Below are 72089 nucleotides of genomic sequence, written 5' to 3'. Positions count from 1 at the left end.
TAAACTATAAATTACATTAAATAACTATTTTAAACAATAATTTAAATTTTTGAAAAAAATAATTTTATATTCTAATGGGGCTAAAAATAAACATACCTTGCTTTAACGTATTTAAAAATAATAAACCTGTGGAAAAAATGTTCTAATTTTAATTAATTGACCACTTACCTTTTAAAATGCAGGCCTTATGCCTGGTTTTTACATTTCTAAAATCTAAAGACTTAACCTCACGGAAAAACCTGTAAAAAAAACGTAAGTTCAAAGCGCACGCGCAGACTCCCCCGCGCATGCGTTCGACCTCTGAACCCCTTCGTTCAGAGGAACGGAAGTGCCGGTTTCCCACGCATGTGCAGTGCATGCAAGAAACCGGCACATTTTTCGGGCCCACGCGTGAGTACGCCATGCGTACTCACCCGTGGAGACCTGAATTTCTGGGCCAATAGAGTTTCATCCCTCTCAGAAAGCAATGGCATATGATGTTCATAGGGAATCGCTTTGTATCACCTGCTCAAAAGGATGCGTCTGCTACATCAATATCAGATGTCTAAATCATGCCTTTACTCTCACACAGGACCATCGAGTGCCCCCTCCCCACAATCCAGGACGAAGACCTGGACAACTCCTCAGAGGAACCTGAAGCCTCTGAGGGAGCAGCATCGCCAGGACTCAGCACACCCAGTACCAGCGCAGCAACGCACACCTCGGTGGGGCCCTCGCGATTTAGAGTAGTGTTGCCACCTGGTGTATCGCAGCACACAAGTGAGCATCAGCAGATGGTGGAGACAGCGCCAGCAGTGGAGAATCCTCGAAGGAGGTTGTAGGTGTCTCCTAGCTCTGCTCAGCTGCGTGCAGATGCTGTGCCTCTGGGGCCATCCAGAAAAGGAGCAGTTTGCGAAATACAGGAACAAGTGCAGGTGTCTCTGGAAGGGATTGCCTTCAGGGTTAGTGCGAGTGTGGAGAGAATGGAGGAGTCCATCTGTAACATCAGCACTGTCATGGTGGAGGCAATGGCGCATGAACGCACCACCATGGATAGGATGGCAACCTCCGTGGAAAGGCTGGCTACCTCAGTGGAAAGGATGGCTCTGGCCATGGAGGAAATAAGTTGCCAGAGTCAGGAAAACATGGTGACTGTTCAGAATAGAATGTCATCTCTGGAGGAGCGATGGGCAGCTATTGAGCAGAGAGACCAGGGGGGAAAAATTGAGTCATGCCCCCGCTACTTTTAGCGCCCCGAAAAAATTAGAGCCCCCCGCGGCCGAAATTAATCGGTAGCGCCCCAAGAGGGAAGCGGGGTGCTACTGGAAGTGCCCCGCCTCCCTCTTGGGGCACGGCGAGGGAATATCGCGGCGCTACATGGCGCTGCGGCACATCGCGCTGCAGTACTGCAGGCCTTCCTCCCCTTCGTAAAGGTGAGGAGCCTTGCGCAGCGTGACCCGGGGCTCAGCTGGGCTCCCGGGCATCGGGAGTGCCGGCAAAAGAGCCCGGCACTCAAGAGAAGTGTCGGGCTCAGGGAGCGCAGCCGGCACTCCACGGAGGGCCTGAAGAGGAGGCCGGGGACAGCAATAGGGGCAGGTGCTGGCAGGTGGCCAGCAACAAAAATGGCCGCCTGACACATCCCCTTTAATTTGTGCTGCCCCAGCTGCAGGTAGGCCCCCCTGACCCCGTCGGACAGAGCGGCCGGCGGTAAGTCAGGGGGCACTACCGAAGATCGCGGCCAGGGTGCTGTGCAAGCCGATGATGTCATCGCCGGTGGCGCAGCGACACAAGGTGCTAACGGTTACCGCCGCCGCTGACCTTCCGCTGAATTTTGCGGGAGGCGTTGGCGGCGCCGCGCCCGGGCGCTAGTTGATTTGCGCCCTCTTAGCAGCTTTTTTATGCTGATGGTAAAAGTGATAGGAAATAACAGGGTATAGCAGAGATGAAGTATGACGTTGGACAATTGTCGCCTGCAATTACAGAGCCATATGGTGGCCACCTATGGTTCAAGAGTATGCTTATGCTAATGTGACATGGCAGTGTGCATACCCTGCTTGACGGGCAGCAGTGAACTGGGGGGGTGCTGCATTGGTCACATGGGATTGGGGGCAAGGTATTGACTTGGATAGAGAACTGGTTGGCAGACAGAAAGCAAAGAGTTGGAATAAATGGGTCTTTTTCCGAGTGGCAGGCAGTGACTAGTGGGGTACCGCAGGGATCGGTCCTAGGACCCCAACTATTCACAATATATATTAATGATCTAGACGAGGGAACTAGATATAATATCTCCAAGTTTGCAGATGACACAAAGCTGGGTGGGCGTGTGTGCTGTGATTAGGATGCCGAGAAACTCCAGTATGATTTGGACAGGTTGGGTGATTGGGCAGAAGCATGGCAGATGCAATATAACGTGGATAAATGCGAGGTTATCCACTTTGGTGTCAAAAACAGGAAGGCAGATTATTATCTGAATGGCAATAGATTGGGAGAAGGGGAAGTGCAACGAGACCTGGATGTCCTTGCGCACCAGTCGCTGAAGGTAAGCATGCAGGTGCAGCAGGCGGTTAAGAAGGCAAACGGTATGTTGGCCTTCGTAGCAAGAGGGTTCGAGTACAGGAACAAGGATGTCTTGCTGCAGTTGTACAGGGCCTTGGTGAGACCACACCTTGAGTATTGTGTGCAGTTTTGGTCACCTTATCTGAGGAAGGATGTTCTTGCCATGGAGGGAGTGCAGCGAAGATTCACCAGGCTGATACCTGGGATGGCAGGAATGACGTATGAGGAGAGATTGGGTCGATTGGGCTTATACTAGCTGGAGTTTAGAAGAATGAGAGGGGATCTCATTGAAACTTATAAAATTCTAACAGGACTAGACAGACTAAATACAGGAAGGATGTTCCCGATGGCCGGGGAGTCCAGAACCAGGGGGTCACAGTCTAAGGATAAGGGGTAAGCCATTTAGGACAGAGATGAGGAGGAATTTCTTCACCCAGAGAGTGGTGAACCTGTGGAATTCTCTACCACAGAAGGCAGTAGAGGCCAATTCATTAAATATATTCAAGATGGAGTTAGATATATTTCTTAAAGCTAAAGGGATCAAGGGTTATGGGGAGAAAGCAGGGACAGGGTACTGAATTTGGATGATCAGCCATGATCTCATTGAATGGCGGAGCAGGCTCGAGGGGCTGAATGGCCTACTCCTGCTCCTATCTTCTATGTATCCATGTATCTATGTACCTATCTTCTATGGTCACAACAGGGCATGCAAGGCGCCCCTTGTTTTCCTCCTACTCTTCTTCCCAGGAAGATCTGCGCTGAGCCATGTGGTTGCTACTCCTCCGATTATGAGGACCAGGATGAGAGGGCGTAAATGCTTCCCATCCCCTTGCTATAGATTTCATTTGAAGCAACAAGCTTGCAAGCGCACAGTCGAAGTGGCCTGAAATTATTCCATTCATGCCACACTGCAGGTGGGTGTCAGCTTGAACAGTTAGAAGGTCAGTAGATGTGCAAAATGTTATCCCATACCTACAACAGCAAAGTTGTTGCATTTGAATGTCAGCCATGTTTCAGGGGTGATTTAAAGTGCTCCACCAATGCATACAATCATACCCTCCAGCAACTCGTCTCCTTGAACCTGGCCTGTTTCTGACAAGTTGGGAAACAGGAGCCAGAGGCATGAAAATGGGAAACCACTATCAAAATAGGTTTAGCAAGGCAGTTAACAGGCTGTTAACTGCCTTAACTACCTGTCCCACCGGTTCCAGTCGGGTCAGTTTGGGAGCGGCTAAACAGACACTCACAAAAATCGGGTGGGGGCGGGGGTGGGTGTCTGAAGCCATTTTTTTCAGATTTTCCCAACAGACCCACCTCCAAATCCGCCTCCTCAGGGCTAATAAAATTGAGCCCCAGATGTCCAATTGTCTGGTGGACAAGTAACACAACAACTGTATTCCATTTGGACAAACTGCTGATAGAATAAAAATAGCCTTGTTGCAACTTTGATGTTAAGAACATAAGAACATAAGAAATAAGAGCAGGAGTAGGCCATTCAGCCCTTCGAGCCTGCTCCACCATTCAATGAGATCATGGCTGATCTTCTGCCTCAACTCCATTCACCGGCCCTATCACCATATCCCTTGATGCCCTTACTAGTCAGAAATCTATTGACTTCTGTTTTGAATATACCCAATGACTGAGCCTCTACAGCCCTCTAGGGTAGAGAATTCCAAAGATTCACCACCCTCTGTGTGAAGAAATTTTTTTCTCATCTCAGTCCTGAATGGCCTACCCTTTATCTTGAGGCTGTCGACCTTGGTTCTAGACTCCCCAGCTAAGGGAAACATTCTCCCAGCATCCATCCTATCAAGCCCTGTAATAATTTTGTATGTTTCAATGAGATCCCCTCTCATTCTTCTGAATTCAAGAGAATACAGGCCTAGTTTACTCAATCTCTTCTCATACTATAGCCCCGCCATCCCAGGAATCAATCTTGTGAACCTTCGTTGCACTCCCTCTATGGCAAGTATATCCTTCCTTAGGTAAGGAGACCAAAATTGTACACAATACTCCAGGTGTGGTCTCACCACGGCTCCATATAATTGGAGTAAGACTTCTTTGCTCATGTACTCAAATCCTCTTGTAATGAAGGCCAGCATACCACTTGCCTTCCTAATGGCATGCTGCACCTGCACATTCACTTTCAGTGACTCATGTACAAGGACACCCAGGTCCCTTTGAGCATCTGTATTCCCCAATCTTTCACCATTTAGGAAATACTCTGCCTTTCTGTTTTTTCTACCAAAGTGGATAACTTCACATTTATCCACATTATATTCCATCTGCCATGTTCTCGCCCACTCACTGAGCCTGTCGAGATCCCCTTGAAGCCTCTTCACATCCTCTTCACAACTGACACTGCCACCTAGCTTTGTATCATCAGCAAATTTGGAAATGTTATTTAGTCCCCTCATCCAAATCATTGATACAGATTGTGAATAGCTGGGGCCCAAGCACCGATCCTTGTGGAACCCCACCAGTCACAGCCTGCCATCCTGAAAAGGACCCGTTTATCCCTACTCTTTGTTTTCTGTCTGTTAACCAATTCTCAATCCATGCTAGTATATTACCCCCGATTCCATGTGCCCTAATTTTGTTCACCAATCTCTTGTTTGGGACCTTATCGAATGCCTTCTGAAAATCCAGATACACCGGCTCCCCTTTGTCTACTCCACTAGTTACATCCTCAAAGAACTCCAATAGGTTTGTCAAACAGGATTTCGCTTTAATAAATCTATGTTGACTCTGCCCAATCTTACTATTAGTTTCTAAGTGCCCAGTTATTGCATCCTTTATAATAGATTCCAGCATTTTCCCAACTACTGATGTGAGGCTAACAGGTATGTAGTTCCCCGTTTTCTCTCTCCCTCCTTTCTTAAATAATGGGGTTACATTTGCTATCCTCCAATCTTCAGGAACCGTTCCAGAATCTATAGAATTTTGGAAGATGTCAACCAATGCGTCCACTATTCCAATGGCCACCTCTTTCAAAACCCTTGGATGTAGGTCATCCGGTCCTTGGGATTTATCGATTTTTAGTCCTATTAATTTTGCAAGTACTGTTTTTTTTACGAATAATAATTTCTTTAAGTTCCTCATTCTCGTCACACCCTTGGTTTTCTCGTATTTCTGGGAGGTTTCTTGAGTCTTCCTCCATGAAGACAGAAACAAAGTATTTATTTAATTTCTCTGCCATTTCCTCATTCCCCATTATAAATTCTCCCATCTCTGACTGTAAAGGACCTACATTTACCTTCACCAGTCTTTTCCTTTTCACATACCTATAGAAGCTTTTACAATCCGTTTTTATATTTTTCGCTATTATACGTCACAAACATATTTAGCATGGGTTCAATTAAAAAAAAGACTTGCATTTATATAGCGCCTTTCATGACCACCGGACGTCCCAAAGCACTTTACAGCCAATTAAGTGCTTTTGGAGTGTAGTCACTGTTGTAATGTGGGAAATGTGGCAGCTAATTTGTGCACAGCAAGCTCCCACAAATAGTAATGTGATAATGACCAGATAATCTGTTTTTTGTTATGTTGATTGAGGGATAAATATTGGCCAGGACACCGGGGATAACTCCCCTGCTCTTCTTCGAAATAGTGCCTTGGGATATTTACATCCACCTGAGAGGGCAGACGGGGCCTCAGTTTAATGTCTCATCCGAAAGACTGCACCTCCGACAGTGCAGCACTCCCACAGAATTGCACTGGAGTGTCGGCCTAGATTTTTGTGCTCAATATTCAGAGTTGGGCTGATAAAGGCACTTTGACCACTGACTGGGCATTAAACATCTACCATTAGTGGTGAGCTGATAATTATTTTCCAATCCAATAGGTCTAATCACCAGCAGTAAGTAGAGCTGTCCAATCACAAAATGGCAGCACTAACCACAGTAATGCATCAAAATGAGCTAAATATAAGATCACTGACCCTCTAAATCATTGCGTGGTATGAGTAATGGCAGGACTGCTCATAAAATGGGGACTGTGACTAAATAAAACAGGAAACCTAGGTTCATGGAGGTCAGTACAATGAATCCTGACTCACATGGAAAGCTTTGGGAAAAGTCTCCTTGGGAGAGAGAGAATGACGAAAGAGAGACCATGCAAGAGAGCCAGACTACAAATGCACAGCCAGTATTTGGCACATCTGTTATTACATCCCTACTTTCCGTAATGTGCTTTGGCACTGCTTCTCTGGAAACAGCAAATAATACATTCTACATTTGTACAGGTGATTCCACGCACCCTGGTCTTGCTTTGTGCCTGCATCTCCTGTTTATCCTACTTCTCATCAAACAGAACAACTGTTGTCACAAGATGTTTTGGAGGTGGCCAGAAATACTGCGCTTAGCCTAGTGATTATAATAAACCTGTCATCGAGGGTTTAAAATATCAGTTAATGACAAACAAAATTTTCCCTTTGGCACCTGAAGCAGTCATCTCCTTCTTAGGGTACCAGTCACCCTCTGCTTACTTGTCCAAGTGGCTTTCACTTATGTGAGGGCCTGGACTGTGAATGTTGGCTACTTGATCATGGAGGGAGCATCACATCTGTGCCTGGTCCTGTCCTTACCCAATATCCACACACATGCAGTTCCTGGATTCTTTTCGCCTCTACCACAAAGTTGCTGAGGCTGATTGGAATGTCTCTATCAGTGCCGAGGATGAAAGTAACTAACTCAGTGTAAACTGGTGATCAAACCTGGGACTGTCCTGATCTGCCAGGCTTTGCTACTCACTGAGCAGACATTATGAGGGGAAATTTAACATGGGTGAGCACGCGGAATTGGGTGCGTGTGGGGGTTAAATCGGGAAACATTCCGAGCCCGTCAGGAAGCTGGCTCGAACCCTGCTGACTTCCGGGTTTTACGGAGGCAGGTCAAGGAGCGGGCAGTTAACCTGCTCCCAGGAGGCGGGTTGGCATTTTAAATATGTTACTGAGGCTGGCAGCCTCTGCTCTAGCCTGCTTTGCAGGTTTCATTGTGGGCAGCAAGGTTTCCAAGGCCTTAGGAAACCCGGCAGCTGAAGCGAGGTGATAACAGCTTCGGGGAGAAGCCTTTACAACACTGCTTGGTGGGCCAGGAGGAGCAGGAGTGATTACTTCTGGCCCCCCCAAGCACCCCCCCTCCATCAGACTACCCCCCTATACAAAGGAACCCGGGGTCGTGGATCGGACCTACCTGGTCCTGCGGCCAAAAGACACATGCTGTCATGATGCGGGGAAAAACAGACTTCCGGGTTTCCCGGCCAAAAGTCCACCTCCCCATCTACAAAACCTGACCCTGTTAATATCCAGGCCGATAAAGTTAATTGAACTTTCCCCATAATAATTAGCTAATCTTCTTAGTTTACAACGGTTAAACATTCACTATGTTAAAAACACACAGCCGTAATATCACTTAAATTGCCTAAAGTTATATTTTTCCCTCTTGGCATCAAGCCGGCAGTAAAATGCCCCATTATCTGAAAATAAGCAATGCATTTCCTTTTATATTTACAAGTAAATTCCTTTACATGATAAAGACTTAAAGGCTCAACTTCTCCCATGCCTTTCGAATGGCTTCTTGTATTCATCCTCCACAAATTCCAACTCATTCAGAACACCATGGGCAGTATCTCCACCTGCACAGTCTTGCCATTCACTCACCCATCCTTTCTTAGTTCCGCTATCTTCCCATTCTTTAACAAATTGACTTCAAGATTCTTGTCTTCACTTTTAAATCCCTCCACGGCCTCACTTCACCCGACCTTCACAATCTCCTTCAGCTTTACATCTATCCAGGCACCTTTGAAGGGATAATTACTAGTCCTAGCCCTTTTCGGGCTACCCCAGATCAAGCATATTCCCCAGACATTCACCTTCAACTAAAGTTAGAGATAGCCGAATTCTATAAGATGCTTAATTGGGTCTAAAGGTCCAGGCTATCTCTCTCTAAAGGAAAGAAATGACTTGAAGATGTTACCGTCTTCCAGATAGCACTTTTAATAAGTTTAACTAGACTGTAACCTTCTGGATATTATGAGGGTCTGGAAACCCCCCCCCCCAGAATTCTGCAACTCCTCACCAAAGAGTGTACAGAGATTGAGTTTGCGAGTTTGATACAGAAATACTATTTGAGACAATTCTAAAAATATATGGATTTATTAAAGAACCGACTTGCAGTTAACAGCTGGTGAGTCAATCGCAACTTTAACAGTTCAAAATACAAATAGCTTGCGTTTCTTATTCTGAGACCCTTATTCTCAAATCTTAACTTCGTTACATTTATACATTTCTTATTATTTATAATCCAGGATATCCACCAAAATCAAATAAGAGTACCTCTTGGTCCCCGAGACTCAAAGAGTTAAAAACTTACAGAGCCTGCCTCTGAAGTTAAGAGTCGCTTGCCCCTTCCAGCGACTTCTGACTTTCTATCTGAAAGCTTCATATTTTATACCCTTTTTGCAGTAGCAAATCCTTTGAAGTTTTCTACTGATGTAAGCTAATTATTGTGGTAAACCACTGTTATTGTTGTTCACTCCTTGTTGTTGTTGTTGCACACTGTTGTACCTATGCATGCCTCAGCATGTCTCTGCTGGCTCCGCCCCTGGCTCCACCCACAGGCCCAGGTATAAAGGTGACTGCTCTGCAGCCCCCTGCCTTCTTGGAACCCAGTCAACCACGAGAGGCATGCTCTGTTCTTTGCTAATAAAAGCCTTTTAGTTACTCTCCTAACTCTCCGTCTTTTATGAGTAATTGATAGCGCATCAATTATCTCTAGTCATTCTCTGCTGACTTCTTTCTACTCTTATTGTCAATTCAGCTGTTAACTTTCAGAATCCTGTCTGCTGTATAGGTGTTCAAAAGCTTATCATAAAAAATGGTTATTACAGATTTATCTCTTTGATGCCATTCTTACGAAGGGCTTCAATTCAATTCTTAATATCACCTTAACTGGTTATAAGCAGACATCATGCCTACTAACTGTTCCATTTTCAATACAAACACAATGTGATTGCTTGGTGTCATCTATTGATATTATATTTTGAAAGTCTTCTGTTGTTATCATATTTATAATATGTAAATCAAAACCACTTCAACCAGGGTGTTCCATGCATTTCTTAGCTACTTCAATTGGTTGTATTATAAACTTATGTTTCCTGTCTTTCATTTATTGCCTTATTTATCAAAGGCACATAGGGGGGAAAATGCAGCTGTTTGCGCCTCCCATTAGCACCTTAAGAGTGTCCCAAGTGGGGCGCAAAGCAACTAGCGCCCGGACGCAGCAATGTTTGCGCCGCTCGCGGAATTAACTCGACATTTTGTGGCGGCGCTAAACACTACCGCCATGATCTCCTGTGCCGGCAGATCGTGACGTCAGTCGAGTGCACAACGCCCCGTTAGCACCCCGGACCGGAAATTGAGTGGTGCCCCTGCCTTACCACCTGCTGCTAACAATGACAGGTTGAGGGGAGCGTTATGCTGTCAGAAAGGGACTAGGGGAGGGCTATTTAAAGGCGACCACTTCCTGCCTTTTTTTGTCGATGACATTTTTGCACCACGCATTCTGAGAGAGAGAGAGAGACTTCTGGAGAGATTCAACGCTGTGTGAAGGAGTTTTGGGTACTGAGCAGCACTTTGCAGGTTGATTTTGATTTGCCCTTCCTTGTATCGATTTAGAAGAGACTATGGGGTCTGCACTCTGAGCTCTTTTCCTGGTTCTCTCCATTGTTCTTTCCAGCAGATTTGATATACAGGTCTCTCCAGGCTGAGATTCAGGCCGAGATTCAAGGCTGCAATGAGCAGGATGTGGATGGAGAGCAAGATCAACCCTCCCCTTTAAGATAAAAACAGAAAATGCAGGAGAAACTCAGCAGGTCAAGCAGCATCTGTGAAGAGAGAAACAGAGTTAACGTTTCAGGTCAATGACCATTCATCAGAACTCCCCTTTAAGAATTGGACGGTGCCAGTGTGTCTGTGTTCCATTGCTGACTGACATCACATGAGCTTTGCCAGCGCTGTGAGGTAGTGCCTCGCTCCTCGGCCTTAGCGCCTTAAGAGAGGTGTGTAGCACCTGATCTAGCACTTCAATCCAATAATGACGCCCCAAATGGGGCGATACCGAATTTTTCCCCCATGGTTCGTTAATGCTCTGTGTTTCTGTTTGAAGTGTTAGTTTTTAACACTTTAAACTGGGTATATCTATTGTGTTGGTTCCAAATTGCAGACTCCTTGGAACCAAGCCTTTGCTTCTTCAATAGGGCCTTTGTCTCAGTATTAACAATCAATTTCCATTTCAAAAGCTTGTGTGGTGTTTACAACTTTTGTGTTAACACTTCATCTTATCTCAGAAGCCTGTATTCACAGCTTGTGTTGTTGAGGCTTTTTAGATTTTTAAACCCAGTATGTCATGTTTTAATAAGGTCCGAATTCTGTTCATAGAATGGTGTATCTTTCTGAAATATGGCTTTTCCTTTACACCTTGTGGCACCAGGTTACTCCTTGATCCCTGCTCCACCATTGGTTTCCTCTCAGCCACTACACTCCTGCCTTACAGAGTTCCCTCCACTTTGTCATCTCAACTCTTTGCTTTCAAAAACCTTCTTCCCCCCCATGCCATGTTCTCAGTTTTCCTTTTCCTCCCTCCTGCTCAGTGCCACCACAATTCCTCCTCAGTGTAATGCACTGCAAGTCATCTCCCCGTGTGTGAGGAGCACCATAGAAATACAGGGGCTAAATTGGGCTGTGCTGTGCCAGTTTATTTTACGCTCGAAAATGGGGTCCGAAATGCATGCACACACTCTGACAGGAAGTGCGCAGGAGCCATCTTGGTAAAGGGGTTTGTGTGCACGCACCTAACGACCGCCGGCAGCATGCAGAGCTGACAGATCATGACGTGAATTAATGTGCAACACTAATTTGATGCCAGATCTGCCATTTTCCAATTGCACACTTCACCCTGTGTTCACCTTGCACAGTTGAACACGATATTAAATAGAATGAAGGACCTCCCACCAGTGCTATTTAAAGGGACCGTGCACTACTTACAGGTTAGTTGTTGGATTATTTCTTCTGGTTGCTGGTGCAATTGTACGTGTTTTTGGAGCTTTCCGATACTTTTGAAATATTTGAATATTTTACAGGGAGTGGCCTGGCTGGTGCTGAAGTACTTTTTTGTTCATTTAAAAGCTTGAGCTGAAACAAGTTGCTTCCAGACACAGGTGGTCTGGCATCCTCTGGGAATTGAGCATGACTAGGAGAATGAAGAGAGGCCACGCAGAGCAGGACAAGCTGCTAGAAGAGCAAGGAGGAGAAGGAGGGGAGAAGGGCACTCAGCAGGAAGCCATATCCAGCAAGGGTCTTCAAGGAAAAATTCTCATACCTTAACTTCAGCAAGGACCAATGCTTGAGACATCTTCACTTCACAATAGAGTTTGCGACTGAAATCTGCCAACTGCTGGAGCTGCAACTGCAACCTTGAAGCAGGTCAAGGACAGCATTGCCAGTGGCTGTCAAGGTGACCATGACTCTTAATGTTTGTGTGTCTGGCTCCTTCTAGGCTGTTGCTGCTGGAGATATAAGCAACATCTCGCTGTTTGCAGTGCACTGCTGCATAAGGGACATCACTGAAGCTCTCTATACACAGAGAAGCAGTTAAATCTCATTCCTTCTTGCCAGAGACAAGCAGGCAGAGTGAGCATGAGGGTTTGCATGGATTGCAGGCTTCCCTATAGTGCAGGGTGCCCCGTATATTGCCTTGGGTGCACGCATATTACCTTGTGTGCGCCTCCTGTGAACTTGGCCAATTTCTTGAATTGACAGGGATTTCACTGCCTCAATGTGCAGCTGGTATGCGACCACAGGCAGTGCATCATGCAGGTGAATGCCAATTATCCTGGCAGCAGGTACGATTCTTTCATTCTGGGGCAGTCCTCTGTGCCACCTGTATTTGAACCACCACGGTAAATCAAAGACTGGCTACAGGGCGACAAGAGTCATCCACTCATGGCATGGCTCATTAAGCCAGTCCGGAACACATGCACGTGTGCATAGCAGGCCTACAATGAGAGCCACAATGCCACAATTATAGAGCATTATAATTGTAGCATTAATTCTAATGAACATTACAGAGCACGCCATTGACATCCACAAGCAACGCTTCCACTGCCTGGACCGCTCTAAAGGAGTCCTACAGTACTCAGCTGAGCAGGTATCAAGATTTGTGGCAGTACATTACATCACCCATCAGGCGAGAAGGAGAATGAGGAAGAGGAGGAAGTGGAGGAAGAGGATGTGCAGCAGGAAGTGGAGGAACAGGAAGAGGAAGGGAGGCTACAACGTAGACAACCCTTTTCTGCCCAGGCTCTACATGATCAACTAATTTATGATTGATACCAATAACCTCATCCACACCTCCCCATTCACCTATAGTCCCACACTCCTTACCTTTCTTGTACCAATTACCATCATATTGCCCTCTTACCGACAACACAAAAATAAAAGCTGCCAGAAAATACACTTTACAATATAATTTTATAAATTCAATCATGACATAATGTATACAAAAGTAAACTAATCACCCTTGTGCGTTCCCTTAGTGCCTGTCTTCCGTGTGCCTTTGCCTGTCCTAGTGCTCCTATAAGTTGCTTCCCCCAATAGCTGCAGCATGGGTGGTGGAAGGCTGCGGACCTTCAATTTAGGAGACTACAGATGGTCTTGGAGGGCGACCTCGAACAGCTCTGGGCTTAGAATGCCCAGCTTCAGACCATCATCTCAACCTGGGCTGCAGCAGTCTGGGCGGGCTGGCTGGCTGACAGGCAACAGCAAAGGCACTGGGAGCAGGAATGATGTCATCCTGAGAGAGGACAGCAGGTTTCTGTTCCAGGGAGCCACTGCCATTCCCCCGGGGCGGCGCCTCAGCAATCCTAGTAATCTGTTGGAGAACAGATTGGTGAACTGCAGTGATGACCTGGAAGCCCCTTTGAACAATGGTATCCAGAGTCATGATGGCAGCAGTCTGAGCTTCCACTGCAGTACTCAGAATTTTGCTAGAAGCTATTTGTGCTGCAGTGGAAGCTGGTGGGTTCCACAGGTGTGGTGATGGAGGTGACCACCCATTCCATGTTGGAAAGGATGGGCTCGAAGCTCTGCACAAAGCCCTGTGCCAAGTTGGTGCTGGACTCCTCCATGCTCCTTGACATTGTGCACAGGTTTTCTGGCAGGCTTTCCAGTGCACCAAGCATTTGGGTGCGTGCACCCATTAACTTTCTTCTGTAGCCTGGCCCATCGGAGTCCTCATCTGACTCCTCTGCAGCAGAACTAGTGTGCGACCTTGCCCTCCGGTGAGCTGGCACTTGCGCTATCTTTCCTCCACCCCCCACCCTGGCTTCTGCACACTTGTGACCGATGTCTCACCATGTGCAGGTCCCTCCTCTATCCTAGCCTCTAAATTACGTGCCATGTCAGTGTCTGAGTTGGTGGCTGCGAGTAGAAGATCGGGTGACGGCATCTCTTCATCTTCACTGACTTCTTTCTCTTCCTCCTCTGACTGGGGAGGTTCCAGTTCTTGGGAATCTGAAATGAAAAAGGGACAAGGGTTAGCTTGTGGTAAGGGGAGAGGAGAAAGTAAGAAATATATGCTTATGCCATCTGCAGCTTGTGAGTCAGAAATGATTATGGGATGAGGGAGAGGTGGGAAGAGAGGGGGAGGATTAGGTATGCAGATTCCCTCATCATCAATCCCTCCAGCCCCGCCAGTGGCCACGGCTTCAGTGATATACCCTCCCATGATGGCCAGCAATGTCGCCTCCATGGGTGTTTAAACATGCAGGCACGCTTGTCCTCCTCCAATTCTTTCCTGCTGCCTCCAGTTATGCACCACCTTTTCCTGCACGAAAGAGGGAAATTTGTCAGTGAGTGTCGTGCAATTTGTTTGGGTGATGTGGCTGTCATGGTTGAATACCTGCCAGTGTGTGTGAGCTGTGAATTATGGGTGCGAGGCTTGCAACAGTGCTAAGTGTGTGAGGATGAGGTAAAGCATATGCATTTTAGGATGAAGTCCTGATTGTTAGAGATTGTGGGTAGGTGGGTGATGGGGGTGTAGTGAATTGAGCAGAGGATGTGGCTAGTGGTGCAGCTGGTAGGATATGCCATTTGAATATGAATTTACTCACCTTGACAACTTATGTCACATCGTTAAACTTCTTTCTTCACTGCATCCATGCTCTTGGAGCAACACTCCAGCCATTAAACTCTGCTGCTATTTATTCCCACTGCCTGTCTGGAGAGCCTCCTGCCCCCTACAGCTAGAGGATGCCTCTCCTTCTCTCCACGTCTTGGAGCAAGACCTCCACTGCATTGTTAGAAAACCTTGGTGTTCATTATCTCGCATATTCAGACATTGTTCGAAGTTGTACAGCCCAAATTCACTTTTCAAAAAACTCCCACATCTTCTTCCAGCCACAATGCACCCCCCTTTAAGAGGTGCAGGCTGCCTTTAACTAGCACTTGCCACCTGCAATATTGAGCACCCTGCTGATGCATGCAGCCAATGAACAGCGCGGGTAGCGCTGGCTGCATGCAGCAATCATTTTAAACAGCAAGCAGCACCAATTTAATGTGCTGCCTGCAATGCAATGAATGGGCGCGGGTTAATCCCGTACCACGGCCCACATGCTCGATTTCGGGGGTTAGCCAATTTAACCCCCACTCTTTGTTGACATTGAGGTGGAGCACAGCTGTCTCTCATCCTTGAAGTTGTCACATCTTTGAACATCACCACAGAGTGATGGGGGAGGGAGGTAATTTGTCATTCAGGAGGAAAGTGATTCACAGAACAATCACAATAAATCAAACTCAGGGACAACTATAGTGACATTTCTGAAATTAAAAGGAAAATAAATGTTTGGATTTATTCAGAAATTCTATAGTTGAATGGCTTTTCACATTTTCCCAATTCTGTTTGTGTAATACATAGCTTTAGAGATTTTTTAGAAAAATGACATTAGGAAATGAGAAATTGCGACATTGCTGATGTTCTGTCAGACCCATTTTGAATTTGTTTGCTGACTGCTTTCATGGCTAATGACCAGTTCAGGTAGTTATTCGTTCTTTTTAACTAATGCCAGACAGGCTATTTGGATATGGTTTTAGGTTTGATCTTGGCACCCATAGAGCTGCCAACATTTGAGAAAATCCTGACACTTTGAACCATGATCATGGTTAAAAGCGATCTGTCACATGGAGTACGGGAGATGACCGTCCACAGCTATCACCCCTGAGGCCGCTGCTTTGAGTAACTAATAGTCATTACCATTACAGTGACTGAGTCATGACTCCTGGTACCTACAAGAAGAAACACTTGCAATCATCTGCAAGAAGTGGTCTCACACTGCAAAGCTTGGTCATTGGCATAGTATTAAAGCAGCTGGATCACAGCTCTATCTAAAAGCTGTTCACAATAAAGCACCATTCATATTGTAATGAATGAAAAGAATGGATGATGTTAGTTGATTTTAATCATTAACGATCACATTGATATGGTTGACTAGTGAGCTGTATGCAATTAGTGTAGGACATATGCTGATGGAGAGCACATTTTCCACAGGTCCACCGACTCCGTATGAATACTAATGCTCAACTCCATTTACGTGAAATAGAGGACAGATTTGCAACCCAGGCATTAATTGCTTAAAAAGATGTTGGCTTTATTTTTTTTATTTGGCTACATAAAATTGTTCTAAAAGCACATTGTTTTTATAAAAAATAACTGGGGTAAACATTTTAGACTGCATGGGTTGGACCAGATTTCCGATTGGTCCTCTTGGAGGAAAAGACACACCTGTGTGTGTATCTGGCCTTCTGACACACCAGCGAGTTCACACTGGGGACTGCTCGGTCTGTGAGAAGGGATTCACTAATTCATCCGATTGGAAGAACGCGATCCACGTCTAACAGAGGGGGAGAATGTGATCCATCTTCCCAACTGGATCATTTTCTCGTTCTCATCCCCCTACCCCCCTCCCCGCTTTTGACCTGGATCATTTTCTTCCCCCATCCCCACTGCTCTCTCCATGCTCTAACCCACCCTCTACCCCTGAGTTCCTGACGTTCCCTCCCTCCGATCCCCTCTCCTCTCCCCACCTCTGATCCCCTCTCCTCTCCCCACCTCCGATCCCCTCTCCTCTCCCCACTTCCGATCCCCTCTCCTCTCCCCACCTCCGATCCCCTCTCCACTCCCGCCCTCCAAACCCCTCTCCTCTCCCCCACTCTGATCTCCTGACATTCTCCACAGGGAGGAAAGCGTGGTTGAGGCCGCAGGCTGCAGCCCTGCGACTAGGCTTATGCGTACTTGGAACTTCCAGTACTCATGTGCATCTGTAATGTCGGGTGTGCATGCACGGTTCTGGTGGGGGGCGGTGTTTAGGCTCTGCCCCGATTCAGTACGCATGCATAGAAGGCCGCAGAAGATACCTTGCAAATAATCACTCTGAACATTTTATTACAGGATAGATGCCGAGAGGCTGTTTCCCCTGGCTGGAGAGTCTAGTACTAGGGGTCAGTCTCAGTATAAGAGGTCAGCTATTAGGACTGAAATGAGGAGAAATTGAGGGTTGTGAACCTTTGGAATTCTCTACCCCAGAGGGCTGTGGATGCTCAGTCGATGAGTATATTCAAGACTGAGGTCGATAGATTTTTGTGTACTAAGGGAATCAAGGGATATGGGGATAGGGTAGGAAAGCAGAGTTGATGTAAAAGTTCAGCCATAATCTTATTGAATGGTGGAGCAGGCTCGAGGGACCATATGGCCTATTCCTGCTCTTATTTCTTCTGTTCTTAAGTTTTTAATTGGTAAGAAGAGCTGAGAATTACTTGTCACAATATCATCACACAGGAATAACCTGCCATGCTTCAATACGGATTATGTCACTGTGTCATCTGCTTATTCATAACTGAAAGTAAGCTTATTGAACAGTTTATGGAATGTTTATGTGTCAGCCTTGGGTCAGTGGTCATAGTTTCAAACTCCACTCCAGAGACTTGAACACATAGGGCTGGATTTTGTCAATGGGGAGCTTTTGGAGGCGGGACTCCCACTTGTTGGGTTTTAGTCCCGCCTCCATCGACTTGTGGCTAACCCACACTATTTTCCCTTGATTGACCTTGTTAAGCCCGCCCAGCGGGCTTAGCAGGCCAATTAAGGGAAAGCCAGTTACAGGTGACATTAGCGAGTGCCATTTCATCTGTCAAGAGCTTTTGACAGATGAAATGTCATTGTTTGACAGCTCTGTGAAGCTGTCAAAGACTGACAATCTGTCTTCTAAGTTGTGTCTTTACTCAAGACTCAATTAGAAAGCCTTCCTGACCAGAAAGCAGAAGGCTGCAGCTTTTGACAGTTCAGCGGCCATTCTGCTGAGGGACTCCCGAGACCTGAAGGGAGGAAGTCTGCAGGAAGAAGTAAAGGTAAGTAAAACTTATTAAAACACTTTACACACACATCACACACTTACCTCTGCACACATGCACCCATTACTCACCTGCACACCGGACATCTCGGCCCCTCCGACCCCCGCAGACTGACGGCCCGCCTCGCTGACCCTGGTGAGGTTTGGAGCCATCGGGAAGCCCACACTTCAGGGCACAAAATAGGGATTAGCCAAAAAACTGCCTGTTAACTACCTGTTAACAGGCAGTTAATTGGCATTAATCCCCTTCCCGCCTCGAGGAGGCGGGACCTGGCGCGGGTCGGCTACCCACCTCCTGGCAAGATGGCATGGAGGCGGGTTGGGCACCCGCCCCCAAATTCTGCCATTTTCCTGGCAGTCCCGCCTCCAAACCTGCCACCCCAGGGCTGGCAAAATCCAGCCCATAAACTGAACTGACATTTCAGTGCTGCACTGTTGGAGGTGCCATCTTTTGGAAGAGACGTTAAACCAAGGCCCCATCTGCCTTCTCAAGTGGAAGTAAAAGATTCCGTGACACCAATATGTAGCCCTCAACCAATATCACCAAAACAAATTATCTGGTAATTTATCTTACTGCTGTTTGTGGGACGTTGCTGTGTGCAAATTGGCTGCTGCATTTCCTACATTACAACAGTGACTCCACTTCAAAAGTACTTAATTGGCAGTGAAGTACTTTGGGACATCCTGAGGAGCTGCAAGCCACTATATAAACACCTTGGGACGTTTTACTACATATTGTTCTTGGCCACGATATAAATGCAAGTTCTTTCTTTTCTTTCGAACATATTTAGTGAAGACACAGCCTTGTTATAATGAACTCAGTTGCATTTATAATCTGATTGGTGTGGCTTACTCTAGACCAGTCTTGCATTTACTTACATAACATTCACAGAACTTTAAAAAGATAAGTAATTATGCAAAGCACTTTGGGACATTTTGGCACAAGACATTCAGGCCTAGAAATTCGTGAATGCCACAAAAGCTGCCGGTGCCACCGCGGGCGGGTGTTAATGGTTGCCGAAAGTAGTGGTGCTGGCCGGTCCGAAAAATTGGTGCCGGGGACTAATTAACATTAGCCCAGCGCTAAACTCACTGCGCAATGCCGTCCTGGCGGCGTTCGTCTCAGCAGGAGGTCCCAATGTAGCATGGACGTAGCATCATTGCAGCTAGTACAGCCTGCCCTGAAAGCGAGCCTGTCATTTCAGAAAGCAGTTTTGGTTTCTTAAAGGGGAACTGCCTTCTGAAATGAAAAATAAATCATGTAAAAATAGGCAGTTTTTAACCCTTAAAGCTCAACTGCCTTCTGAAAAAGAAATTAACATTAAAAAGAATTCCCAACTGGGAGTCTTCAGCTCTTAAAGCTGAATTGCCTTCTGCACCACATGGGAATCAGCACAAACACAAATGGCTCAGCAAGCCAGGGAAGGGGCACCCAGGGTCTCACACGCAGCACTCCAGCTTTGTCCAGGGGGTCAAGACTGCAAAAGAGGCCCTCTACCCACAGGGGCCAGGAGGCCCTCCAGAAAGAATAACGTGGGACCACATCATCGAGGCCATCACTGCGAGCAGTGTTGCCCCCACCACCTGGCTCCAGTGACCAATGAAGCTTCATGACCTCAGACTAGTGGTCAAAGTCAGTGAATGCTATTGGCCACGCTAAGGCCCTCATAAAAATGGCGGCCGAGTCCCGCACTGGAGAAAGCGACAGAGTGGCAGCCACCATTTTTCACCAGGACAGCAGCGCAAATGGGTGACAGTAACTGCCCAATTTCTATGCCTATATATGTATAATAACTATTGGTCAACTGAAATGACTGATGTATTAATGATGTCTGTCACTGTTCCACTGGCTGCCCATGAAATGAGCAGGAACTCAATAATGTCAATCAACCCTGAAAAAAGTAATCCTGAAAGGGTTGCAAAACTCCTTGAACTTAATTATAAGTATATAACAACTGACATTGAAAATGCGCCTATAACCTAGCAAAATGTCTCAAGGCGCTTCACAGGAGTATAACCGGACAAAGATTGACACCGAGCCACATAAGCAGATATAGGACAGGAGGTAGGTTTTAAGGAGCGTCTTAAAAGGAGGAGAGAGAGGTAAAGAGGCGGAGAGGTATAGCGAGCAAATTCCAGAGCTTTGTGTCTGCGTCTAGGCAGCTGAAGGCACGTCTGCCAATGAAAATCAATAATGAGGATTTGTTTTATGTGTACTGACAGAGTGTGGATTAACATTTGGGGGTGGGGTGTGGGTCAATTTTAATTGTTCCTTTGGATGAGGAATGGATTTCATCAATGGAAAGGAAAATTGGGTAGTGTGTTAAATGGGCAGGTGACCCGTTGCTGCCTGCTTCCTGCCCGGCAGGAACAATTAAAATCAACCCCATTGCCTCACCACTAGAGTCTTGGGTTGGAGCCCGGATTGGTGGATTGGAGGTCCCTCTTCTCTACTGGTTGCAAGGGGTACAACGGGAAATAAGTTTCAAACTAGACATACATGAAGCTCCCCACAATTTGGCACTAAGTTATCATTCAGTGGAGCCAAAATATTGGCTAGTGTAAGGAACAGCGATGTAGGGGGCAACTCTTTAGAGGTTGAACTACAGCACTTCTTTCAGACATAGGAAGGACCTAACCTGCGATATACCCGATTTGATTTTGGGTAGAAAAATCACTGCCTTGTCAAATGTATGAGGGGAGGGGGCCAGTGATAACAACAGGTTACATGTATTCCCTCACCTTCTGCACTCTATGAGCCTTAAACATTTACTCTTACCCTCACTTGGCCAGTACTGATTGATTTAGCTCATCTTCTCTTCTATTATTTTCAATTTGGTGATGTCTTGAACTTACGACCTTTCATTTTGTGGTTTCTCAGTAATAAAAAGAAAATCTGCAGTGATATCCTGGAGAATTTGAAAGAGAAAGACTTGCATTTATATAGCGCCGTTCATGAACTCAGAACATACCAAAATGCTTTACAGCCAATAAGAATTGTAATCACTGTTGTAATGTACGAAAAGTGGCAGCCAATTTGCACACAGCACGATCCCACAACCGGCCATGAGAAAGTGATCAGATAATCTGTTTGAATGTTGCCGGACAAGGGATAAATATTGTCCAGGATAACAGGACAAACTCCCCTGCTCTTCTTCGAAGTAGTGCCATGGGATCTTTAATGTCCACCTGAGAGGGCAGTCGGGGCCCCAGTTTACCATCTGATCTGAAAGACAGCACCTCCAACAGTGCGGCATTCCATTATTACTGCACTGAAGAATCAGCATAGATTATGGGCACGATTTTATTAATGGAGGTGGGTTGGGTGCGGGTCAGGTGGTTTCTGGCTTCCAGTCCCGCCCCCAGCTGCATCTGGTCCACAGACGTGATTTTACCTTGATTCACTTTGTTAAGCCCGCCCTGCAGACTTGCCGTCCAATTACCAGGAAGCCGGTCAGATGACGTCATTTGATAACGCATCATCTGCCGGTTTCCTTAAAGGGACCATGCACAATTTTATTTTGACAGTTGATTTCTCAGTGTTTGACAGCATTGAGTTGCTGAAAACACTGACAATCACTGCACAAAGGTGACCTCGTGCACTCAGGCTCTCCAATGACCCCCTCCATAGGCTGGAATAGATGGCAGCTGCAGGTGAGGTGTCAGAAGCGATCTCCCAATGAGGTGGCACTGGACATGGATTTCAAAACTTGTAACCTAAAGAAATGTGTAAATGTATTAAAAATGCAATACCCAACATTTTCTTTCCTCTGAGGCTCACCATGTGCAACATTGGATCCTTCACACCACTTCTGCAGCTGTCATCAATCCAGAAACATTACAGCAGACTCACAACACGCCACACTTACCTGGCGTGGCGTCCGGACGTCAGGAAACCTGAGCCAGAAGCAGCAAAATTCAAAAATAGGCTGACAACTACTGGCAAGTACCTGTTAATAGGCAGGTAATTGCCTTTAATCCGCTTCCTGCCGCTAAGTATCGGGTCCATTCGCAAATCGGGGACCCAACACTTGGGAAAGCTGTTTGGAGGCGGGTTGATGGCGGGATCGCAACCTGCCATCAATCAAAATGATTTTAACCAATGACCTGCCTCTAAACCCGCCCTCTGAGAGCTGGCAAAATCGCGGCCTATGTGTTCAAGCCTCTGGAGTGGAACTTGTACCCACATCCTTCTGACTCTGAGGTGAGAGTGCTACCCATTGAGTGTTGGCTAACACCATTTGCTGAATTTACTTCAGGGAATATGAAGAACTTGTGGTCATTGACCTCTCTTTGTTTAAAAAAGTTGGGTTGAGTCATTACAGTGCAAATTGTACATGGTCTATTGGAAGGATGTAGATTGGTGAGCCAAAAGATCATTTTTCACTCATTTTCTTTTAGTTAACTCCTATGAAGAACAGATTGATTATTTAGGATTAAGAGTTTTAGGGATCACAAAGGACACTATATCAAAGGGAACTATTATCGTGTTGAATTAAGTTCACATAAATGACAACTAACACTCTGCTTTCACCTTTGGGACCTCGGTCCCAATCCAGCCCAGTCTAATGGAATAAAAGGCTATGCTGACTGTAAGGGGCATATGTGACATAACTATGTGACAGGGTTAGCTGCGTTCCTAGTGGTGTATATCTGTAATACAAAAATGGCCACATGCAGAAATGGCACACTGGATTAAAGGGTGCTTTTCCAAGGCAAGCAACTAGGTCTATTGTTGAGGCAGAGCAGGGAGTGAGTTGAACTGTTAAGTAGCTCAGCTATACCGAACTGGATTGGGCTTAATGGGATAATGTAGAGAATTAGTGCCAAAACTGAAAATATGTTTTGTCCCCCAGCATCGGCATTTTCAATATAATCCTACCCTTTTTGCCCAAGAAAAACATGGAGTTCCTCCTTAAGGAAATTTGGTTGAGTCCAGTTGCTACCCATAGGTCCAGTTGCCAACTTTATTTTTATATTCGTTTATGGGATGTGGGCATCGATGGCAAGGCCAGCATTTATTGCCCATCCCTAATTGCCCTTGAGAAGGTGGTGGTGAGCCGCTGTAGTCCTTGTGGTGAAGGTACTCCCACAGTGCTGTTAGGTAGGGAGTTCCTGGATTTTGTCTCAGTGACGATGAAGGATCGGTGATATATTTCCACCTCTGGAATTGGCCCAAGATGACAATCCTCTGACTATGAAACTTGTGCTACCATTACATCTTTCAGCCCCTGGGGTATTTGTCAATTTTTTTTTAATAAAGATAGTCTAAACAAAAGTTTTTTTTTGTTATTGAAAGAAACTAATTGGGATTGGTTTTCACACAGCCGTCTGCTGTTGTTTACCATGCTCGAATATGACATGGGCATAATGAGAGAACGGCATGTTGGGCAGCTGTTAATACAGTTTTTTTAATGCTTTTTACAGCATTTGATTGATTACAATGGTTTTCATAATGAGCTTGAGAACAAATGCAGAGGCAATTTGCTAATGCTGTTGGAAAAGTAACAGAAACTCTTCCATTTTCTTGAGCACCAAGCATTTTGTTTCTTTCTTTTCGTGCCTTGATTATAACTATGTGAATGTGTCTGGCCTATTAGATTGGTCTTATATTAGATAATCAGGCAGAGCAAATAGATTGAGCAAGGCGTAGCCAATTAGTACAGAACTCATCCAATTTAGGGTTTTGGTTTCCTACTAGGAGCACAGAAATAATCATATTCTGAATAAAATAAAAGGATTGCAATTGCTGGAAAACTGTTGGGAAAAGCCACAGTAGATGAAAAGTCACAGCAGCCTTGGAATTGGAATCACAGAATCACAGAAACCCCACAGTGCAGATAGAGGCCATTTCGGCCCATTGAGCCTGCTCCGACACATATCCCACCCGATCCCCGTAACCCCTACACCAACACATATCCCACCCTATCCCAGTAACCCCACGTATTTAATCCCCCCTAACACTAAGGGTCAATTTATCCTGGCCAATCAACCTAACCTGCACATCTTTGGACTGTGGGAGGAAACCGGAGCACCCGGAGGAAACCCACGCAAACACGGAGAGAATGTGCAAACTCCGTGTTGGGATGAAAAAATGTATTTAAAGGTTTATGTTAAGGTTTTGAAACATATCAGCTCCTGAGGGGGGTTGACAGGGTAGATGCTGAGAGGTTGTTTCCCCTGGCTGGAGTATCTAGAACCAGGAGTCACAGTCTCAGGATAAGGGGTCGGCCATTTAAGTCTGAGATGAGGAGGAATTTCTTCGCTTAGCCGGTTGTGAATTTTTGGAATTCTCTACCCAAAAGGGCTGTGGATGCTGATTGTTGAGTATATTCAAGGCTGAGGTCGATAGATTTTTGGACTCTAGGGAAATCAAGGGATTTTATTTATTTATTTATTTTTCTCTCTCCCACATGGCAGCTGTCTTTCATTCTGCCAGTGTCATTTACACTTCTCTAGAGTCATCTTTTGTTTCTTAATTTGTCCCATTACCATCTCCTTTTGCCTTGCACCATCTCTTAATCTCTCTTAATGTCTCTTAATCTCTCCTGCCTTCCATCCTATCACAGGCCTTCCCTTTTGTTCTTTCCTCCCCTCCCCCCTTTCCCTGCCCCTACACTTGCTTAAAATCTGTTACATCTCCAGCTTTTTCCAGTTCTGGCGAAGGGTCATCGACCTGAAATGTTAACTCTGTTTCTCTCTCCACAGATGCTGCCTGACCTGCTGAGTATTTCCAGCATTTTCTGTTTTTATTTAAGGGATATGGAGATCGGGCGGGAAATTGGAGTTGAGGTTGAAAATCAGCCATGATATTGAATGGCGGAGCAGGCCCGAGGGGCAGTATGGCCTACTCCTGCTCCTAATTCTTATGCTCTTAAAACAACACAAGCCTCATAATTGAAAAGCTAACAAATCAATCCTGAGTGATATGGTGGCAATGCCATAGAACAGCAAAGCATCGGGCCATGTGTTCACGGATGAGAACAACAATTCACCTACTTCCCAGAGGATGGGAACATCACCGGTGCTCTGGTGCACGTTGTAATGATCAATAACATGTCATTCTATAGTGAACACTAGGTGGAGCCATAGAGCTGTGTAGAGCTGTATATAGCTGTATGTATAAGACTACACTACCCAGCTGTATATATATTAAGACTACATTACCCATGAGGCACTAGGCTACCCACAAGGCAGCAGTCAAGATGGAAGCCTCTACAGATACTGTACCTAGTCCACATGTGCTCAATAAAATTGTCTAGCAAAAGCTAGCTGTGTTCATAATAAGAATGTCTAGTTATTAATGAACATAAGATGGTACCAGGGTGGTGAAGATCTGCTGAAAATTGTGAAAAGCGACATGGAGAATTTGAAGCCACCAGAGCGTTTGAAACTCACAGGAAACATCGACTACAATTGGCAGACTCTTAAACAACAATTCGAACTCTACATTGCAGCCATCAGATTCGGTACGAAGCCAGAGGCAAGGAAGATAGCGTTGCTGCTTACGGTTGCAGGCCCACAGGCAATAGAGGTATTTAATACATTTGTATTTAATCCAGAGGAGAACAGAGAAAAATTAGAAGATGTGCTAAAACATTTTGATGCACATTGCTCTCCCAAAAAGAATGAGACCTATGAAAGATATATCTTCTGTTCTCGGACACAGCAACAAAATGAGACCTTTGATAGCTTTATAGCTGATCTGAAACTGAAAGCACAGACATGTAATTTCTCTGAGCTGAAATCATCCATGATTCATTTCCAGATTGTGTTTGGTATTCATGATAAAAAAGTCAGGGAACGTCTGTTGAGAGAAACCGAACTAAATTTGGAAAATGCGGTGAAAATATGCCAAGCCAGTGAGCTAGCTCGAAAGCACGCGAAGACTTTCAGTGAAATCAATAATGATGCGATTGTAATGAGTGATAATGCTGCTGTCGGTGCTGTGTCCTATAAGGGGAAGAAACATAGGCAGAACAGAAATGAAAAGCAATCGGAGGATGAAATTTTTAATTGTAAACGCTGTGGTTACAAACTCCAGTTAAGACAATGCCCAGCATTTGGAAAAATGTGCACAAAGTGTAATGGAAAGAATCACTTTGCCAAACAATGCTTTTCAAAAGTAAAAACAACAAAAGGGCAACAAGTTAATGTGATTGAGGACACTGATTTAAGTGAGACATTTTTTGTAGGAATGGTGTCATGTGACGATATCAAAAAAGATACAGAAAATGTGCAGCCCTCAGAAATGGACAATGCTGAACATAAAGTCAATGCAGTAAAAGTGGACAAATGGATGGTCCCACTGCAGATAAATGGAGCATTAGTTACATTGAAACTGGACACTGGGGCAAAAGCAAACTTAATCAGTATGAGTGACATAATAAATATGAAAGAAAAGCCCAAAATACAGAAAACGTCAGTACTACTGAAGGACTATAATGGACAGAAAATAGATAGCTTAGGTGTATGCAGACTTAAAGTGACAGTCAAAGACAAAGTGCATCATCTCATGTTTTCTGTTGTGGCTGAAAGACTTGATTCGATACTAGGTGACAAAGCTTGTGAAGACTTAGAACTTGTCAAGAGAGTCTACCGTATAAACTGTGCCATAAGCAGACCAGATGACTCAGGTGATGAAGCAGAGAGCCCATCAAGGATGAAAAGGCCAAAGGGTATCCATGTCTTCAAAAAGCCTAGTTTCTCCAAGAAGAAAGAAAAAGACTTTAAGGTCAAAGAGAAGCCAAAGGAAGAAAAGCACAAAGAGGAAAAACACAAGGAGAAAAAGTCCAAAGATATAACCACAGCAGATGTTGTTAAGCAGTGGAAAGAGAAAAAGAAAAAGAAGAAGCCTGCACCAGAGCAGGAAGCAGTTCCGGTGGATACTCCTTCTTCCCTCAGGCCAATCTTTGGTGTTCCATTAGCTGAGGCTGCTGAGAGGACTATGCTGTATGATGGGATCCAGCTGCCAGCAGTTTTTCGAGAGTGCATTGACTACATTGAGAGTTATGGCATGAAGAGTGAAGGAAACACTGAAACCCTCTCCAAGCAAAGATCGCAAGGAGACCTTGATCTATACAAGAGCAGATTGATGACAATGCCGCAACTGCATCTTGTCAATCACCGCCAGAACAATCTCATGAAGACACATCAGACTTACCCATGTTGAGAAGATCTACACGTGAAGTAAAAAAGCCTGATAGACTTAATCTTTGAGTACAATGTAAAGCTTTGAAAATGTGTTGACTGTTTTGAAAATGTTTATGTTTATAGAGCACTAACAAAAGTGTTACTGATATTATCTTTATTGTTTTCTTGAAAGTTGATTGATATTGATTTTGTTAAACCTCAAAGAAAGGAGGATGTAATGATCAATAACGTCATTCTATAGTGAACACTAGGTGGAGCCGTAGAGCTGTGTAGAGCTGTATATAGCTGTATGTATAAGACTACACTACCCAGCTGTATATATATTAAGACTACGTTACCCATGAGGCACTAGGCTACCCACAAGGCAGCAGTCAAAATGGAAGCCTCTACAGACATTGTACCTAGTCCACATGTGCTCAATAAAAGTGTCTAGCAAAAGCTAGCTGTGTTCATAATAAGAATGTCTATTTATTAATGAACATAAGACACCTCATGGTTTAAGCTGTAGAAGAACATTGCTTAAGGCCTGGCATCTGATCACCACTTCATATTATTAGCTGCATATATTTGAGGCAGAAAACACACATTTTTTAAATATAAGGATTTAAACAGCCAAAATTTAATGCTGAAGAGATAGGCTACCATCTTGAAATAACATACAACATAGCTACTCACATCCTACAGGAACGATTGTGGCAGCTCATCATATGTGAGTCACTTTGGCTTGACTTGGAGATGGTGTGGAGATGGTGGGATGGCAGCATTGAAGGTGTGCTACTGCAATCATTGGATTGTAGATTTTAAATTGTTAGAAAATACCCTCAAGCAACATGGATAAATTGTTTAATTTATTGTATTATCTTATTGCCTAACCACACAAGAAGAACAATACACTCATAGGAAACCAAAGGAAAATTAGAAAATATTGTTCAAGTTCTGAAGACTTATAAAAACAATTGATCATTTTCCAAAAGAAATACAAATTCCGTTTGCTATTAATCTTAAAAGGGCAGATTTTTTCATGAGAAAGTTTTTGGCAAACATTTAATCCTTTTGGAGAGTGGGGGATAAAAACAAAGTGTTGTGTTATATTATCATTGTATCATTTACTGCTAAATGCACAAATTATGTATTTTGTATGTACAAAAATAACGCAATACTATAGGGGTGATTTTCTCACTGGAGGCGAGATGGAGGCAGGTTTCAGTTTGGGTGGGTTTGAAACCCGACTCCACTGATAGTTTTCAAAAAATTGAGATTTTTCCATGATTGGCCACTTGCTTTCAAAGGTGTGGAATGCCCTTGGTTAATTAATGTTTTGGGACTGAAACCCGCCTCTGTTGACAGCACTTTTCCAGTCTGATTTTATGGCTTCTTACTACCTTGGCTCATTCCACAGCATTTCTGCCTATGCTGCACCACCTGCAACATATTTTGAGAAACCACTATGTCCACTTCCAAGGCAAGGGTCTCCCCGAGGCTCTCGGATGAGGCGCTGCAAATGTTGTTTGAGGGGGTGACAGCTAGCATGGAGGTGCTCTTCCACTCATCTGGGAGGAAGAGGCCTGCCAAATAAACCTCTGTGGGTACAGCTGGCAAGGGATATAACCTCCAGATCTGTGTGCAGATTGGAAGAATGTTTATGTGTATTGATGAAATGCCATCCACGTTGGAAAGCTTTAAAATTATTTGAAACCAAAATGTTGGCGTTATGGCATCTGTTCTTGCACCTTAGGCAGCTCCACATTGCAGGCTCCGCCACACTTGCATTGTCAGGTTGGTGGCCTGAGTGAAAGGAGGCCAGAGAGTCATGTCCATTGCCAATGATGTCCTAGGTTGGAGCCAAGGACATGTGCCAACTTGGGCAACCTATGCAAATCTGGTCAGGATAAGTGCATCCCTTGCATCCCAGGCAGCCATGTGCTCGCGTGCTGCCGTTGCGCTGGTCGATACACCGGTGCTCTGACTTCCTCCTGCTCCTCCTCCTCCTCCTGCTGCTCCTCCTCCTCCTCCAGATCCTCCTCCTTCTCCTCAGCCTCCTCCTCCCCCTGCTCATCTGAGGAGGGCTGGAAGTGAGCCGCTTGCTCATCAGGAAGCTGCAAGCCACGACGCTGTGCGATGTTGTGCAGTTTACAGCAGGCCTTGACCATTCTGGAGACCTGTATTGTGTATACTGCAGGGCTCTACCTGATCGGTCAAGGCATTGGAAGCACACCTTCAACAACCCAATGGTTTGCTCTATGATGGACCTGGTCGAAGTGTGGCTGGCGTTGTAGTGCTCTTCAGCCTCATTAGCTGGCCTCCTGATCGGCGTCATTAGCCACTTCTTCAGGGGATAGCCTTTGTCAGCAAGGAGCCAAATGTTAAGTTGGTTTGGTGGATTGAAAAGCGGAGGAACACTAGAGTGCCGCAGGATGAAAGAGTCATGGCAACTACCACAGAACTTGACGCAAACATGCAAGAACTCCTTCTTGTTGATACACATCAGCTGTATGTTGAGGGAGTGGAAGTCCTTTTGGTTGACAAAGATAGCTGGGTTGTGATGGTGTGCCCTAAGGGCCACATGTGTGCAGTCTATGACGCCCTACACCATTGGCATGCCTGCCATTTTTGCAAATCCAACCGAACAGGCAGTTACACTTGCTTGATCTCTTGTGAACTGGATGTAAATGTGGGTGACTGACTGGGAGATGCCGTTGATGTCTGCTGAAGATCCCTCACAAAAAATAAGCATTTTTAATCACAGTGTCAATCCACCACCAGCGAGTAACCCGATTTTAAATGACTGAAAATGACTTAAAAAAATACGGAACCATTCTTTAGTTATATTGGGGCAGAGTAGTCAGTTTCTTAGTAAATTAAAAAGTTAAATTGAAAAGCTTTTAAAACGGGTCTATTGGTATCCTTGCGCCCCAAAGAACCAGCTTAACTTTTGGAGCCTCCTTGAAGGCCCACAAACGAGTGCAATTTGCGGAAACTCCCGATGGTGATTAATTCATCCAGTTTTGTGGGCGCACCAGCTTCCAGCGCAATGTTCTTTTCAACTAGCGCAAAAGACCGTGGAAACTTGATTTGCGCTGAGCGGAATTTGCGCTTAAAATTCTGTGAACTTTTGCGCGGGTTATGCTGATTTCAGGTGAATTGCGCCAAAAAGGCCAGAGCAACTGTGCAGAAACTCCAGGCCCTAATCTTCAGATTGCTAATGGCACTCGATTACTACAGTAGATAGGCACACAATGGCATCTACCTACAACTCCGATAATCATCTTTGAGACTGCGATTTTGCCGGCGCTCAGAGGGTGGGTTTGGAAGCGGGTCATAGGTTAAAATCGTTTTGATTGATGGCGGGTTGCGGTCCAGCCGTCGACCTGCCTCTACACAGCTTTCCCAAGTGTTGGGTCCCCGATTTGTGAATGGACCCGACACCTAGCGGCGGGAAGCTGATTAAAGGCAATTACCTGCCTATTAACAGGTAGTTGCCAGTAGTTGTCAACCTATTTTTGAATTTTGCCGCTTCTAGCTCGGGTTTCCCAATGTCCGGACGCCACGCCAGGTAAGTGTGGCATGTTGTGAGTCTGCTGTGATGTTTCTGGATTGATGGCAGCTGCAGAAGCGGTGTGAAGGATCCAATGTTGCACATATTGGCCTAGAAATTGGGTTTTGGCGCAGCAACGGCTTTAGCGCCGGAAGTTAGTGCCGGAGCTAAGTCGCGCTGGTCGGGCCAAAAATTCACTACTTCTGCGCCCAAATGGCTGCCGGCGCTGCTGAAAGCTGTTAGCGCCTGAAAACTGGCGCTATGCGCTGAATTTCGGCGGTATTCCGGCGCTGCGGCGCCCGCTGCGGTGCGGCAGGTTCGGGAAGTGCAGGCCTCCTCCTTCCCTTAAGGAGGACCTGCCTGCACCCGGCCGCGGCCCGCGATAATCTTATTAAAAATGAGCCCGGCACCTCGGACAAGTGCCGGGCTTGCTTCTGTTCCGGGGGGGGGGGGGGGAAGTCCGGGGAGGGAGCTGCGGCCAGGCGGGCGGCGGGAAAGCGGCCGGCCGCCGCGGGGCCTTTAATGCGCCGGCGCAAACTTGTGCAAGGCACCTCTGCCAGAACGTTGCTTGCGGCTGCCACGGGCGAGGCGGCCGCAAGTCAATTTCCCAGTTCGGGCGGGTTACCATGGCAACCGGGACGCTGCGCACACCGATGACGTCATCGGTGCCGGCGCAGCGCTACCGGTCTACCGCGGCGGAAGGGCCCCAGGCAATTTAGGCGCCGGCGCCAATTGCAGCGCTAGGCCCTCTAGCGCCGCAAAATCGGCGCTAAGGGCACTGAATTTCTAGGCCGGTGAGTCTCAAAGGAAAGAAAATGTTGGGTACTGCATTTTTAATACATTTACACATTTCTTTAGGCTACAAGTTTTTAAATCCATGTCCAGTGCCACCTCATTGGGAGAACCTCTCTCACCAGTGACAAATCACTTCTGTCACCTCGCCTGCAGCTGCCATCTATTCCAGCTTATGGAGGGAGTCATTGGAGAGCCTGGGTGCAAGAATTCACCTTTGTGCAATGATTGTCAGTGTTTGCAGCACCTCAATGCTGTCAAACACTGAGAAATCAATTGTCAAAATAAAATTGGGCGTGGTTCTTTTAAGGAAACCGGCAGATGACGTGTCATCAAATGATGTCATCTGACCCACTTCCTGTTAATTGGCCGGAAAGTCCACAGGGCGGGCTTAACAAGGTCAGTCAAGGCAAAATCACGTCTGTGGAGTGGAAAGAGCTGGGGTGCAGTACTGGAAGCTGGAAACCACCTGACCCACACTCAACCCGCCTCCATTAATAAAATTGCGGCCGTAATCTTTGTTTTCCCACATATGTGACACTGTGTTCAGTACAATCTCTGCATAATGGAAAAAAATCTCCAAATAATAAAAAATAACGAGAGACCAGCAGCAAGCTCAGAGCACAAATTCAATCTTTGGATTCTGCTGATGTTACAAGACGTAACTTTCGATTGAATTACAGTCTCATAATTCAATGCCGGCCAACCACTATCCGGGATTTCACTTTCAAATATTGCTGATGAGATGCCTGAAGACATGGATTTCGAATACAACACTTTTCTTCAAGGGATAATTGCTTCCACAGTTAGAAGTGCTCACGCTCGTATATTGGTTGCTCCTTCACAATGAACAGTTATTGCAAATCTACAAGCCGGGGAAAACTGCAAATGCTGGAAATCTCAAATAAAACTAGAAACTGTTGTAAATACACAACAGGTCAGTCAGCTTTGGTAAAGAGAAAAGACAGGTTCTGTTGCTTCCACGAAGACGTATACACCCGAAGCATCAGAACCCGTCTTTTCTCTTTATAGATGCTGACTAAACTGCTGTATATTTCCAGCATTTTACACAGAATTTGGCCCAACTGCTCAATGCTGGTGTTTATGCTGCACACGAGCCTCTTCACACCCTTCTACATCTAACCCTATCAGCATAAATACACTTTCTGTATCCATTATACAATGAAACCCTTCAGATTACACCGCTCCCTGGTGTAAGCTCAAGTAGTGATGTGCAGGCTTTGTAAACGTATTTAGTGTAAATCTGGTCCTGCTTTTTCATCTGCAGCTGACGAGAGTTTGCTTGATGCTGGGAAAATCATGTAAAGGCATGTACCTTAAGTGTGACTAACTCATGTTTCTTTTTGCTGATTTGCTCACCTTCTGCCCACTTTCTTGCCTGCGCTGACATCTTACTGGGGTACAGTTCCATGGGCGCCCGGTTAACCTTCAGCAGCATGCTCAAGTGACCATTCTTCATTATGAGCCTTGGTCGTATCAGAGACTGTTTGACTGTGGAGGGCACTACAGCTATTCCCAATTAAAATACATTGGAGAGATACCACACTCAGGCTGCTTTTGAGCTCAGTGCCAATGTGCAATCCTTTCAGAGGCACTCCTGTGTTTAGCGATTCCTTTTAAGTTGCCTCTTACTGAAAGAAGCTAAGACGTTTACTGTTCAAGGGCTAACCTTCAAAAATGAAAGTGATTGGAGCAACTAGCTGTAGAATTTTATTTCATATCTGGTGCTGATGCTCTGAATCAGTACTCTAAAGTACACTTGAAAAAAAATTAACAAATGCTATTGAAGTGCAAATTCAAATTTTCCCAACAGTCTCCCTATTTTCCACAAAATTTCGATTTTCACATTTAAAAAAGGGAGAGGAGTGGGCCTAGTTTTACTTTTTATGTTTCTATTTTCTTCCTCTTCCTCTTAGTCATAGGTTTCTCACCGTTGACTATCCTCCTCCAGCAAGAAAGGAAGAAGAGGTAGTGAGAGTGTCAGTACCAACGACATAGATAGGACAAGGAAAGAGGTTCTGCTGCGGGAGTTTGAGCAGCTAGGGGCCAAATTAAAAAGCAGAACCACAAGGGTAATAATCTCTGGATTACTACCTGAGCCACGTGCAAATTTGGCTAGGGTAAATAAAATTAGAGAGTTAAATGCGTGGCTCAAAGACTGGTGTGGTGGAAATGGGTTTTGCTTCTTGGGACACTGGCATCAGTACTGGGACAGGAGAGAGCTGTTCCGTTGGGACGGACTTCACTTGGCCAGTGCTGGGACTAGAGTCCTGGTGAATGGAATAACTAGGGCTGTAGAGAGGGCTTTAAACTAATTAGTGGGGGGGAGGTTTTAAGAGAGCGAAAAATAAAAATGACAGCGGAGAAGGCAATAAAGCAAGGTAGCAGTGGGGGAATTAAAAACCAGAGCATGTCAGGAAGGGACAGAATGTATAATGGTAAAGTAGTAAAGGGGGTAAAAGCAGGAATAAATTGTCAGAAAACATTATTGAAAGTTCTTTATCTGAATGCACGCAGCATTCGCAACAAAATAGACGAGTTGACGGTACAAATAACTACACATGGGTATGATCTGGTGGCCATTACGGAAACATGGCTGCAAGCTGATCATGACTGGGAACTAAATATACAAGGGTATTTGACAATTAGGAAGGGCAGACAGGAAGGAAAGGGAGGTGGGGCTGCTATGTTAATCAAGGATGGAATCACTGCAATAGTCAGAAATGATATTGGGTCAAAGGATCAGGATAGTGAAACAGTTTGGGTGGAGATAAGGAATAATAAGGGGAAAAAGTCACTAGTGGGCGTAGTCTATAGGCCTCCTAACAGTTGCAACTCTGTTGGTCGGTGTATAAATCAGGAAATAGTTGGGGCTTGTAATAAGGGAACAGCTATAATCATGGGGGATTTTAACTTTCATATTGACTGGACTAATCAAATTGGGCATGGCAGCCTTGAGGAAGAGTTCATAGAGTGTATTAGGGATGAGTTCCTTGCGCAGTATGTAACTGAACCAACCAGGGGGCAGGCAATCTTAGATCTGGTCCTGTGTAATGAGACAGGATTAATAAAAAATGTCCTAGTAAAGGATCCCCTTGGAATGAGTGACCATAATGTGGTTGAATTCCAAATTCAGTTTGAGGGTGAGAGAGTTGGATCTCAAACCAGCGTACTGAGCTTAAATAAAGGAGACTATGAAGGTATGAGATTAGAATTGACTAAAGTGGACTGGGAAAACAGATTAAAGTGTAAGACGGTACAAGAGCAGTGGTTTACATTCAAGGAGATATTTCACATCTTTCAAGATAAATATATTCCACTGAGGAAAAAGGGGAGTAAAAGAAAAGACAGCCATCCGTGGCTTAGTAATGTAATAAAGGATAGTATCCGACTGAAAACAAGGGCATATAAAGTAGCCAAATCTAGTGGGAGGGTAGAAGATTGGGAAGCATTTAAAAGCCAGCAAACAATAACTAAAAGATTAATTAAGAAAGGGAAGATAGATTATGAAAGTAAACTAGCAAAAAATATAAAAACAGATAGCAAGAGTTTCTACAGCTATATAAAAAGAAAAAGGGTGGCTAAAGTGAATGTTGGTCCCTTAGAGGATGGGACCGGGAAACTAGTGGTGGGGAACATGGAGATGGCAAAGACACTGAAAAAATATTTTGTATCAGTCTTTACAGTAAAGGACACTAAAAATATCCCAACACTGGACAAACAGGGGGCAATGGGGGGGGGGAGGAGCTAAACACAATTAAAAATCACTAAGAAGATGGTACTCGGTAAAATAATGGGACTTAAGGCGGATAAATCCCCCGGACCTGATGGCCTACATCCTAGGGTCTTGAGAGAAGCGGCGGTAGGGATTGTGGATGCATTGGTGATTATTTTCCAAAACTCCCTGGACTCAGGAAAGGTCCCGGCAGATTGGAAAACTGCTAATGTAACACCCTTATTTAAGAAGGGAAGTAGACAAAAAGCCGGAAACTACAGACCAGTTAGCCTAACATCTGTGGTTGGCAAAATGTTGGAGTCCATTATTAAGGAAACAGTAACAGAGCATTTGGATAAACATAATTTAATAGGACAGAGTCAGCATGGTTTCATGAAGGGGAAGTCACGTTTGACAAATTTGCTCGAATTCTTTGAGGACGTAACATACAGGGTGGATAAAGGGGAACAAGTGGATGTAGTGTATTTGGATTTCCAAAAGGCATTTGACAAGGTTCCACACAAAAGATTACTGATCAAGATAAAAAATCACGGGATTGGGGGTAATATACTGGCATGGGTGGAAGATTGGCTATCTAACAGAAAACAGAGAGTTGGGATAAATGGTTCGTTCTCGGGCTGGCAATCAGTAACCAGTGGTGTTCCGCAGGGGTCAGTGCTGGGACCCCACTCTTTACAATCTATATTAATGATTTGGAGGAAGGGACCGAGTGCAACATATCCAAGTTTGCCGACGATACAAAGATGGAAGGGAAAGCAGTGAGTGAGGAGGACATAAAAAACCTGCAAAAGGACATAGACAGGCTAAGTGAGTGGGCAGAGATTTGGCAGATGCAATATAATGTTGGAAAGTGTGAGGTTATGTGCTTTGGCAGAAAAAAATCAAAGAGCAAGTTATTATCTAAATGGAGAGAAACTGCAAAGTGCTACAGTACAAAGGGATCTGGGGGTCCTGGTGCATGAAACACAAAAAGTTAGTATGCAGGTGCAGCAGGTGATCGGGAAGGCCAATGGAATCTTGGCTTTTATTGCAAGGGGGATGGAGTATAAAAGCAGGGAAGGCTTGCTGCAGTTATACAGGGTATTGGTGAGGCCACACCTGGAATACTACGTGCAGTTTTGGTTTCCATATTTAAGAAAAGATATATTTGCTCTCGAGGCGGTTCAGAGAAGGTTCACTCGGTTGATTCCGGAGATGAGGGGGTTGACGTATGAGGAAAAGTTGAGTAGGTTGGGACTCTACTCATTGGAGTTCAGAAGAATGAGAGGCGATCTTATCGAAACATATAAGATTGTGAGGGGGCTTGATTGGGTGGATGCGGTGAGGATGTTTCCACTGATGGGTGAGACTAGAACTAGGGGGCATAATCTTAGAATAAAGGGCTGCCCTTTCAAAACTGAGATGAGGAGTAACTTCTTCACTCAGAAGGTAGTAAATCTATAGAATTTGCTACCCCAGAGAGCTGTGGAAGCTGCAACATTAAATAAGTTTAAAATGGAGATAGACAGTTTCCTAGCAGATAAGGGAATTAGGGGTTACGGGGAGAGGGCAGGGAAGTGGACGTGAGTCTAGATTCGGATCAGCCATGATCCTATTGAATGGCGGAGCAGGCCCGAGGGGCCGAATGGCCTGCTCCTGCTCCTACTTCTTATGTTCTTATCACTTAAAACCATACAAAACATGGAACAAGAAAAGGTCATTCAAACCATCAAGGCACTATTCCACAGACCATGTGCAATGATAGACCGCCCATCCAATCAGACTTCTGTAGAATAGCTCTGCAAAATTTCTCCCCCAAAAATGATCAATAATCAGACAAAACTCTAGAATATCTATCCATCCCCAGATCTCCACTAATTTAACTCTGGCTGGTTGCATTGACTTGGTAGTATTTCTGGAATGCTGGGTGGGAATGGGTGCAGGGAGTGGAAAGAATGTGGGAAGAGTCAACCTAGATTACATCCTAGCAACTGGCTCAAGAGCTGTGTTAGCAAAGACCGAGAAAAATGATAACCACACAACTACTCTTTCAGACAGGGATATGGTGAGTGACAATACATGGCCAAAGAAGAGCAGAAAGCGGGACAAAAACCCAGCAAAAATAGAATAAATAGTATTTGCTTAGGATATTTACACATGGAACCTTTTGCCAACAATAACATATTCATGTTCTCCAGCAAGCACGTTCTCATGGGCATGCTCAGGAGAAAACTGTAAACGTAGCTGGAAAATTTAATAATTACATTGTGTGAGAGAGAGAAATCTGAATTTCAACAATTTAAGATATTTTATATAAAACATAAAAGTTCAATATTCTTGATTGTTATATAAACTTCAAATCTTAAACATACCATTTTAGTTTAAGTTATATAAAAAATGATTGCACACAGGATCCTATTTTGTTTTGGGGTTGATTTTCAGTGTGCTGTGAGGCAGGCTTTTAGGCGTGTGGGGGCTAAAATCCCGAATTCGGGGATACCGACACCATCCCGCCCAAAACCCGCCTCCATGTAAGTTTCAAAGGAGGCGGGTACCCGCCCCGCACTGGGACCCGCCGACCTGAGGTGGGAAGGGATTAGTGCCAATTAACTGCCTGTTAACAGGTAGTTAACAGGAAGTTCTTAGCCTAATCCCTATTTTGAAGGTTGTCGTGTGGGATTCCTGATGGCTCCAAACCATGCCAGGTTAGAGGAGTCGGGCCGTCGGGTTGAAGGACTTGGAGGGGTCGAGATGTTGATGTTCAGGTGAGTGATGGGTGCATGAGTGCAAAGGTAAGTGTGTTTGGTGTGTCTAAAGTGTGTAAAGAAGTTTAAATTACCTGTACTTACCTTTACAGCCTTCCCTCCTCTAGGCTTCGGGAGTCCATCATTCAGCCGGCACAGAAAGCAGAATGGCTGCGATCTGTCAAAAGTGACGCCTGCAGCTTTCATTGCCGGTGCGACTTCTAACTGAGTCTGCGTAGAAAGACTCAGGTTAGAAGTAAGACTGTCAGTGTTTGACAGCTTTAAGCAGCTGTGAAAGACTGATATTTCATCTGTCAACACGTCTTGACAGATGAAATTTCAGTCTGTGACGTCACCTGTTGCCGGGTGGCCCTTAATTGGCCTGCTGAGCCCGCTGGGCAGGTTCAACAAGGTCAATCAAGTGAAAATCGTGTGGATTGGCTGTATCTCGATGGAGGCGGGACTACAACCCAAAAGTTGTAGTCCCGCCTCCTTCCCGACTTCTGAATGAAAATCCAGCCCTTTATTTCTGTTTAGTCGAAATTGAGATTATTAACTCCAAAGCTAAACTAATATTTTCAATGAGAATTTAGAAACATAACAGCAGATGAATCGATCAGTCCTGGGTTGTGCAGCAAATGGATGTTCCAGATTAGCCAGGAGTGATGTCATGGTTTCTAAAGAATTTACAGTGTCGCTTCCATTCAATACAGAGACAGGAGGAAAACCTATTTCCTATTGAATAAATCAGAACAGATTAGTTTAACCATAATCTCAAGGGAGGATGCTCTGTTAAAATATTCCACCTGACGTCGTGATGGAGATTTGATGGAGATTTGATGGACTACGTCCCCCCGGTTGGTTTGTGTATGCAAGGCAGATAAGTTGAGTCAGCAGTTTAATCCGAGAGCCAACCTGCTCAATTACCTGCCCTTATGTAAATTGCACACTGAGGTAGACGGATTCTAAAGAAGTCCTCCACCTTCTTCTTCTCCTTCGACATTGTAACGGCCACATAGTGAACAGTAAGGAGCTATTAGGGCTAATTTTTCTCTGCCCTGCTCCCAAATAGCACCCAGAGATGGGTGCCATGCAAAGAAAAAGTACGTGCCAATTCTTTACTTCCATTTTGCTGAATGCTGAAATATGAAATATTCACTCCCTCCACCATCGATGTACCATGGCTTCAGTGTGTACCATCTACAAAATGCACTGCAGCAACTCGCCAAGGCTTCTGTTGACAGCACCTCCCAAACTGGCAAACTCTACTACCTAGAAGGACAAGGGCAGCAGGTGCATGGGAACACCATCATGTCCAAGTTCCCCTCCAAGTCACACACCAGCCTGACTTGGAAATATATCACCATTCCTTCACCGTCGCTGGGTCAAAATCCTGGAACTCCCTACGTAGCAGCACTGTGGGAGTACCTTCATCTCATGGAGAGCAGCGATTCAAGAAGGTGACTCACCAACACCATCTTCTCAAGGGCAACTAGGGATGGGCAATAACTGCTGGCCTTATCTGCGACGCCCACATCATGTGAATGAATAAAGAATTGTTTTTTTAATTCAAAGGAGGCCCAGAGCAGGTTCAGGTGCTCAACTCTTGGTCCCCCACGGGCAACAATTCTGGTGTGTTCTGTACTAATTGCTACCAGACAGCAATGGAAAGGGAGATCAGCTTCTATTTATGGAAGATGTTCTCCCTTGCAACTTTTCTATGATTTTTTTTTCTTCAGATGCAGCAATCTTTAGCATTCTGCTGTTTTGGAACTTGAACCCATTTTTTTGGTCCTACCTTCCTCTCTCCACAGATGCTGCCTTATATGTCGAGTGTTTCCAGCATTTTCTGTTATTATCCCATCTGGTCCTTATCTCATGTCCTTACATTGACTCCTTCCATCATAGATCACAGAATTGCAATTAGAATCTGGGAGCCTCGCTGATGTTTTCCCATTGTCCGGCTCACGGACGTTGAGGCCAATTGTAATACTCCTTTTGCTGCCCAAATGAGATCAGCTGGCAATGGTAAACTAGGACCTTCTTGATCCGTATGGTTCAGTTTTAAACTACACAACAAATGAGTTAATGAGGGGAAGTGGCGTTTGTTTTTATTTAACAGTAAAGTTCTAAAATGGCTGCGGTAACAACTGGTTTGAGGAAATTAATAATTAAATTACTAATTCCCAGCTCCCAAGCGAGTAAGATTGAGAAAAAAACCTATCAGAACATATCAGGATTAACTGATGTATAGTTGTGTTTATGGGGAAAACATAAAAATCTCAACGGTACCTTAGATTTCAATGGCTCAATAATATCAATTAAGTTTCCGGAGGAAATTGGACTCGGCATCCCAAATCAATTTGTCTTCAGAAATCTGGGCTGAGATTTTTTTTAAATCACTATTCCAGGACTCGCAGGAGAATATAATCTCTATCAAATCACCCCAAGAGCCTTATTTATATCGGCAGTTGGAGCAATGGTGTTTCGAACAGTAGTTTCTCACTGCGGCTTCTGATCTACTAGCAGTCACAGCTAGAGAATTATTTAACTTTTCATTCATTCAAATTCTGATCTTTAAATTAATTTATAATTAATCTAAAATTATTTAGGAATCTATCAATTTTATTTCAATATAATCGACACTGATTCTCAGTCTGACAGTTGGAAAAATGAAGTTTCGTTACTGCGACTTTTAGATTTATCAGTTGTTCCAGGGAGACCCATCCACAGGCACCAGAGACTGACTTATCTCCATGGGGGAAACATTGGGGTCTAAATGGTTCAAATATTGCCACAAGAAACATTTAAATTACTGGAAATTCACACCTCAAATAGCCCCTGGTCTCACACTTACCTGTCTTGGCACCTGGACATCAATTCGAAGCTGATTCACTCAACCATCAGCTTTATCAGACCACTAAATTAAATCTAGTTTTTCTAATGTGTTGTCTCCTCTCTACACCCTGTGCTCTTAAATTAGCATGTAACCACATCTATGTAACTTTGTTTCCGAGTGTCCATTCCTGTCCGTGCTTTGGCTGCCGCTCCGGATCTCAGACCATCATTTCCATTTCTTATGTTCTCTCCCTTTTCTTCCTTATTTTTTTCCCTTTACCCCTCGGGAAGACCACTGTCTTCAGTCCACGCCACAAACTCTGTTTCTTTGCCACCGATTCCATCCCTCACCCTTGCAACTATCTGAGGCTGACCCAGTCTGTTCGAAAGCTTGGTGTCATATTTGACCACAAGATGAACTTCCTACCTCATATCCAAGCCATCACTAAGGCCGCCCATTTCCACCTCCATAACATGGCCGGTCTCCACCCTTGCCTCAACTTATCTGCTGCTGAAACCATCATCCATGCCTTTGTTACCTTTAGGCTTGATTATTCCAACGCACTCCTGGCCAGCCTCCCATGTTCTACCCTCCATAACCTTGAGGTCATCCAAAATTCTGCTGCCGATGTCCCAACTCGCACAAGTCCCATTCACCCATCACCCCTGTGCTCGCTGACCTATATTGGCTCCCAGTTCAGCAACGCCTCAATTTAAAAATTCTCATCCTTATTTTGAAATCCCTCCATGGCCTCACCCCTCCCTATCTCTGTAATCTCCTCTAGCCCTACAATCTCCCCAAGATATTTGTGCTCCTCCAATCCTAGCCTCTTGCGCATCCCCGATTTTAATCACTCCACCATTGGCAGCCGTGCCTTTCAGCTGCTGAGGCTGTAAGCTATGGAATTCCCTCCCTAAACCTCTCTGCCTTTTGACCTCTCTTTCTTCCTTTAAAACGCTCCTTAAAACCTACCTCTTTGACTAAGCTTTTGGTCATCTGCCCTAATATCTCCTTATGTGGCTCAGTGTCAAATTTTGTTTGATAACGCTCCTGTGAAGCGCCTTAAGACATTTTACTACGTTAAAGGCGCTGTATAGATGTTGTTGTACAAAAGCAACCCTCAAATTTTCCCTCACTCCTTCCTTACCCTTCATGACCATGCAGGTGGTAATACCCAACAGTTGAGACTGGGAACTCGGCCTGCATGCTCCGACTCTATTACATAGCATGTAGGTTGTCTTCTTGTGCCATGCTACTCCTAGGCCACTGTTTGAACTGGTTGCTATGCTAAAAAAAAGTTTCATGAGAAGGTAGAGCCTGTCTCTTCAAAATACGGCTTGGAAATGATTGATATTTTTCCAGTCAATCATCGTTGAATATGTCGATGTGACTCCATTTCAATTAAGCTTATTCATCATGCAGATGATTGTACCTTGCATTTGATTGGACAGTTTGATTTACAGTTTGCAAGTGGAAAATTGAACCTCTGCAGCAAATTGCTAGCTTTGTTGCTGATTTAATACAAAAATACAACCATTGCTCGCCAAAACAAAAAGATTCTAGACCACAATCATTGCATATTTGAATTATCCTGGCTTGTCTTTGCAGTGAAAGAACGAGGCAATTATCGAGTCTGCTAATGACTTGTTGATTTTGATACTCGGCTGTTGATTTTGTTATGCGCGTACAACATTCTAACCAATAAATGTTAATCAGGACAGGGGAGGGAGCAACGTGATGCAAATTTAATTTTTAATTTTTATAAAGTCTTGTTTTCATGTTTAAGTCCAATTGAAACCTCATCCACTATAAAAGTACAAAATTATTCGACATGCAGCTTTCATTACAACTATGCTTCTTAAGAGCATTGGGCAAAAATTGGCTCGCACCCCCTTTGGGGCGATAACTTGACCGGGGTGCTACTTTTAGCTCCCCAAAAAAGTTAATGGCCCCGCACCAGAAATTGAATGGTAGCGCCCCAAGCAGGCGTCGGCACGTAGTGTAACATTTGCATATTGATTTATCATTGGCCCGCAGGCATCTGTAGGGAATACCTATTATATTCACATGTGATCACATGCTGAGTTGTCATTGGCTTGCAGGCATCTGTAAGGACTGCTACTGTTTTGGAGGACCCAGGGTCCTGACTCCATCTTGTCCACATAGTGCTGCTGTGTTGATTGAGAAAGCTTACAGACCTGATGTTTCATTAAAACAGTTTAAATTGTAATACTCCGTTGTCCTGCAATTTATTATTTTTGTACAAAGTGTGCAAAACAAGACATGCTGTCAGAACAGGGATTTGAAATGGACTTCGTTGGAGCTTCCTTACCTTGAATGAATTGGGAATCCTTGAACTTACATAGAGAATGGTGCAAGTTCAAGCAACACGTGGAATTAATGTTCTCGGGTCCGTTGAAAAGAAAAGGAGAGGAAGAAAGATGCAGCTACCTACTCCTGTGGATCGAAGAAAAAGGGAGAGACATTTTTAACACATGGTCTCTCACCGCAGATGAAGCAAAGGTACTGAAAAGTTATTTTGACCGTTTTGAAGCATATGTGATGCCCAAGACAAATACGATATTCGCTAGGTACAAGTTTCAGGAGAAAGTACAAGGAGCTAGTGAGTCGTTTGAACAGTTCGTGACTGAGTTAAAACTGCTGGTAAAAGACTGTGAATATGCAGATAAAGATGAGATGGTCAGAGACCGCATCGTGCTTGGAATACATTCAGCTAAAGTGAGAGAGAAACTTTTGATTGTTGGGTCCGGGCTAACGCTGGACAAAGCTATGGACATAGCTGGATCGCACGACATAGCCCAAGCACAGTTCAAAACCATAACCGGCGCCACGAGCAGCTCGAGTGAATAGACAGTGCACGCAGTTAATAGATACACACCAAAGGACATTGCCCAGAGAGCGTGTTTCAGAACAGAAAGAACAGCGAGAGTTCTAAAAATGGGCGACACAGACATAAAACGCTTCAAAAACTGTGGATATTGTGGAAACAACTGGCATGGAGAAAAGGAGTACTGCCCTGCCAAAGGAAGGCAATGTACTAAATGTGGTAAACGGAACCACTTTGCTAAAGTTTGCAAGACTTTTTTCAGAAAAGCAGTACACACAGTGAGTGACAGCCAAATGCCAGATAGAGAGCCAAATGCAGAGGAACTGTTTATTGATTCTGTGTCACAGAAAAATCAGATTTCAGCGACTGAGCAAGCTTTTGCCGATATTGAGATAGGAAAACAGGGCAAAGAGCTTAAGTTTAAACTAGACACTGGATCTCAGGTTAATGTAATTCCGCTGAGTGAGTATCACAGCTTGAAGGATGAGTGTGAGCTACAGCCCACCTCACACAGACTGACCGGCTATGGGGGTGAGCAGCTCATTGTAAAAGGCACATGCGTGATGAAATGCAAGTACAAAGAAAGCGACATGATGCTGGACTTTTACATTATTGACACCCAAGCACCTCCAGTGCTAGGCCTAAAGGCATGTTTAGACATGGACCTCGTCAAGCTAGTGCTATCATTGACAGCACCAGTTGAGAAGCAGACAGTCATGGAGGAGTTTGCTGACGTTTTCAAAGGAATCGGACTATTCCCAGGTGAATGCACTATCCACCTTGACCCAGCAGCAACCCCTGTGGTTTGCCCACCGAGAAGGATACCCCATGCTCTATGTAGTCGCCTGAAGGAGGAGCTGCAGAGCATGGAGAATACAGAAATCATCGTCCAGGGAACAGAACCGACAGAGTGGGTCAACGCGTTAGTAGTGGTTGAGAAACCACATACAGGCAAGCTCAGAGTCTGTCTCGACCCCAGAGATTTGAACAAGGCTATCAAGCGCCCTCACCACCCTCTACCAACGCTAGATGACATCACACCCAAGCTAGTGGGTGCACATTACTTCAGTGTAATTGACGCACGATCAGGATACTGGACTATCAAGCTCATGGAAGAGTCATCTAAGCTAACAACGTTCAACACACCATTTGGACGCTACCAATTTCTGCGTTTACCATTTGGTCTTATCTCAGCTCAGGATGAATTCCAGCGGAAGATCGATGAAACCTATGAAGGCCTCGACGGAGTAGTCGCAATCGTAGACGACATCCTCACAGGAATAGAGAGGAACATGACACGAACCTCCATGCGATGCTACGAAGATCACGGGGGAAAGGTATCTGGCTCAACCCTGAGAAAAGCATAATCGGATCCACCGAGATCAGTTATTTCGGGCATTGCCTCTCAACTGATGGCATTAAGCTGGATCCAGAGAAAATCTCCGCCATCAAGAAGATGGAGCTGCTGAAGAACCGCACAGAGCTAGAGACAGTACTAGGCATGGTTAACTACTTAGCCAAGCTTGCCCCGAGCCTCCCCGAAATCAACGCACCCATGTGTCAGTTGCTCAAACAATCCAATGAGTTCCTGTGGGACAAACAACACAACACAGCATTTCAGAAAATGAAAGACCTAATCACCAGAGAACCAGGACCAGTTTTTGCCTACTTCGACCCCAACAAAGAGCTCAGACTACAAGTGGATGCGTCAAAGTACGGACTAGGTGCAGTATTACTGCGAGAAGGAAAGCCCATCGGCTACGCTTCCAGATCTCTCTCAGACAGTGAAATCAACTGTGCTCAAATCGAGAAAGAGCTATATGCAATTCTGTTTGGATGTAAGCGTTTCCACCAGTGCGTCTATGGCCGACAAGTCATTGTGGAATCCGACCACAAGCCCCTCGAGTCAATTATGAGGAAACCACTAGCCGCAGCCCCACCAAGGCTACAGATAATGATCCTTCAGCTACAGAAGTATGACTTCACAATCATTCACCGTCCAGGCAAAGACATTCCTGTCGCAGACACGCTCTCCAGAAAGTCTCTTAGCTACCAGGACAGCAGCCTCAGTGAAGGCAAGGATGTGCAGGTGCACATGGTGTACAACAGCTTACCTGTGAGTGACTCAAAATTGAAGGAGATCCGAGCAGGAACAGAGAAAGATGCACAACTCACACTGCTGAGCAAAGTCATACACAAAGGATGGCCTGAGGAAAGGAGGAAATGCCCGCAGAGCATATCTGAATTCTGGAACCACAGAGATGAACAGTCACAAATCAATGGAACCGTCTTCAAAGGGGAGAAAAATCATCATTCCTACCAGTCTCAGAGAAGAGATGTTGACAAAAATTCATGCTGGACATATGGGCATGGAAAAATGCAAACAAAGAGCACGGGACATTATGTTTTGGCCCAGAATGTGCAAACACTTTGGGGACATTGTCGGAAAATGTTCCGTTTGTCTAGAAGGCCGCCCAATAAATGTCAAAGAGCCCATGATACCTCACTGTATCCCAGACCGCAGACTTCGCACCAACCAGCAGCTGCAGCCAGAGGTCGTCAGCTGCAAGCAAGTGCATGCCAAACGTGTACAGAGACAGTAACACCAAAAGAGATACTATGATAGGTCAGCTAGACGACTGCCGCCACTGCACAATGGAGAATCCATCAGAATCCAGGAGCATGTCTACTGGAAGCCAGCAGTCGTCATCCAGCCAGCTGACACTGAGCGATCGTATCACGTCTGCACCCCAGAAGTACAGGTGTACCGCCGCAATCGTAGGCACCTCCTGAACACCAAGGAACAACACCGTCATTCCGACGAGAGGATCAGTTCAACAGAGGGTGATGAACAGAGCAATACACAAAGCACATCATACTTACATGAACCTAAACCTGAACCTGATTTATTGACCGATTCAGGAGCATGCTCAGTTCCATACCACACAAGGTCGGGACGAGAGGTCAAGCCTAGAGTTATCCTTGACTTGTAAACTGTCAAAGGGTGTAGGCGGATCGCTGCCCTAAAAAAAACTGTACATCGTTATTGAAACGTTGAGATGTTTTCAGTGCTAGTTAAATGTTGAGTTTACTTATATGTTGATGCTACTGAGAACATTATTTAGAAGAACAGTTCAAAAGTAATGCATAACATTTTTCTTTTAAAAGAAAGGGGATGTAACATTTGCATATTGATTTATCATTGGCCCGCAGGCATCTGTAAGGAATACCTATTATATTCACATGTGATCACATGCTGAGTTGTCATTGGCTTGCAGACATCTGTAAGGACTGCTATTGTTTTGGAGGACCCAGGATTCTGACTCCATCTTGTCCACACGGTGCTGCTGTGTTGATTGAGAAAGCTTACAGACCTGATGCTTCATTAAAAGTGTTTAAATTGTAATACACCGTTGTCCTGCAATTTATTATTTTTGTACAAAGTGTGCAAAACAAGACACATAGCGCCGCGGTACTGCAGGCCTCCCTCCCCTGATTAAAGTGGAACTAATGGGAGGCACAAAGCAACTGAATTTTTCCCCCTAAGTGTCAACAATTTAGCTACAGTAAACCAGGCAACTAAAACGTGAAAAGAGCAAATCCTTAAATGTCAACACCACAGGCAAGACAGGGATGTGGATTTTTTTTTAAATATACTCGCTTGGCTCAACAAACTCACTGAAATAAACTTGGAACTTCCCAACTCTGCTTGCTGACTAAAGACAAGGCTGTAGATGACAAGATTGGCACCAGGTTTATTACTGATATACAATACAATAAATGACAGATCTTACAATTGAGATTAACAGATACATGACAGCAAGTCACAGGATGTAAATCTAAAGCAAAGGGTTGAGGTGACACTGAAAACTTCAAAGGCAACGCTTGAGCGCTCAACTTTAAAATGAGATTACCGGCCCTGAAAGAACTCAAGTTCAAGCTTTTTAAACAGTTCTTTTTCCAATGGTATTCTTGGAGGAGCCTGACCCCCTCGGAAACGAGGGTTATGTGCCTTGGATTGCTTGGGCCATGGACAACAATGATCCTATTTTACATTAACACTGTGTACTGGAATTTGGAGTGTTGTTGCAAAAATAAGGTAACTATTCTCACTACATGTCTCGAAACACAGAAAATATCATGCAAAGGGAATGACTGGTACAGATTTCAACTAAGCAGATGAGTCAAAGCTTAAACAATTTAAAGACGCAAAAGTTACAAGGAAAATATTATAGAGTCCAACAACTGTATGAGATCGAGAAACCGTCCATGAGGTGTTGATTTACCCTTTTCAAGCTTATGGCTTATTCCCCGCGTAAAAATAAGTTGGTCAAGGCAAAGTTCCAACGTTTCTTAGTTACTTGTAATGGAACAATTTCTTGGGATAAACCAGACAAGCCTCATCTTGCCCCTTTGTGAACAAAATAAAGTCTCAAGGGGAATCGCTTTAGGTAGAAGTGTTGTATATACCAAGATACTAAATTGAATAAATAAACCTGAAATGCTCATGGAATTCCATAAACCAGAATACATATTAGCCACAATACCAGAACTATTTAACTGAAAAATTCTCATGTTTAACAACCTTTGAAACAAGGCTGTAAATCATGATCAAAGGGACAATAGTACAGATCCTTGTAATATTAAACCCAGAATATTTTGAAGCAATATATGGAAGGCTAATGAAAAGGTAATGAGAATGAATAACCTGACAGCTTTTATACAGATCAGCCAGCTAGCTTCAACAGAATAAGGTGAAGACACATTTAAAATAACAACAGAAAATGCTGAAAAACTCAGCAGGCCAGGCAACATAATGTTGCCTGGTCTGCTGAGTTTTTCCAGCATTTTCTGTTGTTATTTCGGATTTCCTGCATCCGCAGTATTTTGCTATCGAAGACACATTCAAGTCTGACATTAATCCATTAACAACTTTATCACAGAAGTTCCAGATACATAAAATTGCCCTGTGGCAAAATACAAAATTTCACACAAAAGACAATTTTTCCTCTTCAACGTTAACAGGTGGCTGACCTACTTTGAGGTGCAGACTATACTTTGAATCCACGAAACCTAGAATTTAATTCAATTGGTCCTTGCTTAGACATAGCTGGTACTTTGATTCCTTCAAATCAGCACAAAATTTCACAATTTAGATAATGCTGCAAATGTCACGCATCAGCTGGGTGGAGGAGATAGCATTCTCAATTCCGAGTCAAAAGATCTTGGGTTTAAACTCCACTATGGTCTTTATTTTATTATTCATGGGATTTGCCCGTTGCTGGAAAGGCCAGAATTCATTGCCCATCCCTAATTTTTTTTAAATTCGTTTTTATGGGATGTGGGCGTCGCTGGCAAGGCCAGCTTTTATTGCCCATCCCTAATTGCCCTTAAGAAGTTGGTGGTGAGCCGCCTTCTTGAACTGCTGCAGTCCATGTGGTGAAGGTACTCCCACAGTGCTGTTAGGTAGGGAACCCAAACTGAGTATCAGTGAGCAGGTTATTGGTGAGTAACTGCTGCTTGATAGCACTGTCGATGACACCTTCCATCACTTTGCTGATGATTGAGAGTAGACTGATGGGGCGGTAATTGGCCAGATTGGCTTTGTCCTGCTTTTTGTGGACAGGACAAACCTGGGCAGTTTTCCACATTGCTGAATAGACGCCAGTGTTGTAGCTGCACTGGAACAACTTGGCTAGAGGCGCAGCTAATTCTGGAGCACAAGTCTTCAGCATGATAGCCGCAATGTTGTCAGGGTCCACAGCCTATGCTGTATTCAGTGCGCTCAGCCATTTCTTGATATCACGTGGAGTGAATCGAATTGGCTGAAGACTGGCTTCTGTAATGGTGGGGACCTCAGGAGGAGGCCGATAGGGATCATCCACTCTTGAGAAGTTGGTGAAGGTACTCCCACAATGATGTTGGAGAGGGAGTTTCAGGAATTTGACCAGGCAATGATGAAAGAACAGTGATCTATTTCCAAGTCAGGATAGTGTGTGACTTGGAGGTGAACTTGGAGGTGGCGGTATTCCCATGCGCCTGCTGCCCTTGTCCTTTTAGGTGGCAGAAGTCGCGGGTTTGGGAGGTGGGGCTTCTGCACATCATCTAGGTGGATAGTTCAGGGAACTGCTATAATGTCATATTTTGCATAAGACAGCAAGTGGAGGCCCCATCTGACTGTTCCAGACACTAAAAGATCCAATGACACTATTCGAAGAAGAGCAGTGAGTTGTACTGGTATCCTATCCAACATTCATCCTTCAACCAACATCAGCAAAAACAGGTCAATTGGTCACTCGTCTCATTTGCTCTTTGTGGGATCTTGCTGTGTGCCAATTTCTGTGTAATTGTTGTTTTTCCCTACACAACAACTGTAACTGCATTTCAAAAGGAACACTATTCATTGTCTTGAATTGCTTTGCATTATCCCAAGGCTGCAATAAAGCAATATATAAATGCACATTTTCTCCATCTTTCTTTTCTCAAGTGCAAAGCTTGAGCACAGAGCTTAGAGAAGATTATTGCCTTTAAATCACTCCAGATTGGATGTTCTAATATATACCATGAAGTTTTAAATTTTGGCGATTTAATTTGTCAAAAGCAGTTTCAGTTGTGGCTCAGTGGGCAGCACTCTCTAGGTGGGAGGGGCTAGGAGTGAGCCAGGTGTTACTGGTTGCCTAATTGCAGCTGGGTGTTGGAGGGAGTTTTGTAAAAAGTTGGTGGTGGGTTTTGTTTTCAGGTGTTAGGACCTTTTTGGCCCACAAAAAACAGCCAGATGGCTGCTGAGGGGTCTGGAGAGCCGGGCCCCTCGGAGGACAGTGTTCCCGAGAGGAATTTAATTAGGGAAGAAACTGTGGTGGGAAAGGAAAAAAGAAGGCCCAAAGATTTGGGCCGGGACCTCAGGAGGTTTGGTAAAGAAAACACGGTGGTGGTGCAGTGTGAGGATAAGAAGATTCGAGCCTGGGATATAATCCAGGCGGTTCATGAGGACTGTGGCGAGGAAAGCTGCTTTGCCTGCCGACCAAAACCGAATGTGGGATTTGAGGTGACGGTCAGTGGCCATGAGGAGGTGGAAAAACTGCTACTCAGTCTGAAAGTTGGTGTGAAATTCTTGGAGGTGACTCTGCTATATTCAGAGGAGGTGGTGGTTTCATTTTTGAACTTGCCAGTGTACATTGAGGATGAAGTGCTGAGCAAAAAGTTGGAGTCATGGGACATTAAAATCTGTTCTGAAATAAAGAGGAGGTACTATCCAGGAACATAGGTAGCAGACAGAACCCAGTATGTAAAGGTGTGGTTCCCAGAGGGGGCGAGGACATTGCCGTAGAGTATGAAGTTCGAGACACTGGAAGGAGCGCAGTACGTTCGTGTGCTGCATGATAACCAAGTAAAGGTGTGCTATTATTGTTTGGGACATAACCATCTCGTAAGAAACTGTCCAGATTTGTATTGTTACAATTGCGGTGAGTCGGGACATATCGCTCGGAGCTGCAAGGTGGAGAGCTGTGGGGTGTGTCACAAAGGCCCCACCCGCTGTGAGTGTGTGGCAGAACGGAGCGATATGAGTGATGAGGAGATGGGAGAAGGAGATGAGAGTGGACTGGCCAGAGGAGCGGTGCAGTCGGAGGACACAGCCGGTAAAATGAAGGAGAAAAGAGCACAGGAAGAGGCAGAGGATGGAGGATGGCGGAGTGGAGGACGAGATGGAGATGGCGGAAAACACGCCGAGTGCTGTGGAGGGGAACAAAGACAGCAGCGGGCTGTGAGGGTCGAGTGCAGACTCGAGCCTTAGTGCGGTTCGGCTCCCCCTGGGGAGTCTGGTGGCTGCGGGGGGAGAGGAGGCTGGAGCGGGGTGTGTGGTGGATGTGGGTGATCCGGGGAGAGGTGGGGAGTCGGATATCTTGGTGAGCGGGAGGGGGCAGGACGGGGAGAGGGAGCAAGAGGCAGAAACCTTAAAGGGACAGCAGGATGGGATCGGCGAGATAGAGACGTCAGAAGGGAACAATTTAGGTGCGCCATTGCCCCATGGAGAGAGGGAATAAGGTGCAAGGGTCAGAGGTGGAGATGTGGTCGAAGGGAGTGGCACAGTGGGAGAAAGTGCGATAGCAGGAAGACTCTCTATGGGAGATGAAGTATCTGACAGGGAGCAGGATTATGTATCGGACGGGGAGCAGGCACAGGGGGTTGCAGAAGAGCTTGAGTGTGAGGAATTAGAGGGGGACAGAGACATGGAAGTCGGGGCATCATGTGGAAAGGGAAAGTTTAGTGAGGGGCAGAAGGAGGGAGGAAGGGCAGCTCCTAGGCCCAAACTTAATGCAAGGAAGAGGCTGAAACAGCAGGGAAAGTTTAAACAGGAGGGGAAAAAGAGTCGGAGGCTGCAGGAAAAAGCAACAGCTGCCCGAGAAGTTGGGAAGGAGTATGTGAGGAGGGAAGGGCCAGAGATTAAATGATGGGGAGATTATCAGGCATACTTCCCTTCTTTGGAGCCATGATTACATTGGTCTCGATTAATGTGAATGGACTGAGGGGTGAGAAGAAATTGCAGCAGTTGTTGCAGGGCTTTAAAGGTACGGACTTGCTGGCCCCGATTTTCAGCTTGTGTGGGAAAAGGTCGGGTTTCCCCGAATGTGGGGTTTCTGACAGATAAAAAAGTGTCAGCCAGCTCCACGCAATTTTCCCTCAATTGGCCAATTAATTCCCAGCATGTGGGAAGCCTTGCTAATTGTCCAATTTGTGTCAGAAATCCCCACAGAATGATGTCATCATTCGTGGTGCTTTCAAGGTCCATAGCAAGCACTGCATCCTCTGAAGGCTTCCAAACAAACCATACAGGATGGCAGAGGAGCCTACAGCAGCTGTGGGCAGTGCCAGACCCAGTGCCTTCAAATTCGACGAGGCTTCACTGCAGGCATTATTGGATGGGGTTAGGGCCCACAGGGATGTCCTCTTCCCTAGGTCAGGGAGGAAGAGGCCTCCCACTGAGACCAATGCTGCATGGATGCAGGTGTCAGCAGATGCCAACTCGCTGGGAGTCACCAGAAGAACCTTGGCATTACATCTCTAACTCCTTCCTTTACTCTCCCACAGTACCATCCAGAGCCCCCGTCCTCACTGTGGAGGAGGAAGAGGCTGTGCAACCAGACTCCTCAGAGGAAGCTCCAACCTCTGAGGGCACAGCGTCAGCAGAAGTAAGCATACCCAGCACCAGCGCAGACACTCACACCTCGGGGGGACCTTCGGGACATAGAGTAGTGTTGTCACCTGGTGTTTCACAGCTCACAAGTGAGCCTCAGCAGATTCTGGAGACAGGGACAGCAGTGGAGAGTCCTCGTCGGAGGGCGCAGGACTCTGCCAGCTCAGCTCAGCTGCGCTGCATGTCGACCCTCTGCCTCTGGGTCCATCCACAAGAGAAGAGGTGATGGATCTCCATGCACAGATGCAGGAGTCTCTGGCAGGTTTTGTCTCCAGGGTCGCTGCAAGTGTGGAGCGAATGGAGTCGTCCATAGCGACCATGAGTAGAGCCTTTGTGGAGTCATTGGCGCATGAGCACGTCACCATGGAAAGGTTGGCAACCTCCATGGAGGAGATAACTCACCAGGGTACGGAAAACATGGTGAGTGCTCATAAGAGAATGACATCTCTTGAGGAGCATTGGCCATCTGTTGAACAGAGAAACCAGATCTTCATGGAAGTCCTTCTGAGTAGGACTGCCAGTGCAGAAACGGATCCCCATGGCCCCCTAAAGCGCAGCAAGGTGCTCTCCAGCCATTTCCAAGCGCTGGCCCCTTCTGGCCTGTGCAGCTTCAGGTGAGTGAGCAGCAGCCTGGTGCTCCTGGTGCTCATCCTGCTGTTCCTGGTTCTGCTGCTGCCATCTCTGCTGCTGGAGATCCTGTAATGGCAAGAGGGAAGGAAAAAAAGGCATATATAAATATAATAAAGGATGCTCGGAAGGAACCTTTGTTCTTGAAAGAAAGAAGAGTTTGGTGGGGTAATTTCAAATATGAGGTAAACGTTTTTTCGGTACGTTATGGGAAAAAGAGGGTGGCAGCTAACCAGCGTCGAGAAGAGAATATAAATAAAAGGTTTACGGATGTCTGTAAAGCAGTTGACGGAGGGGATAAGGGAGCGGAGACTAAGTTCCGGGTGGTAAAGGAAGAGTGGGAATTATTGCAAGCTGAAAAATGCAAGAGGGCCATTCTCCGTGTAAAGGCTAGAGATGCATTGGCGGGTGAATGATGCACTAGATATTTTCCAGAGCAAGAAAAGCTGCGACAGAGATTATCATTAATTGAAGAGTTGAAGGTTGGGGAGAAGATCATTGATGAAAGTGGGCAGATTTTAGAGGCGGCTAGCAGCTTTTATCAAGAGTTATATACTAAAGAAGACATTTCCAATTTGGCAATGAAGAAGGTTACTGCTTTTATTGAAGAGGGCTTAAAGGAGGATGAGAGAAGCATGTGTGACAAAGAAGTAGGATTAGCAGAAATAAAAGTAGCAATAAGTGGAATGAAGGGGGGGAAAGCCCAGGGTCCGATGGACTAAGTGCAGAATTTTAATAAAGAATTTTGCACGATTTTAAGTCCATTGCTCTTAGAAGTTTTTAAGGAAATTAAAATTGAGGGAAGCCTGACCCCATCTATGAGGAGAGGGATCATAAGCTTAGCTTATGTAAAAATAATAAAGGGATAGACGGGATCTGAAGAATTGGAGGCCCATCACATTATTAAATGTGGATTATAAGATCTTGGCGAGGGTTATGGCAAATCGTTTGAAGGAGGTGTTACCGCAGATAGTTTGGCCCTCTCAGTCCTATGGAGTCATAGGCCAGGACATCGCAGACTCTGTGGTCTCAATCCGAGATGCGATAGAGCTCATGGAAGAGAGTGGGAGGGAGGCTTATGTATTAAAGATAGATCAAGAGAAAGCCTTTGATAGGGTCTCTCCTGAGTTTTTATTGAAGGTTTTGGAAGCATTTGGTTTCAAGGAAAATTTCATTCAGTGGATAAGGATTTTTTATTCAAACATATTTAGCTGTGTTAAATGTAATGGTTTTTTATCAAAGTATTTTCCGATACAGAGATCAGTGAGACAGGGTTGTCCCCTGTCCCCATTGTTGTACACATTGGTAGCAGAACCATTAGGTTACATGATGCGAAAGAAACAAGGTGTAGTTGGGATTGTGGTCCCCAGTTCTGGGCTGGTGTTGGTGATACACTAATATGTAGATGACACAACCTTAACATTGAGAAATGGGGAGTCAGTGAGGAAAGCTATGGATGTAGTGGAGGAATATTGTAGAGCTTCAGGAGCCAGAGTGATTTATAGTAAGTCCCAATGCCTGGTTGCAGGGATGGGTAGGGGGGAATGGTTGGGGGAATGTCCCTTTAAGGTGGTGGAGGTTTTGGAAGTTCTGGGGGTGCATATGGGGTGCAAGAAAGACAGGGATGAAGTGGATCGATTAAATTGGGAACCGAAGGTTATGAAAATGTAAAAGATTTTTGGAAGATGGGAAAGAAGGTGGTTGAAAGTGCAAGGAAGAGCGACAGTGGTGTCTGCCCTCCTGCTATCTAAGCTATGGTACTTATTGACGGTGGAGGATATTCCTGAGTGGGTGGAAAAGTCCATCCGAGAGGCTTGTGTGAGGTTTTTATGGGAAGGGAAACCAGCCTTGGTGGCTTACAATACCATCATTGGGCGGAGAAATCAGGGAGGACTCAATTTCCCAGATATTGATTTGAAGAAAAAATCCTTTAGAATCAAATGGGTGAAGAGATTTCTTCAGAAGTCAAATACAAGTTTTTGGAAGAGTTGTTTTGAGCATTTTTTTAAACAAAGTGGGATAGGAGGGCAGGGGATATTGTATATGGAATACAATAGTATGTTTTTGAAATCGATTAAACTTCTCCCTAGGTTTTATAAGGGGGTTGTTGAGACTTGGGCCCAATTTTTAAAAAGTGTGCAGTTTATGCCCAAGGGGGCTGAGGAATTTTTAGAACAGCCCTTATTTTTGAACAGGTGGGTCAACATTGAAGGAGAGGTTTTATTTAATCAAGCTTTTATAAAAGTTGGGATTATATCTGTGAAAGATGTATTATACGAGGTGATTCCAGGTTGGTTGCCGGAAGCGATATTGAGGGACATGGTGTGGGAGGAGGATCAGGAGGTAGAGGAAAAAGCAATAGGAATTATGTATGAGAAGATTGTGAGGGCAATGCCACAAGATTGGATGGAAGAAATAAATGCAGAAATCTCCAAAGGACGTAAAATGCGTCCTGCTTTTCCAAGCTTTGTACTGGAGAAAGGGAGAGAGTTGGTCCAATTTGACAACTGTAATACTCGAGATTTCTATGAGGTATTTAGAGAATGGAGATTCAAGACACCTGCTGGTCAGGAGTTTTGGCAGAGTATATACCCACAGCTGGACTTCAACAGGATTTGGAAGGGAGTGTGGGCGAATTTTAAATGTCCAGAGTGGATTGAACTGGATTTCAAATTGGCTCATAACCGGATTTTTACCATGACGGTCTTGTGCAAGCTTGGGCGAGTGGAGGCGGCAACTTGCCCAGTATGTGGGACACGGGATGAGACTCTGTCCCATTTACTGGTGTTATGTCCGCAGTTAAATGACTTTAAGTACTATGTTCGACAGTTGTGTGAAGCTTTTTTGCTGGGTGGGGACCGAAGAGCGAGAATGGGAATCCCGTGGGACTCAATTTTGAGATGGGGATTGCAGGAGAGTCTGCCCGAGTCTAGCGGAGCGGCAATTAATTTAATGTTCAGTTTGGCTAGATTCATGATTGTGCAAAGAAGGAATGCTCTGTTTTTTAAGGGGAGGAGAATCAATCTAAAAGAGTATTTTAAATATAAGCTAAAAGATCATTATAAGGCTCTGTGGTTGTTTTATTCAGAAAGAAATTTAAGGATATTATTTTACAACCAATTTTTAAAGTACAATCGATTAATATATGTTACAGGAGACAAATTAAACTTCAGGTTTTGATAAAATGTGATGGCAGAATGGCTGTGCAGAGTGGCAGAATTGATTTGTTTCATACAATGAAATGATCAAGATGTTGTAAATGTTCTTAATGTTCAATAAAGTATATTTATAAAAAAAAAGTGGGTAACACACTCACCTCTGAGTCAGAAGGTTGTGGGTTCAAGTCCCATTCCAGGGACTTAAAAAAAAATTTGTGTATGGGATGTGGGCGTCGCTGGCAAAGCCAGCATTTATTGCCCATCCCTAATTGACCTTGAGAAGGTGGTAGTGGGCCGCCTTCTTGAACCGCTGCAGTCCATGTGGTGAATGTACGCCCACAGTGCTGTTAGGTAGGGAGTTCCAGGATTTTGACCCAGCGACAATGAAGGATCGGCGATATACTTCTAAGTCAGGATGGTGTGTCACTTGGAGGGGAGCTTGGAGGTGGTGGTGCTCCCATGCGCCTGCTGCCCTTGTCCTTCTAGGTGGAAGAGGTCGTGGGTTTGGGAGGTGCTGCCGAAGAAGCCTTGGCGAGTTGCTGCAGTGTATCTTGTAGATGGTGCACACTGCAACCACGGTACGCCGGTGGTGGAGGGAGTGAATGTTTAAGGTGGTAGATGGGGTGCCAATCAAGCGGGCTGCTTGTCTTGGATGGCGTCGAGTTTCTTGAGTGTTGTTGGAGCTGCACTCATCCAGGCAAGTGGAGAGTATTCCATCACACTCCTTACTTGTGCCTTGTACATAAATTTAGGCTGACACGCTACTGCAGTGCTGAGGGAGTACTGCACTGTCAGAGGTGCCGTCTTTCAGATGGGACTTTAAACCAAGGCCCCATCTGCTCTCTGAGGTGGACGTAAAGATCCTATGGCACAATTTGAAGAAGAGCAGGGGAGTTATCCCCGGTATCCTGGCCAATATGTATCCCTCAATCAACATAACAAAGACAGATTATCTGGTCATTATCACATTGCTGTTTGTGGGAGCTTGCTGTGCACAAATTGGCTGCCCCGTTTCCCACATTATAACAATAAGTATACTCCAAAAAAGTACTTAATTGGCTGTAAAGCACTTTGAGATGTCTGGTGGTTGTGAAAGGTGCTATATAAATATATGTCTTTCTTTTTATTTGCTCATGTGTTACACATGAATAAAGTGTAATATTCTTCAGACGGAATTAAAGATGACATAAATCACTACAAGCTTATTGAATAATAATAAGGCCCCAGTACAGATCCCAAGGGGACCCCACTAGTCACTTTCTACCATTTTGAGTAAATACCTACTTTCTGTCTCCTACCTCCTAATGAATTTCCTACCCATGTCAAAGGTTGCCTCCCATTCAATGGGCTTTCATTTTGCTAACAGTCTCTTGTGTTGAACTTTATCGAATGACTTCTGGAAGTCCATATAAATAACATCCATTGAAACTCCCTTACCTACCACGTTAGTAACCTCTTTAAAAAATTCAACTAGGTTTGTTACACATGAATTACCTCTTACAAATTCATGATCCCTCTCTCTGATCAGTTCATATTTGTTCAAGTGCTCAGCCACTCTGTCCCTACTGATAGATAGTAACTTCCCCACAACAGACGTTAGACTAATGGGTCAAAGGTCACCCAGGACAAACAGTCCACTTGATCGGAACTTCACCCACTAGCCTAAACATTCACCCCCACTGGCATACCGTGACTGCGGTGTGTACTATTGTGAGTTGTGAGGAGGATGCAAAGAGGCTTCAAGGTGATTTAGACAAGTTGAGTGAGTGGGCAAATGCATGGCAGATGCAGTATAACATGGATAAATGTGAAGTTATCCACTCGGTAGGAAAAACAGAAAGGCAAACTATTATTTAAATGGTGATAGATTGGGAAATGTTGATGTACAAAGGGACCTGGGTGTCCTTGTACACCAGTCACTGAAAGCAAACATGCAGGTGCAGCAAGCAGTTAAGAAGGTAAATGGTATGTTGGCCTTCATTGCAAGAGGATTTGAGTACAGGAGCAAGGATGTCTTACTACAGTTATACAGGGCCTTGGTGAGACCACACCTGGAGTACTGTGTGCAGTTTTGGTCTCCTTACCTAAGAAAGGATATACTTGCCATAGAGAGAGTGCAGTGAAGGTTCACCAGACTGATTCCTGGGATGGCAGGACTGTCGTATGAGGAGAGATTGGGTCGACTAGGCCTGTATTCACTAGAGTTTAGAAGAATGAGAGGGGATCTCATTGCAACGTATAAAATTCTGACAGGGCTAGACAGACTGGATGCAGGGAGGATATTTCCCTTGGCTGGGGGGTCTAGAACGAGGGGCCACAGTCTCAGGATACGGGGCAGGACATTTAGGACTGAGATGAGGAGAAATTTCTTCACTCAGAGGGTGGTGAACCTGTGGAATTCTCTACCACAGAAGGCTGTGGAGGCCAAGTCACTGAATATATTTAAGAAGGAGATAGATAGATTTCTAGACACAAAAGGCATCAAGGGGTATGGGGAGAGAGTGGGAATATGGTATTGAGATAGAGGATCAGCCATGATCATATTGAATGGCGGAGCAGACTCGAAGGGCCGAATGGCCTACTCCTGCTCCTATTTTTCTATGTTTCTTCAGGATGCTTCTTTAGCAGCACCTCCCAAACCCATGATCTCCACAACCCAGGGGGACAAGTGTATGGAAACACGATTTCCTCCACGACCCCCTCCAAGTCACACACCATCCTGACTTGGAAATATATCACCGTTCCTTCATCATCGCTGGGTCATAATACTGGAACTCTCTCCCTAAAATACCTTCACCACACGGACTGCAGTGGTTCAAGAAGGTAGCTCACCACCACCTTCTTAAGGTAACTAGGCATTGCAATAAAATGCCGGCCTTGCTAGAGATGCCTACATCCCAAGGATGAATTTTTATAAAGCTAATGGAAGATTGCTGGCCTTTGTGGGACTGCAGGCCAGTAAAGAAGGCTCTTTCTTGATAAAAAAAAGTGGGTTGAATGAGCACAGAACCAGCAATGTTTAGCACTTCACGTGTCGTTTCTATTTTTTCTTTGCCTTATGTTGGCATTGATTAAGTAACAGGTTTGTTAGAAAATTCCTTTTTATTGTTTTACGGATTAAAATTACCACTTCATCTAGGCTGGCACAGCAAGACAAGCATTAACCAGACATTAAAGTTAGTTACAGAAACCTCCAGCGAACTCCGACTCTTGCTCCAAATTACACTTGACACCTTGGCTTCCACAGTCCTTGCTTTGCAGCATTTTCCAAGTTAAAGTGCTCTGAATAATTCCCTTGTTAAAATGGGTTTCAATTTGAAGCATCTGTGTAGCCCACATCAAGGTTAATGAAGAAATATGTCAGACTTTGCCCATATATCAAAATTTCAGTCTGATGAAAATGTTACGTGTGGGTATTGAAGCATACTTCAATTCCAGTTCATACCCTGGGGATTTTCCCCTTTCCTGGCATCAGATGAATCTACCACTTGTATGCATGACATGTACAGTGGATGTGCCAATGCATTATGAATCTAGCAAAAGGTTTGAGTATAACTGAAAGGAGGCAAAGCTTAACATGGAGTCACTTCTCATTTTCTGAAGAGAAGCACTACTGTTGGACTTAAAGAGCTTGTCACACTGGCAAAGCTGGCAGGCCACCTGATGAAATTGCTTTTTCCTCCTGCTTTTTCCCAACAATTCCCCCTCTTCTTCTGAAGGTGTCAACTCCCTGCTGGAAGGATATGGTCAAGGGCACTAGATGAGCTCCAGTAATCACTTATGGCCAATTTTTATGCATGAACCTTCAGAGTGAGTATTGGCTGGCTATTTGGCAACAACAGAGCATGATAACACCCACTCCTGTTGTTTATACACCCACACTTCCAGCAGGGGCTGTTCAATAGTGATCAGAAGTGGAAACACTGAGCGATGTTCCCCCTCCCTGACTCAAGGAGACTGAGACCAATGGTTATTGCCTACTGCAAGTCCAGATATCTCAGCACAGTCTGGGTGTCAAACCTGAAACCTTCATGACTGTATGGGTCAGCTACTCACTGCTTTCTGCATCCATTTTATAAGCACAACAATGGAAAACATCAAGTACAGGTATGAAACAGCTAACACCCCACTGTCCTTAGGCTTACAGAATTGTATTCAGTGGTAGCACTCTCACCTCAAGTCAGAATGTTGTGGGTTCAAGTCTCACTCCAGGGACTTGAGCATGAATCTAGGCTGACACTCCCAGTGCAGTACTGAGGGAGTGCTGCACTGTTGGAGGCGCTGTCTTTTGGATGAGACATTAAACTGAAGCCCCGTCTGCCCTCTCAGGTGGGCATAAAAGAACCTATGATGCTATTTGAAAAGCAGGGGAGTTCTCATAGAGTCATAGAGTCATAGAGTTTTACAGCACAGAAAGAGGCCCTTCGGCCCATCGTGTCTGCGCCGCCCATCCATCCCTGTCCAGTCTAATCCCATTTTCCAGCATTTGGTCCATAGCCTTGTATGCAATGGCATTTCAAGTGCTCATCCAAATGCTTCTTGAATGTTGTGAGGGTTCCTGCCTCCACCACCCTTTCAGGCATTGAATTCCACATTCCAACCACCCTCTGGGTGAAAAAGTTCCTCCTCAAATCCCCTCTAAATCTCCTGCCCCTTACCCTGAATCTATGCCCCCTTGTTATTGACCCCCCCACTAAGGGGAAAAGTTCCTCTTTATCTACCCTATCTATGCCCCTCATTATTTTGTACACCTCAATCAGGTCCCCCCTCAGCCTTCTCTGCTCCAAGGAAAACAACTCCAGCCTGTCCAGCCTCTCTTCATAGCTGAGGCGCTCCATCCCAGGTAACATCCTGGTGAATCTTCTCTGCACCCTCTCCAAAGCAATCACATCCTTCCTATAGTGAGGCGACCAGAACTGCACACAGTACTCCAGCTGTGGCCTCACCAGCGTTTTGTACAGCTCCATCATAACCTCCCTGCTCTTATATTCTATGCCTCGGCTAATGAAGGCAAGTATCCCATATGCCTTTTTAACCACCTTATCTACCTGCTCCGCTGCCTTCAGGGATCTATGTACATGTACACCAAGGTCCCTCTGACCCTCTGTACTTCCTAGGGTCCTACCACTCATTGTGTATTCCCTTGCCTTATTTGTCCGTCCAAAATGCATCACCTCGCACTTTTCAGGGTTAAATTCCATTTGCCACTTTTCCGCCCATCTGACCAACCCGTTTATATCGTCCTGTAGCCGGAGGCTTTCCTCCTCGCAATTTACCACCCCACCAATTTCCGTGTCATCTGCGAACTTACTGATCATACCTTTTACATTTTCATCCAAATCATTTATGTAGATCACAAACAATAAGGGACCCAGCACCGATCCCTGAGGTACCCCACTGGACACAGGCTTCCAGTCACAAAAGCAACCTTCGACCATCACCCTCTGCCTCCTGCCACTCAGCCAGTTTAGGATCCAACGCGCCAAGGCACCCTGGATCCCATGGGCTCTTACCTTCTTGACCAGTCTCCTATGCGGGACTTTGTCAAAAGCTTTACTGAAGTCCATGTACACCACATCCACAGCATTTCCCTCATCCACCCCACTAGTCACCCCCTCGAAAAATTCGATCAGATTTGTTAGACATGATTTACCCTTAACAAAGCCATGCTGACTATCCCCGATTAATCCTTGCCTCTCCAAGTGGAGATTAATTTTGTCCCTCAGAATTTTTTCCAATAATTTCCCCACCACAGATGTTAGACTCACTGGCCTGTAATTCCCTGGTTTATCCCTGCTACCCTTCTTGAATAATGGTACTCCCCAGTGTCCTGGCCAATATTTTACCCTCAACCAACTTCACTAAAACAGATAATCTGGTCATTATCACATTGCTGTTTGCGGGACCTTGCTAACCACAAATTGACATGCCACATTTCCAAAATTAAAATACTGACTACACTGCAAAAGTAATTAATTGGCTGTAAAATGCTTTGAGATGCCCTGAGGTCGTGAAAGGTGCGATACAAATGCAAAGTCTTTCTTTTTTCAGCTCTCATAATGAACGGATCCAATATCAGGAAGTGTGCCCAGAATCCAAGTCCAGCTCACAAGAATTTAGACAGGAAAGAGAGAAGAGGGCAATGAGCAAGAAAGTTGGAGAGGACTGTAAGCCTTTCATCACATTGTTTACCTAGAATATAGAATAGGAGGAAAAAAATCTCACAGGCAAACTATAAATCAACAAAGTGGACACAGAGAATTGTGACCAGACGGATAAGAAACAGCTAAGAAGCACTAATTATAATTTTAAAAATGACATTAATCAAAAAGAATAAAAATAATTAGTCTAATGAAAGGAAGGATATCAACAGTGGAGTTTAGTTCCAAAGAAAACCGTAGAGACCGTTAGCAGTCATTGGTAGACAGATTAGACATGCAATTTGGACCTTCTGCCAGCCTGTCAGTACACAGTAATCACTCAAGAAGGCCCCAGTGGACACAGGAGCGCTGTTTGAATAAATTTGAAAGCAGCTCCACATTCTATCTGTAGTGGCTAAACTGCAAACTTGTAAAGAGTAAATTAAAACTTAGCCTGATCAAAGAAAATCAGCACCAATATGTTAACTTGTTCATGTTTCCGATCTCTTATATTAGCACAAAGTTTACTGTAAGCCTCATCACAGCCGTACTGTTACCAATGTAGAGAGTACAATGACAGTCATCTTGGAACTGGGAGCAGACAGTAGTGTTGAATGAGGAGATGGCAATGTCAGTGGGCTCTTGCAAGTCCAAAATGTGATGTGCGTGCAGAGCTGCACTCTATGCACAATAGATTGAGAGGCTAGTCTCAGCAATTCATTTGCGCGATTGGTTTTGACCTCTTTTCTGTCAGCTCACACAGATGTTTCCCTAAAATACTTTTGGGCATGTTTTCCAACTAGTGTCTCATTCCGTGTGCTTTTTAAGTGATATCCTGCAGATCTTGATGGGAATGCAGCAGTCCTTCAGCTTACCTTTCCTTAGTCGACCCACCTCCCCCTGCCCCCCACCCCCCAATTGCTTGCATCCCTTCAGTGGACTGTCATTGGTCATTATTACATGACAACACCATCATAGTTGAGCTTTCATGATTATTATTTCTACTCTGGTGTGCTGGTCCCAGACAGGACATCACTATTGATTATCTTACCTTTCCAGGAGATTCACAGGATTGTGCGAAGGCATCACATGAGGTTAGCCGAGAGGTTTGAAATGCCTATAGTAAATGATCCTCGTCTTGTAATCAGGACTCCGTGGTAAACTTTGATTTTAATTTTCAGGTAGATACCAATCTGACTGCACACTTAATTCCTCAGTCTGCTAAAAGCATAACTAACATTTTTGATATGAACTGATACCTCTTGGTCAATTCTTGGGTTAGTAGAAAGAGTATCACTGAGGTATGAAAGTTGCTGCATTGGGTTCAGCTGCATGTAGATTGTTATTGTTGGAATATGGTACAGGTGGTGACTTGCCGGTTGATATTATAGATCCTTGGTTTTCTTCCAAATGATAAAAAGATTGTTTTATTTTTCCAAGGCTGCAAGATGATCTACAATGGTCTGGATAGCTTTTAAGTGTGGACCAGAGAAATGCCATTGTCAGCAAGTAGGAGCTTACAAGACAAGTTCATCTGTAGATTCAACTTTATCTGGAATATCTGGAGATGTTTAAATCATCAGTTACATCACCTTCATTCAAGATCAGTGATTGGCTGTTGGCAACTTCAAGGACACTATGACCAAGGTGGCATGACCAGCCATGCGTTGGAAAAGTGGTCAGCAAAGAATAATGCTCTTTAGCTTTCTTATCCCAGCAAGCATCTTGCAGCTTCCTAAGCTTAGTCCATGCAGGGAACAGTAGCATAGAGATTGTGTTACTGGACTAGTAATCCAGAGGCCTGGACTAATAATCCAGAGGCGTGAGTTCAAGTCCCACCATGGTAGCTGTGGAATTTAAATTCAGTTAATTAAATAAATCTGGAATGAAAAGCTAGTTTCAATAATGGTGACCATGAATCTATTGGATTGTCGTAAAAACCCATCTGGTTCACGAATGCCCCTTTAGGAAAGGAAATCTGCCATCCTTACCTGGTTTGGCCTATATGTGACTCCAGACACACAGCAATGTGGTTGACTCTTAACTGCCCTCTGAAATGGCCTAGCAAGCCGCTACAAGAAACAATAATAAGAATAAAACCAGATGGATTACCCAGCATCAACCAGCTACTTACACGACAACAGCACACCCAGCCCAGTGGACACTGCAAAGTCCTCCTCACTAACATCTGGGGACTTGTGCCAAAATTGGGAGAGCTGTCCCACACACTAGTCAAGCAACAGCCTGACATAGATTTGCTCACAGAATCATACCTTTCAGCCAATATCCCAAACTCCTCCATCACCATCCCTGGGTATGTCCTGTTCCACCAGCAGGACAGACCCACCAGAGGTGGCGGCACAGTGGTATACAGTCGGGAGGGAGTGGCCCCCAACATTGACTCCGGATCCCATAAAGTCTCATGGCATCAAGTCAAACATGGGGAAGGAAACCTCCTGCTGATTAGCACCTATCGCCCTCCCTCAGTTGATGAATCAGTACTCCTCCAGGTTGAACACCACTTGGAGGAAGCACTGAGGGTAGCAAGGGCACAGAATGTACCCTGGGTGGGGGGCTTCAATGTCCATCACAAAGGGTGGCTTGATAGCACCACTACTCGCTGAGTCCTGAAGGACATAGCTGCCAGACTGGGCCTGCAGCAGGTGGTGAGAGAACCAACATGAGGGAAAATCCTACTTGACCTCGTCCTCACCAATCGAACTGTCACAGATGCATCTGTCCATGATAGTATTGGTAGCAGTGACCACCGCAGCATTTTTGTGGAGACAAAGTCCCGTCTTCACACTGAGGACACACTCCATCGTGTTGTGCGGCACTACCACCGTGCCAAATGGGATAGATTCAGAACAGATCTAGCAGCTCAAAACTGGACATCTATGGGGCTCTGTGGGCCATCAGCAGTGGCAGAATTGTATTCCACCACATTCTGTAGCCTCATGGCCCGGCATATCCCTCACTCTACCATTAACATCAAGCCAGGCGACCAATCCTGGTTCAATGAGGAGTGTAGAAGAGCATGCCAGGAGCAGCACCAGGCGTACCTAAAAATGAGGTGCCAACCTGGGGAGACTGCAACACAGAACTATATACATGCTAAACAATGGAAGCAGCATGCTATAGACAGGGCTAAGTGATTCCACAACCAACAAATCAGATCAAAGCTCTGCAGTCCTGCCATATCCAGTTGTGAATGGTGGTGAACCATTAAACAACTTACGGGAGGAGGAGGCTCCATGAACATCCCAACCCTCAATGATGGCAGAGCCCAGCACATGAATGCAAAAGACAAGGCTGAAGCCAACCTTCAGCCAATTCAATTCACTCCGCGTAATAGCAAAAAATGGCTGAGCGTACTGGATTCAGCAACGGCTATGGGCCCCAACAACATCCCGGTTGTCATGCTGAAGACTTATGCTCCAGAACTAGCTGCATCTCTAGCCAAGCTATTCCAGTACAGCTACAAAACTGGTATCTACCCGACAATGTGGAAAACTGCCTAGGTATGTCCTGTCCACAAAAAGTAGGACAAATCCAATCCAGCCAATTACCACCCCATCAGTCTACTCGCAATCATTAAAGCGATGGAAGGTATTGTCGACAGTGCTAGCAAGCAGCATTTACTCAACAATAACCTGCTCACCAATGCTCAGTTTGGGTTCCACCAAGACCACTCGGCTCCAGACCTCATTACAGACTTGATGCAAACATGGACAAAAGAGCAGAATTCCAGAGGTGATGTGAAAGCGACTGCCCTTGACATCAAGGCAGCATTTGACCGTGTGTGGCATCAAGGAGCCCTCGTAAAACTAAAGTCAATGGGACTCGGGAAAGACTCTGCACTGGCTGGAGTCATACCTAGCATAAATTAAGATAGTTATGGTTGTTGGAGGCCAATCATCTCAGCCCCAGGACATTGCTGCAGGAGTTCCTCTGGGCTGTGTCCTAGGCCCAACAATCTTCAACTGCTTCATCAATGACCTTCCCTCCATCATAAAGTCAGAAGTGAGGATGTTCACTGATGATTGCACAGTGTTCAGTTCCATTCGCAACTCCTCAGATAATGAAGCCATCTATGCCCACATGCAGCAAGAGCTGGACGACATTCAGGCTTGAGCTGATAAGTGGCAAGTATAATGATCAATAACATGTCATTCTAGAGTGGTACACTAGATGGAGCTGTAGAGCTGTATAGAGCTGTATGTTTAGTTGTATGTGTTTAAGACTACACTACCCATGATGCACTAGGCTACCCACAAGGCAGTAGTCAAGATAGCTGCCTGCACACAGAAGTACACATGCTGCATCTCTACAGATGCTGTACCTAGAGAGTGTGTACTGAATAAATGAATAGCTAGAAGCTAGCTGTTCATAATAAGAATGTCTAGTTATTAATGAACATAACATGGTACCAGGAGTTGTGAAAATCTGCTAAACATTGTGAAACGTGACATGGAGTCTTTGAAGCCACCAGGAGGTATGAATCTCATGGGAAATGTTGACTACAATTGGCGGGCTTTCAAACAACAATTCAAACTCTACATTGCTGCCATCGGGTTCGGTACGAAGCCAGACGCAAGGAAAATAGCATTGCTGCTCACGGTTGCAGGCCCACAGGTGATAGAGGTATTTAATACATTTGTATTCAATTCAGAGGAGAACAGAGAAAAATTAGACAATGTGCTAAAGAAATTTGATACACATTGTTCTCCCAAAAAGAATGAAACCTATGAAAGATACGTGTTCCATTTAAGGACACAGCAGCAAAATAAGACTTTTGATAGCTTTGTGACCGACATGAAACTGAAAGCACAGACATGTAATTTCTCTGAACTGAAAGCATCCATGATTCGTGACCAGATTGTGTTTGGTATTCAGGATAAAAAGGTCAGGGAATGTCTGTTGAGAGAAACCGAACTGACATTGGAAAATGCTGTGAAAATATGCCAAGCCAGCGAGCTAGCTCAAAAGCACGCGAAGACTTTCAGTGAAATCAATAATGATGCGATTGTAGTCAGTGCTGCTGTCGGTGCTATGTCCTACAAAGGAAAGAAACGTGGGCAGAACAGAAATGAAAAGCAATCGGAGGATGAAATTTTTAATTGCAAACGCTGTGGTTACAAACACCAGTTAAAACAATGCCCAGCGTTTGGAAAAATGTGCACAAAATGTCATGGAAAGAATCACTTTGCCAAACAATGCTTTTCAAAAGTAAAAACAAAGAAAGGGCAACAAGTCCAAGTCAATGTGATTGAGGACACTGATTTAAGTGAGACATTTTTTGTACAAATGGTGTCATGTGACAATGTCAAAAATGATACAGAAAATGTGCAGCCCTCAGATATGGACAATGCTGAACATAAAGTTAATGCAGTAAAAGAGGACAAATGGATGGTCCCATTGTAGGTAAATGGAGCATTAGTTACATTGAAACTAGACACTGGGGCAAAAGCAAACTTAATCAGTATGAGTGACATTAAAAATATGAAAGAAAAGCCCAAAATACAGAAAAAGTCAGTACTGCTGAAGAACTATAATGGACAGAAAATAGATAGCTTAGGTGTATGCAGACTTAAAGTGACAGTCAAAGACAAAGTGCATCATCTCATGTTTTCTGTTGTGGCTGAAGGACTTGATTCACTACTAGGTGACAAAGCTTGTGAAGACTTAGAACTGGTCAAGAGAGTCTACCGTATAAACTGTGCCATAAACAGACCAGATGACTCGGTGGATTCTGTTGTAAGTAATTTCCAGGATGTGTTCAAAGGATTTGGAGTTCTACCATTCACTTACAAGATCCAGCTAAAGGAGAATGCTCAGCCAGTGGTACATGCTCCACGAAGAGTTCCAGCAACCCTGCGTGACTGGCTCAAGAATGAACTGGACAGAATGACCACACTAGGCGTCATCAGGAAAGTCGAAGAGCCAACAGACTGGGTTAAATCCATGGTATGTGTAAAGAAAAAGAACAATGATCTAAGAATGTGCATGGATCCAAAGGACTTAAATGCAAACATAAAACATGAACACTGCCAGATTCCCAAGCGAGAAGAAATCACCAGTGAAATGTCAGGTGCCAGATACTTTACAAAGCTCGATGCCTCACAAGGATTTTGGCAACTAAAACTGGATGAAGAGAGCACCAAATACTGTACCTTCAACACACCATTTGGCAGGTATTGTTTCCTCAGAATGCCTTTCGGGATAATATCTGCATCTGAAATCTTTCATAGAGCGATGGAACACATAATTGAAGGTCTGGAAGGAGTTCGGGTCTATGTTGATGACATCACCATCTGGGGCTCCACACTGAAAGAACACAATGAGAGACTGACTAAAGTGCTACAGAGCTTACGCCGGAATGGACTGAAGCTCAACAAAGCCAAGTGTCAGTTTGGCATCCAGGAAGTCACTTTCCTAGGAGATAATCTATCTGGTAAAGGAATAGAGCCAGATATGGAAAAAGTAAACGCCATACTCAACATGCCCTGACCCACTGACAAAAAAGGAGTGCAATGCATCATGGGGATGATAAACTTCATTGGAAAGTTCATTCCTAACTTGTCAGCCAAGACAACCTGTCTGCGAGACCTGCTACATAAAACAAATGAGTTCGCATGGACAGAAAAACATGAACAAGAGTGGATGAACCTCAAAACAATGCTGACAACCACACCTGTACTCACTTTCTTTGACCCAACAAAGAGAATCAGAGTGTCAACGGATGCATCAAAAGATGGCCTAGACGTGGTCTTGCTACAAGCAGAGGGTGAAGATTGGAAACCTGTTGCCTATGCCTCCAGGTCTATGACTGATACTGAGTGTCGATACGCCCAGATTGAAAAGGAATGTCTAGGCTTGGTAGTTGGATTAGAAAAGTTCCATGGCTACATATATGGATTTCCCACCTTCACAGTTGAGACAGACCACAGCCCACTGGTTGCCATCATTAAAAAAAATCTGAATGAGATGTTTCCAAGGATTCAACGACTCATGATGAAGCTGCAAAGATATGACTTTGAACTGATCTACACACCAGGCAAATACATAGTGTTAGCAGATGCACTATCCCGAGCACCCACAATGAGTCATGTGAGCTCTAACGAGGAAGACGTGGATGTTCATGCGAGCATGGTCACTGCTGCGCTGCCCATGTCAGACACAAAATCAAAGCAAATAGCAGAAGAAACAGTAAAAGATACAGGCCTAGAAATTCAGTTGCGTTCGCCAGCCGTTAACGCCATAAGAGGGGTATATTTCCAGCGCTAGGCACTTAGCGCCCGGGCGCAGGCCGATCTGCGCCTACGCCCAAATTCAGTAGACATTTAGCGCCGGCGCAAAGTGTTTGCGCCCGCTCAGCTGCACGCGCAGCTTATGACGTCATTTCGTCGTGCAACGCTGTTTGTGCGCCCCAAACCGGAAATTCAGTGGCGCCCGCCCAATGTGGGCGTGGCGCTGTTAAGAACTGTGAAGTGGAACGCAACAGAGGCCCTGTGGGCCTCGGGGAGCGCTAATTAAAGCGCACTTACACTGACCTATAAAGCCCAGCCATTTTGCTGCAATGACTTTACTGCTTTGGATTTCTGGACAGAGACCAAGGAACAGAGCTTACTGATTTGGGACAACATAGGAGAGGTATTTTTGGCTTCTGGCCAGAGCTTTGACATTTGAATCATTGTGATTTCACTGTTTGCAAGTTTATTATGGGGGCTGTATGGGGTTCCAACCCTCAGTTGCAGCATTATGTGCGAAGGGCTCGCAGACGCTGTGTGAGAGGGCCAGACATGCCTAGACGCAGAGGGGCCATCAGGCGCCGGCAACGTAGGCCTTACCCACTCAGGCAATACCGGCAGCAGGTGTCCTATCTCACCATGACTGCGGCGCATTGTGTTAAGAGGCTGCGCTTCAGAAGGAAGGTGGTTGCAGAGATCTGCCAGCTGCTTCACAGAGATCTGCGTCCACAGCTGATGTGCAGGACGTCTCTCTCGGTGGAAGTGAAGGTCACGGTGGCTCTGAACTTTTATGTAAGCGGCTCCTTCCAAGCCGCTGCTGGGGACATAGCAAACATCTCCCAGTTCGCCGCGCATCGCTGCATCCGGCAGGTCACCGATGCACATTTCGCGAGGAGACACCAATTCATCTCCTTCCCCATGACCCTAGAGAGGCAGGAGCAGCGTGCAGTCAGATTTGGCAGGATCGCGGACTTCCCCATGGTGCAGGGCGCCATTGACTGCACGCATGTGGCTATGCGGGCACCTATCGACAATGCCGAGGATTACCGCAACCGGAAGGGCTACCATTCCCTCAATGTACAGCTGGTGTGTGACCACAGGCAGCGCATCCTAGCTGTCAATGCCCGCTTTCCAGGAAGCAGCCACGATGCATTTATCCTGCGCCAGACTACTGTGGCTGACATGTTCGAGGCACAGCCTCCACCAAGGGGATGGCTTATTGGGGACAAGGGCTACCCTTTGTGTACATGGCTCATGACCCCGCTCCGCGCGCCCAGGACCCCAGCGGAGGAGGCATACAACGAAAGCCACCAAGCCACAAGGAACATCATAGAGCAAACGATTAGCATCCTCAAGCAACGGTTCCGCTGCCTGGATCGTTCCGGCGGATCTCTACAGTATTCGCCGGATAGAGTCTCCCAGTTCGTCGTCGTGTGCTGCATGCTGCACAACCTGGCTATCCGCAGGACTCAGGCACTTCCACCTGACGTTGCACCACCACCTCAGGAGGACGAGCAGGAGGACCATGAGGAGGAGGAGGAGGAGGAGGAGGAGTACCAGCCCAGGAGGGAGCCACAAGGTCCAAGGGCCGTCCGCCGGCGGCTTATTAAACGACACTTCTAGGCCCCCTGTCAGGGAATGGCCTGTGGCAATGAACGCATCTGAATGCAGCCGCTCCGCAAGCCCTCAGCCAGTTAACGCAACAACCACTTGAAACATGACACCTGGACATGCTGAATAAATAAAAAGCTTTATTTTACAAACTCAGGGCCCTTCCCACATGAAACAGAAAAACAGACGAGACCCCCAAAAAACAGTCAAAAACATCTGTCACTCCCACAACCTGGGGAGGAATAACAAAACTTGCCCATCCAATTGGCCTTCATCATCGGCCTTACAAAAATAAGCCCCCCACTCCACAACACAAACACCCCCATAAAAACAAAAAATGCCTTCATCTTCGGCCTTACCAAAATAAGCCCCCCCCAGAACACAAACACCCCCATATAAAAAAAACCGCTATCACCACACTCTACTGGGCGTGCCGAGAGGGCGAGTCCTTATGCAGGCTTCTCCG

The 72089-nt window shown here is 45.2% G+C and overlaps 1 pseudogene; it reads right to left on the bottom strand.

The window, feature by feature from the left end:
- Positions 1–13892: 13892 nt before the first annotated feature.
- LOC147113809 (uncharacterized) lies at positions 13893–32957 on the bottom strand (annotated as a pseudogene).
- Between the last annotated feature and the right edge of the window lie 39132 nt (positions 32958–72089).

This window comes from Somniosus microcephalus, chromosome 8, assembly GCF_052327205.1.
Source record: "Somniosus microcephalus isolate GS21.2 chromosome 8, FLI_Smic_1.0, whole genome shotgun sequence".
NCBI classification, from domain to species: Eukaryota; Metazoa; Chordata; class Chondrichthyes; order Squaliformes; family Somniosidae; genus Somniosus; species Somniosus microcephalus.
The sequence above is the reverse complement of the archived record's forward strand: the minus strand, read 5'-3'. Positions and strand labels throughout refer to the sequence as shown.